Source organism: Sinohyriopsis cumingii, chromosome 7 (assembly GCF_028554795.1).
Source record: "Sinohyriopsis cumingii isolate HCF-2022 chromosome 7, ASM2855479v2, whole genome shotgun sequence".
Taxonomy (NCBI): Eukaryota; Metazoa; Mollusca; class Bivalvia; order Unionida; family Unionidae; genus Sinohyriopsis; species Sinohyriopsis cumingii.
Window position 1 is genome coordinate 54532690 of NC_142967.1, and position 66450 is coordinate 54599139.

A 66450-nucleotide genomic window follows, 5' to 3' on the forward strand; every position below is an offset into this window, starting at 1 on the left:
GGATCTAGAGTCATTTTACTTGGAGGGTTTCTGTATAACATGTGTACTGCTTTTGGTGATGACTTTGGCTCAGAGGATGATAGTGGTTATCTCGTGTTGAGGAACCAAAACTTCGGGACCAACGGGTGTGCAGGGCACAAAGGGTTTCTTGAGATCCTTCGGAAATATTGGGAGAGGCGAAGTGTTCACTCGTTGTTTATTTGTAATTTCTTTGTGTTTAAGTTTTAATGAATGATCTTCCTTGGTTATAGATCCATCAATCATGTTTGTCTGATTTCTACTAGATTATTCTTACTGTTACTCGTGTTAGTTAAACGTAAAGAATCGTCCAAGTTATTGATATCATTTTCCTTTTATAATTTGTTTAACTCGGGACGTATCATTTTGTGAAATCCCTCGTTGGAATCGATGCGCATGAGTTTTTTGTTGTTCAGATTATATATATATATATATATATATATATATATATATATATATATATATATATATATATATATATATATATTAAAATCACAATATAAATAAACATCTTATTCACTGAATCTCTCTTGATGTCTTCGCTATACTCTGACCCCAGCTTTGTTTATCCTGTTACACATGTCCAGACAAAAAACCTGACAATTTCGAAACTGCGCTTGCTTACGGAACGGTATGTTGTTGTTGTGGGGTTTAACGCCATTTTTCAGCATACGATAGGCTATACATGGCAGCCAGTATTAATTGTGGAGGAAGAACCCGGAAAACCCCTGAAAGAACCACCGACACACGAGAAGCTACTGGCAAGCTTTCTCACATGCCCACATTGGCTGAATCTTAGACTCGAACCGCCGCAAACAGAGGTGAGATGGCAGTGATCCGTAACGAAGAGCGCTTTAGACCACTCGGCCACTCCAGCCATACTAAAATAATCGTAATTGAGAACGGTTTCAACTAACGTACGATTACCCATTAGATAATCTGCTGCCTAAGAACTGAACCTTTATTTCTTTCCTAGGGGTAGAAATAACAGTTTACAGAAACTACAAAAATTTAGGACTACGTCGTCGGTGTATAAATACTTCACCGTAGGTCGAAATCATTACAATACGGAAACGTCTTGTCAGTGAGCAGTCTAATCAAGGATTTTAACTCTTCATATACTTTTAAAACATATCCCAAATAAAGGAAAACAATAAATTCATTGTATATGACATGCAAACAGAAACAGACATGATGCGAGGGGGTATCCTAATCGAGCTTCTCTGCATCGTTTTTGTAACTGTAATTATGATATTTTCTATCAACATAAATACTGAATTTAATACTAAAAAAATAACATTCTACTAAAACACTGAATACCTCGTAGAACCTAATACAAGCTTTAACTTCGATAGGTACTAAAAGAACAAAAACAGTGGGACATGGATTGGCCTTACTGATCAAGGAGCATATGATGGTACGATGCCTAAGCTACGTGGCTTACGCGAGGTGGCACGGATCGTATCGGATCTCCCCAAAGGTGTGGTCAAATTATAGAACATTCCGAAAACACAAACATGGGGGTACATATACAATATACTTAAACTTTGAGGTACAAAATCCACAACATACAAGCATTCAGCAATAAAAATAATTTCATTTTCTTTCTCGTCTTGATGCTTTTATTCTAAAATTTATACATTCCTCTTCTATTCTACACACATCACATTCACATTAGATAAGGACTCGAAGCATGGGAATAAAGCTGTTGGCCTCTGTCACAGAAGCGAACGAACAAAAGACTAGGGTCACATGCCACCGCCACATGCTAATACTGGACCTCCCTAGCTGGAATTTGTATTTTTCTTACATAGGAATCCAAATGTGATTATAGAGCCAGTCCGTACAAAAAAGCCAACGGGTAGCATATAGTAAATATAGCATACGCATATAGCATACGCACATAGCATACACTGGACAAAATAGATCCCTGGTAAGGATCACTAAAATAATTATAGCTCCGAAACTAGTCAGGGTTAAAGAGCTAAAAAAAAAAAAAAAAAAACACTAGCGTAGAATGGATTACAAAACCCTAATCAAATGAATACATTTGTCAACATTATATTTGAATTTGCACGCACTACACATATTATGGGGGCAACAAAACAAAATCATTCAAATGCCGGCACTAGGGGTTCTCTCTATGTTGAAGTCTGAGAGGAATCACACGAGATATGTGAGTTATTTATTAATTTCTTATGTAAATTGTAGGTTATACCTATTGTTTTACCACGTTTACTTTTTGTGTATTTTCTATATAACTCCGGCTTGCGTAGTATAATGCAAATATTGTCTATTCGTGTATGTAACTTAAAGTTAGATCTATATTAGCAATACAGTTGTATTTGATTTAAACATGTTTAGAACCATAGGATTCTTATCGGATACCAGTAGGTTCACTTCTGGACCTGTTTATTGCTTGATAAGCTTGTGCCGATAATGAAATTTGTATAACTTACCGTATATAACGTTATTACGTGTTATCGTATATGCCCGTGTCATTCTTAATTCACGGTTTTAGATTTATTTTTAGCTGATCAGAGCTGACCATGGTGATCAGAGCTGCCCGTGGCAGCTGTGGAGCTGATACATGGTAATAAGAGCTGACAGTGACAGCCGTGGAGCAGACCATGGTGTACAGGGTTGACGGGGTGGCGGCTGTAGAGCTAGCTGATCATGGGGTTGACCATGACAGCTGCGGGGTTGTCATGGTGGCCATGGGGCTGATGATAGAGCTGGCTACGGAGATGGCTGAACGGCGGGCGTGCAGCTGATTGAATAGTGTGTTGTTGGTTGAGTAGTAGGTGATCGGATGTTGCTGACTGATATGTGGGCATTGATTGCTTGAATGAACAAGTGATTAAATGGTGGTCGGTTACTACCTGTAATGCTGACTGCTTGATTGACCAGCGTGACTGGTAGGCAAATATTCTAGTCACGGAGTGTTTTATGTAACTCTATAATGTATCCTTTTAGCCGTGGGCCAATTTTGGGGTTTGTAATATCCAGTGTTTTGGGAATGTAATGATATAATTGTATGATATCTGGCCCTTTTATTCATCGTTTTACTATATGAGTAAAGTATATCATTTTTCACTATTTGAGTGAATACTTATTTTTACTACATGAGTAAAGTACATAATTTTTACTATTTGAGTAAAACAATCATTCTTTTCGTCTGGTGAAAGTAATGTGAATCATTAACCTTTGTCATTGTACTATGTTAAGGTCATTTACTTGTATCCACATTTATGTTACATTATTAGGTTCATGCAGATTGTGTTAATTGGTCCATTATTTGGATCTTATGCACGCACGTATTAATCATAATTCTTTTTTCATTTGAGTCATTCATCAATAAACATTGTATTTGTATCACCATCAGAAGTGTTCTATTTTAAATCCGAAATCCAACCCATTTATCTTTTTTATAATCACAATAGTTTAGTTCTATTGAAAAACGATAGACAATACCTGGCGTAAAAAAAGTAGGAATAATGGAATTGCACAGTAGAAAGAAAGGTATTCTACAAACAAAACGACTGAGGACCCGAATAGTCTAGAGGAAGAGAGAGAGAGAGACAAGTACGGCAATTCGATCAGTCACTTAGTTGTACGATTAAATTTGTTTTATCAGTTGTACGGACGGGCTAATTGAATTTCGCACCAATTTCGTAACCATATTCCCAAAAGAAAATAAATAACTCAAATGTGATTTTCAATTTGATTTTGTTCATACTATTGATTAGATCCTTATAGTTTACATACGGTGGCTCGTGATGTTCTTTTCTACATCTCTGCTGAGATCTCTATTATTCCATAAATTGATGTCGTATTTTTTTGGTGCATGATCCGGGCAATAACACTGTGGTCTATCATATCCTAGATAATATTACGACTGTATGGTCTTACAATAGGTACTAACGAAGAGTGAGAACCAACACGTTTTGTAGCATTCAACATATCACTTATTTTCCTCTCATACAAATTGAAAAATGTAGAAAGAACTTATTGTATTACGAAATAAATCCCAAGTATTCATACAATTTCGAACACAAGTAGAAATGATTAAAGCTCACAAACTATAGTGATATTGTAATATAAAAAAACAGAGTTGGCAACGTAGATGTGCATATGGTGGCCAACGTTTCTTTTATGAATCACAATTGTACAATCCAAGAATATATCAGTATTTGATTTTCTCTTTGAATCCATGTCTCTATTTCCAAGAATATAATTTTTTAGCGCTTTGAATTTCCAAAAATAAAATGACTTGAATTACAAAATTTAAATAAATAAATTCCAGCTCAAAAATGAATTACGCAATATTAATACAGCTGATTCTGCTCCGATCTTAAAGTAGTAACAAGATTATATCGTTTTCTATCTGACCTCAAATCAGAATTAGAAGTTTCAAAAAAAACTATTACCTAATGGAAAATTTTATTCTAGAAAGTTTTGAATGTTTAAAAGATAATAAATAATAATTAGAAGATCTACTAGTATAGTTATAATAAAGAACACGGAGAGCACGATGTCCATGACTCAGACCAAGATAAATATGTTTACTTCTATTAATAACAATTATAGTATTAATCCCTTACTCATAGAGAAAATATTAGCTATGTATTTTTTGCTTATGGAATAGACAAAATCAATGATTTGGGTTAGTGTGTGTGATTTGGATCTTTAACGTAGCTTTAACACTTTTTCAGTCATATCGCTACGATGTCTGCAGTGTGGCAGTTTATAGTGATGTCTAGCACTGGGGCGTCATGCCGCAGACATGTAGCATAATGTCCCACCAGGTCACATCATCCTGACACTAAGCGAGGCATCTGTTAGTACCATCTTTGTAAGTCTTCGACTCGGCCGGGGATCGAACCCGCAAACTACCGCATCCGAGGCGGACGCTCTAACCACTAGGCCACCATAGCAGTTATGATGATTGGGATTAGATAGAAAGCGAACATTATTTTGGACTAGATCAAGTCCAAATTACAATTATCCATAGCAAAATCAAAAGCAAAAAGCTAGCCAACAAACAATGCAAAATATAAAAAGCTAGCCAACACTGAAAATTAAGTATATATAACAATAACGATAACCAAAACACCACAAGGAGTTGGAGATCACACATCATTCCACCACCTCTGACAGTCCCGTATTGGGATACAGAAATATTAAAATTCTTGAATGCACAGTACTTGGTAATATTACTTTAAGGTACTGCGATTAAGAAGACAGTTAGAAAGCACTTATTGTAAATAAATGCAAATTATAAATATTGTGTTCAACATATATGAATCGAGAAAATGGCACTTCATTTTGTGGACCATTCAGTTTGCACTACCTTATTTCGGTTTAAATATTACTGAACGTTTGTAATATAAACGCTTAATCGACATTTGTATTAAACAGTTTTCAGCAGGGTGATATAAATATGTTATGATCCTAAAGCAAAAGGTCTGTATTATGTGCATTGTTCTGCTAATTTGGATGGGATAAAAGTTGGATCATAGCCTTTTTGTAATGGAATAACATGCAAGGGAATACAAATGTTAATTTGCTCATTTTAGTCAGCAAGAAATATTTCATGGAAAGATTTATAACAAAATGCTGATTTACATTTTATTTTACTGACATGTGTTTGCGTCTGTGCGTCAGTGCGTGCGCGCGCGCGCGCGCGCGTGTGTGTGTGTGTGTGTGTGTAGTGAAGGTTTCGTAAACTTAACAAGAATAAACTGCAATGTTTGAAAACGAAAACAGAGATTTAACTTCTAGAAGAGAAAATCCGAATGTAAACAACACATGGTGATTTAAAATATCTAACAGCGAATTTATTCGTCTTTTCTATGTTATGTGCCTTTTCCCACATTCCACTATGGCTATAATATTAATTTCCGACCTGGAATACCAGTGCGGGATAGATATGTACTGTTTCACACGTGACTTGTAACTCGACTTATGGACTGTTTTGTGTACACAAGGGAGCACAAGCCTCTCAATCTGACCCATCAGTTGGACGTTCGTTCACAACGATCAAGATAAGCATCAATTGAACATAGAACACAATTAATTTTACTATATGTTCCCTACATTTATTTCCCAATACTGACCTTTCCACTGTATGACAATCAATACAAACCATATGTTAATTTAAAGCGCCTCGTCAATCTTTCCAAACATATGAATACTTTCCGATTCAAGTTATTTTTAAAAAAAATTCTAGCAATCTAATCTGAAATCGGTCTTTGACATACTGAATCACTATGTGCAGATTCAACTCAGACTTTCTACTCTATAAATACTTTCTCTATCTTCCTTTTCGATCACTACATTTTTGTAACGTTTGCCAGACCTTTCCCTTGTAATGAAAAAGTAGCCTAATACAACTTTGCATATTTGCTCTCATCAAATGCAAAAGCAATTCTGGTCTCATACTGCAGGCTGTAATCACCTTGTTATCACAACTAATTATGCTTAATTGCATTATAAAATTTGATATGTAAAGCAATATTTTGTTCTAAATCATTTCATGATATCTTTGTGGCTGCTTGTAAACAAAACAAATCAACATTTTTATTCAAGTGAATGTTATTTTATTAGAAAAATTTTGATCACACACTGATCATATACAAATTTGCAAAACAGTACACATTTTACAAACATTGTTATTTTAGGGTCAAACTCATAAAATATTTATATCACCCTTCTGAAAATCGTTTAATTCAGTTAAAAAATGACTTTATTTTATTAAAGCTCAGTAATTTTTAACCGAAATGAGTTTGGGCAAACTGTATCATCAAAGCAATGAAATGACATTTTTTTTTCTCCGTTCATACATGTCTGAACCAAAGAGATCCAAAGGATAATGAATAATTAGATTGATGGAAATAATAACAAAGATAGAAAAATGAAGTTATTAAAGTGTAGTTTTGTAACATTATTAATAATATGACAAGCATTTACAATTAGTTCTAGAAGAAAACAATGCGTATGGATAATAAACTGGCTAAAAATTTCGGATATAAGATCTCAATAGATAAGTAATAATTTTCATTTTATTCATTAAACATTATCATTTAACATAAGTGTTAATATGTATGTCGTGGGACTGATGCAGTTTTTGTATATAGGCTATGGTATGTCCAGGGTTTGACATAAAGAGAAAAAGAGCGAATATGTAAACGTACCGATAGATGGAATGATGGATACCAACATAAAATAATTAATAATGGATATTGTTTTTTTTTGTAGTGTTTAATAGTGCCATATTATGACTGGCATTAGACATACAGTGCGAATAAGTATACAATATCATACATCAATAACCTTCCCAGCAACAATTTACCTTTAAAAAGGTAAATTATTGTTGTATATTGTTGTTATTTAGTAAGAATAAAAAGTCAAAATGAGAAAAAACATCGTAATATTTTATTTCATTACAATTGTCCTCTGTTGAAATCCAGCATATGCGTTATATTTCTTGACTATATAAATGAGTCTATATACCTTTGCACACTAATTAAACTGATTGATGTAGTGCACATGTTGAGTCTTCCGGTGGGAGTAAACCACACTCATGGCGACACCCCGGTTCATTGTGTAAAAGCTCATCGAGGCATTTGATGTCGTGGAAAACTGACTCATTACTCTGCATTGATTAAAATGCATTTTCTTACTCTCATGATCTGAACTGTGTTCATCTGTTGAACCCTTTTATTCTTACATACAGTTGCGTGCAGTAATCCAAGCTGAAAAATACGGCACTGCATTGGATAAAAGAGGCATGCGCATAGTCGGCTGCATCAGTGAACTACAAAGGCAGGTTAATTAGTTGAAGATATATGAAAAACATTATGAGCGTGATGTACATGTCAACGATGGTGATTCAATTTCCAAGCTTTTTGGAAAACAAGCCATGTTGATAGGATAAACAGTTGTATGCTGTTTAGTAATATTAATAATAGAATAAACATATGATTTAAATCTTGCTTTGGGTTGACATCACAACCAGCAATATCATAGTTGTCTTTAAGAGCTATCAGTTGTGAGAGACACACATATTTACGTTAGATTGCAATGACTAACGAATTACAAGTCAACATGTAGATTGAAACTGAGTTAACAAGAATGTACATGCTACGAATATGAAAACTTAGGTAACCATTTCTCTCAGGGTAAAATGCAGACATTTTGATTTTACATAATTTTTAATGTTGTATTATGTCCTTATATTATTGTTTCGATTGATACATTTGAGAAATAGATAATGAAATAAATCGTGTGCAGGTTTGTATCGAAAATAGTTTCCATCTGCCCCGTTAGTGCAATGTATTTTTTTCCTCTTCCTCCTCCTCATTCCTTCTTTTTGTAATAATAATAACTATGCTAAACCAACAACAATAATAGCAACTACATTATTATTATTATTATTATTATTATTATTATTATTATCATTATTATTATATCTCATCTGATGCATGGTGAAGAGGTATATGATTTCATGCATTTACATGTATATATGTCAAACTATATAATTATAGCCTATCCGTGGGCATAATTCTTCTTCATTTACACTGTTCTTTCTGGCTTCTTCTCATTTTTATCCATTTCTGTATTTATCCATCCATCCATCCATCCATCCATCTAACACAGAAAACATTGGAGAAGATAAATATTAGAAACTACCAGGTAATTTGCAAATATAATGTAGCATGTTTCTACTGTAAATGCTAAGTTACTGTCTGACATTATTGCACTATTGTATGTCATTTTCCTTGTAATACTTTATTAGCATGTTTGAATGATTACAATAGTATGCCTTCATTAATGCCATTCGCCATTGTGACGAAAATAAATATTGTTAATGTAGAAAGAACGCAATGCTTCTTGATCAATTCTCTATATTTCTTGTGTTATTTTGTTTACTTTTCATGATAACTACGGTTCTAACCAAACCATTCGTTAGATACGCATTATGATTATTTTTCTTGAAACGGTGCAAAGGCAGATTACATGTGGACCTTGGTTCCACCAACCATTCAGTAGATAAACAATAAATGACTTCGCCACAGATAAAATCTGCACATATAATTTGCCAGGACCAGCATACAAAATCTTGTATTTCTTCTGGCTAAATCTGTTACCGACTGTAACTACTCAAATTAGATTCAATTCAATTTAATATTTTATTATCATACGAATTTTCAACTGATTGACTACATATTACAAATTGTACAAATATCGCTCGGTTATCAAATGTTATAAAAGCACATCAAAATGATAATCGTCAAGAGCTGAAAAGAGATGATGGACCAATATACTCAATCTTTATAATAAATTACTCTAAAAATGATAATATATATTTTATTTTAAACGCTTCATAAACAAACTTAGCTAGTGAACATATTATTCTCTTAGTGCTAGAAGGCAACAATTCAGTGTACTAGTGCATGGGTTTATTCCAAAATTACCTTTGAAGTAAGGTTTCACGCAAGTTAGTATAAACAAGCATACTATACTAAAAGAAAACGATTTTCAGTTTTAATTCTCAGATAATGGGAAGACACTGGGAGTTTTATCAAAGCTGATCGATGTTTATTTTATAATGAACCAACCATATTATTATTATTATTATTATTATTAGTAGTAGTAGTAGTTGTAGTAGTGGTGGTGGTGGTAATAATAGTAGTCTTAGTAGTATTATTATAAGAAGTATTAGTAGTAGTAGCAGTAGTAGTAGTAGTGGTAGTAATAGTAGTAGCAGTAGTAGTAGTAGGTATAGTATTAGTAAGTGGTAATGGTAGTTGTGGTAGTACCTATAGTAATAGGTATGGTAGTAGTAGTAGTTGTGGTAGCAGTAGTAGTTAATGTAATAGGTATAGTATTAGTGGTAGTGGTAACAGTAGTAATAGTATTAGTAGTGGTAGCAGTTATAGCAATATGTATAGCAGTAGTAGCAGTTGTGGTAGTGGTAGTAGTATTAGCAGTTATAGCAGTATATATGGTATTAGTAGTAGTTGTAGTGGTAGCAATATTAGTAGTAGTAGTTATTGTAGTATGCATATTATTAGTAGCAGTGGTAGTAGTAGTAGTCGAGGTAGTAATATTATTAGTAGTAGTGGTAGTAGTAGTAGTTGTTGTGGTAGTAGTAGTAGTATTAGTAGTTATAACAGTAGGTATGGTATAACTAGTGTTCGTGGTATTAATAGTAGGTATAATAGTAATATTAGTGGTAGTAGTAGTAGGTATAGTAGTAGTAGTAGCAGTAATAGTTGTGGTAGTAGTAGTATTATTAGCAGTTGTAGCAGTAGATATGGTATTAGTAGTAGTTGTAGTGGTAGTAATAGTAGTATTAGTAGTAGTTATTGTAGTATGTATATTATTAGTAGCAGTGGTAGTAGTAATAGTAGTAGTAGCAGTAGTAGTAGTATCAGTAGCAGTAATATTAGAACTAGTAGTTGTAATAGTAGTTGTAGTAGTAATAGGTATAGTATTAGTAGTAGTGGTAGTAGTAGTTTCAGTAGTAGTAGTAATAGTAGTAGTAGTAGCAATAGTAGTGTTATGAGTACTACTACTAGTTGTATATAACAACTTTTATTTCTTCTAATTTAAGCTTTACATTTTCTAAATATACTTTGTCATTTAGCAACGAATTATTCAATTTCCGGAAACCTGGTTAATTGTTAAAGTGTGTGATTTAAAGGTGAATATGTTAGTTTGATAGTTTAGTATTTGCAATATCAATGAAACTTAAATTCTCCTCGTTTATCAAGAAATAGTCTAAGCCATTTTAAACGATATTTTATTAATCCATATATACAGCTTAACATCAGGGTTATAAAGTATACACGATCACAGATATGCCAGGTTTTTTTTCCAGATCCAGTACCATGTCCCTTACTTCCGGATTAATTATTGTTCTGTAAATTTATACATCTATATCAGAATCTTAAACTGCGTTAGAGTCTGCACAGATGACACTGGTGGGATTTCCTGCTCCTTGAGAGCTGACTCAACTACATACAATATATGTTGGAGAGTCTTCGTTTGGGTAATAGTTATTTATAAGTGTTATTTGGTTATTCTGACCTCAATGTGATGAGCAATTATATTTTCTTTTCTTTCCTTGAGGCGTCCTGAAACTTTGATCAGCAAGATAAAGAGCTTAAAATGTGTAAACATAAAAAGCGAGATTAAATTAAAGCAGTAGGCACATCGACTAAAAACAAATTCAAAGTAAAGGTGAAGGTAAAAGTACAATTCATTTTGGAAAGTGAAGCATGGTAAATTTATATATATGCATACGCACATACACATATGCATGCACGTACACATACACGAGTGTGTGTGTGTGTGTGTGTTTGTGCATTTGCGTTGATCCATCTAGGCAATTGCTGCCATCTACAACTAATATTAGTATACTTTCACATATGTTTCCTCTCCACCGGAGAAGCAAAGCACGTTCATCAATCTTTAAATGTACTTAGTCTAGTATACTTCTCTAATTTACGCTCTATTAAGTTTTAATATTAACAACTAATTTAAAATCCTGAAATTTAATTATCACTCTAGTGATAGCGCATAGACCGGAAACAAGTTTATTGTAAGTTACGTTCATTTTTCCAAGGCTTCTTAAAATTCTAACATGCTTCTCAAAATAAGCATTTAAAAAAGATTTGAAATACACTTGAAGTAAGTGTTTTAAAAGAATTTAAATACATGTGAAGTAAGTATTTTAAAAACATTTAAATACACTTGTGTAAGTATCATTTACAGATACGGTGTGTGTATTCTGTACACATATATGAGGAAGTACACGAAGAAACCTTATGCTTCGCAATTTAATTCCTTAATAATAATTCATCTGCTAACAATAAATTTTCCGTTTAGATTAAAAATTATTATCAACGAGATGTATTTGTACAGGTCTGAACTGGGCTCATTTAAAAACAATACTGCGTCCGATATTCCTGTAAAAACTAATTGTCTGCCGAAACAGAATATATTATTATACAATTGTACATTTATGTGCCTTACATGATATGCTTAAGGAAAAAGCAAACAAGTACTGCTGCCGCTTTTATGTTGTTACAAGTTAGAAGAGCAGCGGTGACCAGTCACGCTATCATTTTATGCACTTGCTAGTCTATTTATCATTGGTGCATCCTAGTTAAATTTAATATGCAGTTATCTCCCTTACTCCTTTATGCAGGGCACAAAAAATAATCTGTGAGTAACCGAATTGGCATAGGAGATGAGGTCCAACTAGACGAGTTTTCAGCAAACGATTTTAGAGCAGACAGAAACGGAATATTGTGTCATGCTATGGCATGTTTTATTATGCCATGTTATGCTGTGTTATGATATGATATGCCGTGATTTGCAATGACGTGCCATGCTCCGTCGTTCTGTTGTTTGGTATGGGTAAACTCTGTTTCAAAACACTGGTTCATTGGTTACTCTTGTTTCTGGTCCATAATTGGGATTTCAATATCTTAAAGTAAATCCCTCAATTTTTCTGATTATATTTCTTTTTCACTTAATTCCGAAAGAATTCTCTTAGTGATGTTTTATGTGTAGAGCACGGTCAAGAATATATGTTCTGGTTTTGTAGTGGAATCCAACTTAAAATCGGGTCATGAATACCGGACTCTGTAACTTTACAAGGAAACAATAACATAGTTATATTCAGCATAATCATGATGCACATCTGTAATTATAAAGTGTCTGTCGTAGCAAACGCGACGAACAGATGTATAGTGACAACTGTTGATGGAAACTACGCACCACTTTAAGGGAAAATAAAGGATAAGAAGCTTCTTTAGTCCTAACAACTCTTTTTCAGTGAGGGGCAACTAACTCCAACAAACTACAATATGTATGCAAATTTTCTGGCTGTCATAATTTTTATTCGTTACTAGTCTGCTATAATCTGGTAAGTATTCTCTACTGAAGTGAATGATAGTTACTCCTCGCGCACTATAAAACCAAAGTGAGATGAAAATGGTTATCGACGGTTTAGATAGAGAGGAATGTTCGTCCCATGCTTTTTCGAAAAACGATCGTCTCATTCAGTTCAAGTTTAAATGATATCGTGCTCTTCATTATACATTCCTTCAATCCATTTAACATATGCATGGCATGGGGAATGTTTAAGAAATCTGGCTATCAAGATGTCACATTAAGGTGATCACTTTAACCTTCAAGCTGTGTCCAGTCCATCCAGTCCATACATACATTTTTAGCCAGACAGTTAAAACGTTATGCCTACTATTCCATGTTCCCGCTATTGCTGACCAACAAGGGGTTGCTTTTTTCCCCGAAATAACTTCTGATAGGTCTCCAACATGCCAAGAGTATCCTCTATCCAAACAGCAGAAAACCATAACAAAACTCAGTAAATCTGGGCTGGATTATCCATACTACAGGGTATAATTGAGCAATTGTGAGAATATTAGAATCAGTTTTACGCGGATTCAATGTTCTATGTGCAGCTGGTTCATTGTATAACTAGTAATTTCTGACTGGTTCAGTATTTGATAATTTGAAAAGATACTTTCATCTGTTGAAAAATGTACAATGACCATATCTTCAACACGGGTCGACATTCAATATTAAACCGTCTCCAAAATCACATGATCGTAAAAGTTCACAATTAAATAACACTTAAAAGGTTAGGAAAGCATTTTAAGGTGAAATATCGATAATAAATTTATGAGCATGAGGCAGAGGAGGCAGAAATACAAATTTGCTATGTCTTATTTCTCTCTCTTCGTTAGTCATTATTATTATTATCATTATTATTATTATTATTATTATTATTATTATTATTATTGTTGTTGTTGTTGTTGATCCGTGCATAAATTAATATGGGACAAGTGACATTCGATCAAGTATATGATTATTGTTTTTTCATTAAAGTGAGTTCTAAAGAATGACTTCACTTTGAATTTAATGAATATTATTAAATACCAGGCACGGTTTGCATCAAATGATAAACAGTATAACTGTAAGAAATCAATTATGTTCATATAAATGGCATTTGTACTTTATTATCCAAATACTTTAATGGACAAAAATGATTATATCTATATTTTATATGGATAAATAACATAAATGACAGGACACATACATACATAAGTTTCCCATATCAGTCCCATGGACAAGAGACATACCTACACGAGTTTCCCATAACAGTCATATGGACGGGACACACACCTACATGGATTTAACATAATAGTTCTCTATATGTACAATATCAACATGAGTTCCCCATACCAATCCTATTGACGTACCACATAAATATGATGGTCCCATATCAGTCCCATAGATCACGTCAACGTAGGTATATGAAAAAGCTTGCTAGTAGCTTCCAATACGTCGAATTAGCTTTTCGGGGATTTGCCTGGTTCTTCATCGTTTTTACAAGTTTGTAGTATTCTTAAAGTGCACGCGACAGATTAGTTAGAGAATCCGCAACCATTTATCTGACTTGGTCTTCATAAATCATAAGATTAATTTTGATAAATGGTTGATCGTTAGAGGTATATGTACTTTACTCTATATCTGTCCACAGATATGTACTATTAGGACAGAACTTTTAAGTTAAAGTATTAAGATTAAAATTTATTCTAAATCGTATTAAAAGTAATTTTTCATTAATTTATATTGACATAAATTTTCCACTAAAATATAATGAGATAAAATTTATATATTTGTGTAACATAACTATGCTATTTTATAAAGATCGCTCTTTACAAGCAGGTTCAGAAACCCATACAATATATTTTGATCGTAAGTATCAACAATTGTCAGCACAAAATACATTTCGCTCGTATCTAAATGTCAGCAATTTAGATTTGGGGGGAAGCTGCTGAACAGACAAATTATTATATCAATAATGGATGCGTTACGCAGATGGTTCACACGATCGTCATGGAAAAGTTCAAGGGGCATGTTCTCACTAAGACTGAGCGAACGAAAAAACTGTACAAATAGAGAAGCAGGCTTACGAAGAATTAGTTCGTTGCTCGAGTCAGAACAGCTCTGTCTTTTCCTTACAGGTAAGAATCGTGTGCGTTCGCAAACTTCTTAAAGAATTTGTACTTTTTAATATTTGAGACTTTAACGGTAAAGTTCATATTTTCCAACATTTTTGTGAGTTCTTTATGATTTATATAATAATATAATGGAATGCTTAATTTTATTTGTGGTATGTATTATTGGAAAAGATGAATTCGCTACGAACTGCACGTTTAGATTTGATTTGGAAATAAAAGATTCTTTAAGTAATATTGAGTAATGTTTATTAACCTATTCCAAATTAGTATCCTATTTTAAATTTAGCACGATACATTTCTTCAAAATGATTGTTGCATTATTCGCAACTATTGAATTTTATACTCGTTGGATATCATGAAGTTAATCGAGATCTATCTATACTACATTCTAAAAGGCAGATATTTTACAACGAAGTTGGTAAGCACGATGGGAAAGTGTACTTTTATAGGTATTTCTTGTATTTTAAATATAAATGCTTTATAAATGTATCTTTAGAATTTAGCATTATATATATATATATATATATATATATATATATATATATATATATATATATATATATATATATATATATATATATATATATATGTGTGTATATATATATATATATATATATATATATATATATATATATATATATATATATATATATATATATATATATATATATATATATATATATATATATATAGTTCGTTCATCGAGTCAGAACAGCTCTATGTTTTCCCTACAGCGATTCCGTACCTCATCCCACAAGATGTAGTCGTATCTCCACGGTTATTGGTGACACCCTTGTTAGCCTGAATTCTCTCTCTCTGTCTCTCTCTCTCTCTCTCTCCATGGGCAAAGACATTTCTTAACTTATGAGTAATCCCTTCTCATAGATGGAGATGAGAAGAAGGTTATGATACAAGCTGATCATAACAGTACTGTTAAAGCGAGTGAGTTTTCCCTCAAAGTACCCAGTAAATGTTGCATGTTACGTCCGTTCCAAGGTCACTTAAGAAAAGTGTCTATTACACAGTATAATCATCAACTGATTGAAAAATGTATCTAAGAATAATGAAGATACATATATGGTTATCATAAACTAAGAAGTCATTCTCACGTCACTTCACACAATAGTACACTGCATGAAACACATTGTTCTGTATTAATTTCTTAACAACTGCCCGCAATGGCATTTTCTCCATTTTAAGCATTTGGTCTTAAAGAAACTAAGACATCAAAATCGAGATTTTTCAAGAAGGTGTGTTCAGATAGAAACAAAGTATTTTCATGGTCGTTTTATATGAATCAGCGCACGAAAAAATATTAATTTTAGTCAGGGCTTGTATTGTGTTTCTCTTTTTTTTGTTTTTAAAAAAAAGACATTCTTTGATTTCCAAGAGCAGTTTAGCCGATGGTTTGTTGTACTATAATGTTAACTTTGCTACCAATAGCAGCTTAAGAGAGAGAGAGAGAGAGAGAGAGAGAGAGAGAGAGAGTACTCTAACATTGTCAGTTAACTTGTTTCCAATATTCTTCTCGGGGATTTGCCTGGTTCTTCATCCACCAACTATACTGTCCGCCACGTATAGCCTATCATGTACTGAAATATTGCGTTAAACCCATTAAATCAAAGCCAAATAAACAAATATGACTTCTGTTTGTCATGTTTCTTAAATAATTTCTATATTTAGTATGCAGTAATGTTTTCTTTGTCAATTATAATAAGTCCAACAGTCAAATTTCTCAGGCATCAATTAAATTGGACGTCCCCGGTACATGCATTATCCCAGTACTGTCTTGTACAACAATAACTTTTGTCTTTACATCGGAGTGCAGCAACATATGTGAAAACGTATTATTGCTTACCTTTTGCGTCTTTTATCTATGCGAAAAAAACCTATTTGTTTGCTTAATTCCAAACATATGTATCCTTAATGTTTCGGTCCCAGTCATTTTTGTTTTCGTCTTCACTTCTGAACGTTTGTTTGCTTCTTCATCCTTAATACTTAGACCTTTCACTTTTTAACATATGGAGCAGGTTTGCAAACAATTTCATAAAATGCTAAATTTTCACAGATGATCTTTATATCAGACGTTCGGCTTTTCCATTTCGGTTCATGGTGTGGTGGTCCACACAACATATTCCTCAATATGTGCAAAGCGGCTTGACGGAACCAACAATATGGATACAGTATAAAAAACGTTGCTCATTTTGTACACACAAATGTAAAAGCACAAAAATAAATAAATTGCTTGTCATATCATATTGGACAGACAATTCCATTCATAGCATAATAAATATAAATAGTTTCGTCAACTTGTTATTGATCTTTGCCATTACTGACATCATTATATTCGAAATTGTCATTCTTGCAACAATTTCATAATAAATCAAGCACGATAATTTCACCCCTTATCGGCAGGCACTTTTACAAAGCTATTTTAAATTATTCGTCATCACTAAGTTTAATATATCGATGCCTCTAAATAAGTTGTTTTATTTACATTATGCTCAAGTCCTTCTTCGTTTGCAAAAATAAGTTCAACAATCGTTTAAGTGATGTTAATGAATAAAAAAAATACCACGAACCATATCTATTGTAGCCATCTATTAATATATAGATAGCTAGATAGAAAGACAGACAGATAAACAGGCAGACAGATAGACCGATATATGGCATTGATATTGGTTATATTTTACTTCTTATTATTGCGATTCAAGGCATGTTCAGTAAATATATTCATTTGAAATATTTCCTGCCTTTTTGGGGATGAATAAATTTTGAAGTCTTAAATCACAGGGAATTAGGATTCAAAGTACTTTGGAGTGGGACTACAAAGATGTTTTAGTGCCACGTGATATACGCGATGATGACTCCCTTAAGCCGTCCAAATAATATAATAAAGGTTTTCCCAGTAATCCATTCGTTAACTTAAATTCACCGGTTTACTGTAGAACACCATATCATTAAAAATTGACAAGCTGGAGAGATCATAAGGTGCGCTGAGGAAGGCAGGATGGATAGATTGAGGTGGATGTGAGCTGGATCGACATGTATGCTGGAGAGATCGTAGGGTAAGGGGAAAAGGCCGATATGGCGAGATCGTAGGGTGAGCAAGAGAGATCGTTGAGTAAGTTGGAGAGAACGACCTCGAGCAATCGATAATTAGTTGCATAATTGTGTATCTTATGGCGTAGTGTAACTTGATAATACACATCTAACTATTATGACTTTAATGTAACGAATCCTTCAATGCTAAGTTACGTAACATTTCCTATATATGCAAAGGTAAGAGTTAGGGTTCATTTAACATTTTTCTACATATATTTTATTCAGATGTTACCTTTATCCATGCATCATCCACCTTTGATCAAATTATGAAATTAGCAGCTATACCGAAATAATGGACTTATGAAAATGATAATGACGAAAGGTTATTGGTAATGTAGGCTATCAGCCCAGACAACAGTAATACAACAACGTTGCAATGATGTAGACCACCCAGTTAAAATATATTTAATACAGTGAGTTAAAAAGGAAAGACAAAATATTGAAATATGTGTAGAAATTGAAACAGAAACTGAACTAGCATTATATAACTATACAGTTGTGATATTCGATATAAACAGTGGAAAAATAATATGTTTATTGCGTGTACATTGATATCTTCTGTGAAATGCTGAAAAGACGTATTGTGCCAGTTGAGATATTATGAAATGACTTTTTGACTTCATCTGCGAACAGATTTCTTCACAATGATGTTTTTTTTTTGTTAAACATTTCCAGCATGAATCTTTTTTTAAGATCTACGTAAGAATTCTTCACCTGAATTATTGGCATCGGACAACGCTGAGTATTAAGCCCTGTTCTGTTTAATCTGTGCGTGAGTAATAATACAAAGGCAACGTCAGTGGCTATACTTCTTACGTGCAATGATTTTCTACACATAATATTCCATAAACATTGCATTTACACTGTCATATTATCGGTACAGGTCTGATTATATAACAAGCAATTAAATGATCAATAATGACTGAAAGATAATTACTTGATGAAGTATGCCTAGCATAACGAGTTTTGAAATATTTGTCTATTAATGGGTAATATTTTCCCAAATAAATAAAATATACATACTTCGATTATTCATCCTCAAGTGTGTCTCATCGAATGGCCGTTTCAGCGCATCAAAGGACGTTTACTAATAATGCTAGCATAGTGCATCTTCTCCAGCCAAGGCTGCGACATGTTGAACCTCTCTGAACCGTGCCAAATCGACCAGATCTTTCTGTGCTTCGGGACTGTGAACTTCATTGGATGTTGTGCAAGCTACCACATCCAATACAGATCAAGTTGTTCAACTTTGAACATTGTTCTGGAATGGACTCGTAAAATAAGCAATTTTCCATTACCGCTCCCTTTTTGTACAAATACATACTTTAACTCAAATATAACTGTAATGGCTTCTCTTTGGTAAGTAGTCATAGAAATCCAATATATTTTGCTAGGACAGAGCACTGAAATACTTGATTGACGCGCCAAGGTGTAGATAGGGTAAACATATCCGGACCTTGGCTAGCAAAGATGAGCAGAATGAGGGTTGGAATGTCATCGTTGTGCAGGTTTGTAACTTTGTAACTGAATATGATGCAATGTATTATGTTGTCTCCATTTTTGGAATTTTCCTTCAGTATATGTATCAAGTTGGTACGAATCGCAAGTTTAATTAATTCTGACAATCTCGTGTTGACTCTTTGCCATTTTTTAATGACCTTTCATAGGCCTTCAAATTGCATCATTAGCTACATTCAGGTTGTCTTCATCATTCAGCTTTAAACTGTATTTAATAGTGAATCTTAGTATAATGTAAGATGGGTCTTTAGGTAAGACATCTTTATTTTTCCATCTCCTCCAACGTCTACGTGGGACAGTCTGTTGTTGAATTTCATCGGCAGGTACAATATAATATTTGTACTATTAACTCCTTCTGGAACCGTGTTTATAACTTTGCATGTAATGGCAATTATTAGTTTTGATTTTGATGCTATTGCATAATATATGGTGTACGATAAGGGGCGTAGCTACCTCCACCGATGATCCCTGCCAAATCATAGGTTTATTATATAGGGGTTGCGATTATTTATGAATTTTGTAAGTCCAAGGTTGGTGGTGGTTGTGGCGGCCAAACTTTGAAGTAGAGGATGTATTTTTCGTCGATCCCTTTGTAAATCTATCTTACAGAAGAGGCAGTTGAAGCCAGTGAATGTGATATTGTCAACAAGTGAAGTGCCATCCACGAGAGATTCACCTTAGCCATTACGCCTCTGTGGATTTCAATTGGCGTTACGCGAAACAGTGTTTGGTGCTGTTACGCGCTTGCGCACTTCTCGCTAGTTCCACCACGTTCGTGATCTTCAGGCTGTTTTCGTCATTTTAGCTGAGATGATGAACTGTTGCCAGTTTTTAGCTGGGCGGAGGTTTTGAGGAGACCTGCATAATATGGAACTACAAAGCTCAAAGAACATTAGACTGTAACTTTTGATATTTTTTTCAGTCTTCAGAGTCCGATCGGGAACCGCCAGAACGCCTTTATGCGTGTAGGTAGTCTCTCTTTTGCTGTTCAAATCGTGGCCGTTGGTCTTAGTAACTAGAGTCACTTTCTGTCTTTATGCTTGCTCGCTTGCGTGCTAGTCGGTCAATTCTCGCGATGCCGCTCTTACAGCTGCGCTAAATCCATCGTCGATTCTACACGGTGTTCTTTCGTTATGACGGTCAGTTTGTTATCAGATGCCACCCGAATAAGATACTGTACTTGTGTCGAGTTCTGCGGCGTTTGAAAATTTGTCAACTGTGAGATTATAGGCGAATCAATCGACGATATCGATCGGCACAGAGCGGCTGTCTGTCAGCGTATATAGCCTAAACAGAAACGTTTCCAGCAACTTTGTCATACTAGCTCCTAGTTCAGCTTCGTATAAAACTTGTATCTTGGCGACCTCCTCATCACTTATATTCACGAGGGAGTTATAAGTGAGATGGCGATCGATGTATTGTTCTGCTGCGCCGGAAGCAACCACTTCCGGTAGGTGCAGAAGTGATATGCTTTATTTTTCTTCTTCAGCAGCCCCTTTATTTTGATGGGCGCTCGCCCTGTACCTGTGCATGCACCTACACCTGAGCAAAAATTTTCCGACTGCAATTAGTTTGCAACATTTACTCAACAGCGCTTCACATTTATTTATGACCTATCGCCTAACACTTATACAAAAGCCTGTGTTGATTTGGCAGGAGCAGCTGCCAGAAATATTGTTAGTTTTTTTATATAATGTAGTTGGATGCCCGCTTAGTTCTATGTACTACGGACAAGTAGATGGTTGAGACAAACTGACCATTTTGGATATTCAACGGCATGTCAATAGCGATGAACGCATACATGGATAGTTTTTCAACTTGCATCATAACTTCCTCAATTGCATTTTGTCTGCGTGGTCCCCAAGCGTGAACCTTGTATTCTTCTGATGTAATCATACAAAGAGTCAGAAAAATGTTTTGATAAAATTCACCAACATCTAACTCTAGAGTTCAAGCATCTAAGATAACTTATCAGGGTTCTTTAGGTCAACCCAAGAGAAAGTGACCTTCACGATCTAAAACTTCAAAACCTTCTATCACTATACTTAAGACAGCTGATGATGAGAAAATCAGATCCAGCTACATCTCTTAGAAATGAAATAATATTCAGTGATAAACAAATCAAATAAAACTTAGATTCCTCCGTAATTAGATATGTGAGCGTGAATTTCTTATCCATGATAAGGGAAAAGTAATCAAAACAAAGATATACGTTTATCTTCTTGGTATATTTTCTTGAAATCAGAATCACAAAGAAATTTCTTTACACAACGTCGATATTGTCCCTGTCTCTTGCTTTGAATTTCCAGAATGGCATGGGTTCTTCCTCTTTTGTTTCTTTTACCTACCATGCCTTCTTTAATTTCTTGCATGGAATAGGTTCTTCTCTTTCTGTTTCTGTTTCCAAGGAAACCTCATCCTCATTCTTCTTGTTCTCTGTTTACACGAGACACTCTGAAGATCAATGTCCTTGTTCTCTACATTGATAGCATCAATTTTTATGGTATCTCCTTTCCTCTGTATAAAAGGTTCCTTTCCTTTCTGGCTTTATCTCTAATAGATTTATCCGTAGTCTTATTGAAAGTGCAATTTCGGATGGCTCTCTGTATATGTCTGACGTGAAATGTGATTTGTTGTGAATATTCCATCTTCATCGACTGAAAGCTGAATGAATATATTCTCTTAGGGTGGGACGCTCTGTGTATCTGAAAAGAGTCAACACTAGTTGAATAAAAGTTTGAATCATGATGAATAATCCAGCGAAGAACCAGAAGAAACAAGAGATGACGACGAGGATTTATACACTAAGTAAAGTGTTATTACGAGTGCATACCAGTAATTTTGAAGACAACACGAGTGAGCCTGAACCAAATTAATCTACCTCCACTAAAAAGCAACTTTCACATGATACGCGTTTCACCTCCCAGAGGTAGCGGCGGATACAAACTTATATCGTTGGATGATCCTTGCATAGTTCATTCAGACTGACAGCCATCAAGATAAAGTGTGTTAATCCTATGACATTGTAGTGACTCCAACTTATGACGATAATACCGACACAGAGGGGTGAAATAAATTAAAACGTGAACAGTTCCCAACAACAAAAAGAAGCAGAAACTTTGTATATCGACAACAGCCATTTCCTAACTCAGCAGAAGAAACCAAAGTAGCAGGAATCGGACACCAATGATGGCATTCAAACCAAATCACTTATTAATGATGACATTTTCCCACTTGACGTCAGATCAAAGAAATAGGCATCGGTCATTAATGGCAAATATATTTAGCAGATGCCTCTCATTGGGCAACGTACAATCATGACTACAAATATATGTTTTTACTTGCTTGACTTAAATAAATGTCCAAGAAAGAAGAAAACTTATACGATCTGGATAATATTGATCGAGAAACATGCAAAACTTGGTGGACTTCAATAAGAGAAAGTTTGTTAGGATAATCACCAAATATGTGTTCATGGATTGAAACTTCACACATTTGACCATAGAAAGAGGTAGAAGTTATTTATATGCCGCTAAACACATCAGCTAACTCTCCTCAGCGCTTCTCTCATCAAGAAACAACGGCATTGGGTGGTGTGTAGAGAACGTGTCCCTAAATATCAAATCGTCTTTTTTGGACAAATCTTTGCGGTGTATTTGGTATTAGACACATTATTTGGAACTCTGACTTTTGAAACAATTTTAACAGTTGTACTGGTTACCATCCTAGCCCGAACAACAACACGGATAACCTTGCCGCCAGCGCCAGTCACCGTAGCAGCCGCCTTTGGAAACATTTGGAAAATCATTCTCCTTTGTTAGCAAGTTACTCGCCGGAACCATGTAACTATGAATAACCAATTTTATTTAACAATATCTAGTGACAGTTACATGGATGTGATTCCTGACATCACCTTATGGTTTTTCATGACCACATTATCCCAATCTTTACAATTGCATCAGGTTGCTCATTGGAGTTAAGTTATGTTATAAATCATTCATTCCACTTGTTTCGAGTCTATGCTCCTAACATAGAGTAACAGAAAAGAGTGAAGACAACAAGACTTGTAAAATTTAACAAATAATTTATTTCTCAAGAATACAAAGTGAAAAATGAGAAAAAAAAACTTTTGGTATTGCGAATTAAATCCAAAAATAATCAAAGAAATATAAACAAACGTCCTATCAATCAAAAGTTCTAAGTGAATCTCAGTTCGAATCCCGATGAAATTCAAGATGGAAGGCGAAGATGTCTGTAATAACCAACAAAATGCAGATGTGTCAACAGTCTCTCTTTGAATATCAGAAAATATTATTCCAGTTTTGAATTCAGTATAAATTCCAGTTAATGTCTTTGCCCAAGAATTGTATCAGAGCACTTTTGTATTTTCAGGGAAAATAATCACATGAATTCAATAATTTGAAGAAAATAAAATTCATCGCAGACAGGACACACCATAATACAACTTAACGTGTCGAGTGTTTTAAGCCCAACTGACAAACCTTTATCAAAACATTAATTATACAACTCATTCCTGGATAAGGGTTGAAAGTTCATCCTTCTGGAAAAAATGGAAGTTTGTTACAAATTGGCACATGATAAATATCACGTAGTCGATGTATGACCTTGACTAAACTTAATGATTCTTACTCTCAGACAGATAAAAAATAATAAAACAAAGTTGTTTACTAAAACTGTCACTGATTTTGGAATAAGGTCATCAGTTAGATACAGTGTCTAATTATGCAGCATAGCATATACCGAAAACAGAAATATGTAAACAAATAAATATTCAAAACTAAAAACCAGCTTCAATGGAACGCACAAAGAAGCGTGATTCTGTCGTTATTACTAAGCTTAAAGAAGTACAAAGCTGATAGCCCGCGGAAAAGCAGAAACCCGTGGAGACTTAAAAAATGTCTCGCGGGAAATTCAGAATAAGCTACGTGGTGGCCGAAGAAAGAACAGAAATAGCAAATGTTACTGAATGTCTGCACAGAGAATTTTCTTGCTATATTGGCATTAATGTGACGAGCAACGGCTTAAGGTAGATCCAAAGATTGCCCAACCAAAATGATGCATTAGCCCACTCTTAACTAGTCATTTCGCGAAGCAGGAAAGGTTCAATTTTATATTAGGTAGAAACCACTGCTTCACTAGATTGTCTTGGGTACACATGCACGCTGTAAATGCGGCTGCACTGAAAGTACCCAGTCTTTATGGTATCGAAGACATTGCCAATCGGTTACTAAAAAACTGGTCCAAACCTCACAATTGAACGGAGCCGATTATCTTGTTTGCTGAAAACACCGAGGCCCCAATACTCTTGGAAAGAACTATGGCAGTGTTAGTAGCAGTATCTGCTTTTATTTACTGACATATATCCAAATCCAGTATTGACATTGTAACTTTTAATACAGTTAGCGGAACGTACGCGCTAAAAACAAATTAGCACGTACACATTTCGCGTTGATGGTATTAAATATAGAATAATTATATGTCATAACTAGTGGCATTGTCTTGTAACACCTAGAGTTAAACCTAAGCCTAAAATTAGCTTGACTCCACCACCTAGGATACAATACGTTAAGTAAACTTCTGGATTCTAGCACGCACGTATAAACCACATGTGGTTTTAATCTCACAGTCTTGAACATGATCTCATTCATATTTTCATAATGCATGAAACTAACGTGGCGTCGGCCGCTACAATGAACATTCTGTCTTTTCCGTCTTGTCCTTTAGTTTTATTTTCTTTCTATTTCAAAATCACAGATAAAAATCTTCATTATAAATATGGTACACTCTCAAAAACCCATACCAAAAAAGCCTAAACCCCAGTCATATGAACCCTCAAATTCATCCACATTTGGTAGTTTCTCTTTACTAATAGTGTAATTGTTTCAAAGCATTAGATATAAGAGTTTATTTTTAGCTTTTATTTGTGCATCCGATGCAAAATACATATACATTTTGTGTGCATTGTCGCCTTATTTTAAGTTTAACAGAACTATTTGCTGAACGTTAAATATGTACGACCTGTTGCGTGAAATCTATTATCATGTGTACTTTATTAAGTACAGTCATACCTATATCATTATTTTGAATCTTCTGTTCATTGTTGATTAATTATATATCTCTGCTGTAATCATTCCACTCTAATTATTTTATTTCTATTTCTAAACTGAAATACTTTTAGGATCAGATGCTCTGTCGTGTTTACACAGTATCACGGCTCCTTTAAAACTAATACTTGGGGAATCAAGTATGACAATTGTTAGTGTTGTATTAGTAGCCTCATTAATAATTCTCTGTCTCGTTACATAGACATGAAAGAAAGCGATTTAATTTCTGCATTTTTCATTCACAGAATTAACCACTTTGTACGAGGAAATTGTATAGAAACGTGGAAAAAATATTCTCCATTTCATAACCTTGTTAGCTACTTATATCACTTCAGATTCCTTTTATGGTGTAATTGAAAACATAAACTCTTGAGGAAGGAAAAGGGATGCAAGATACAGTAATCTGTTAGTATCAACAAATCATGCGGTAGTATAAATATAATTATATGCCATACCAGGTTCAAACCTTTTACTTTCTCATACTGTTATCGGTTGTATTTGTTCTCTGATAACTACAATCTATAAACGCCATGAAAATGTTGTAATCATCTGACTTTAAAATATAATAACTACCGAAAACAATGTGGTGAGTTAAATAAGCATTCTTCCTAGATGTGTACAACTGCATTAGGAGAATCTCCGTTAACCTTTATACCAAAAGAAGGAAAAAAAATCCAGTCCGATAAATACATTGGATCCAATTGAATATTTGTTCTGGTTTAAAACTATATTAATGCCTTGGATTCAGATGCTTAATATCGTTTGGTGTTGTTTTTTTTATTCGAGTGAATTATGTACATTTGAGTAACACCTATAAGCTACGTAATACAGTTGTTTGCTCAGTTTCCGTTCGAATCGTTAGTGTTATTTTGCAAACTTTCTATTAATTCTCGTGTCTTTCTCTTGAATCAATTGCATCTTTTAGATAAAATGATTGAAATATACGATTACGTCATAAAAATGTTAAAGCAGTAATACTCCCCGCTAATCCTATTTTATTTGCTGCTCTGGTCATGTTCGGTCTTTAAGTTATTTCAGTTTATCCAATTCTTTATTCAGATGTATAGGATAAAACACAAGTTTATTGTTTTCGTTAATCCAACTTAAAATTCGACAACATTACAAACATAAAAAATTTCATTAATGATATATATATATATATATATATATATATATATATATATATATATATATATATATATATATATATTTATATATAAACTTAATGTAATTTTTAATGTTTGCATATATATATATATATATATATATATATATATATATATATATATATATATATATATATATATATATATATGTATGTTTAAAGATGTCATTCCTGTAGAAACAGCTACGTAAATTTTCGCAAACACAACGGTTTATTTTGTTTTATTTGTTTGTCTATGTGTTGTATTTGCCTTTGAAAAAGACTTATTAAGAGTCGAAAGCACTCATGCTAATTAGATACAAATTTTGCACTGTTCGTTGCCAGTTTATTGCATATATATATATATATATATATATATATATATATATATATAACCTGACTTTTTTATTTGATTGACATATTCCCATACGTAACATACAATATACAACTTTGTAGCAGTTTAAATTTTGCAGATGTCTGATTGTGCAGGTGTCAATGTCATATATAGCGATGTTCAATTAATATATGTGATTTGGCACGGAATTAAATGCAAGGCATGTATATGGATATGGTACACTACTGTGTCATTTGGGGACAAGAATGATTTTTTAAAGAGATTCCGTTGTATGCTGTGTCAGATGAGCTGGTAAAGAAGAGAATTCGGTTGATATATCCGAATGCACAAGAGTTGAAAGATTGTAGAAACGTACGGAAATGTTTGTCAAAAGTTTAACCTTTTCAGAGACTGGTATATTAATGGAAGCGGGAAAAAACCTTTTCAGAGACTGGTATATTAATGAAAGCGGGGCGTGTATTAATAATAGCGGTTAGATAAAACTAATTTCCGATTGGTTAATTTACGGTTTTGGATGTCTTTCCAGACGAAGTTTCGTTTCTTATAAACGTCTTTTCCCTCAAAATTGGCCAGTCCAAGTTATACAATAGGCGAAGCCTTAGATCTCAGAAGAGTAAGAAGTATTTTCACGTAAAAACTGTACATGGGACTTGTACTTGAAAGTCTTTGAGAGACACGGAACAGAAAGTGAAAGAGGACGGCACTGCAAAGGTGTAAAGATACGACTATGTAAAAGGAGAAAACGAGCAAGGTACAGTGTTTTAATTTCACGCTTTATTTTCTTTTATACCAATTTTAAGATAATTGTTTCAATTCATTTGTTTCTATGTCATATGAATCATTTATGCTACGTGTTACGACTCTATGAGTATAGTCTAAGCAACAGAAAGAAGCAAACCAAACAAATTTTGTAAAACTTAACTAATCATTTTGTTATAAAAGTTATAACGACAATTTGAGTGGAACTTACACTATTATGAAGTGAATGCAAAATAATCCTGATAAAGTTCTATCTAAGTCCTGAAGAATGAAAAGTTCTAAACTGGAAATATAATGGCCTGCGAAGGAATCGTGACTTCGTCATAATGGCGTTGTCTAAAACACCTTGAAAAATTCACAATAGTTCTAGAATAAAATTATAGTCTAAATCATGTGCACTTTCTATTTCTACTGAACAGTCCAAATAAATTTTTGTCTCAACGAATAATATCTAAGTACAGATAAAATTCGTCTGCTGAATCACAATATGAACACAAGAAATGAGAATGCCTCCAAACGAAGAATGACTTTCACTGATCAGTTCTTTCCTTATATACACATTGAATTTTGACTATATTTCGCAAACTACCCCACCTGATGGATCTTAATACTAAATTTGATATCGAACTTACCTATTCATGTGACCTAGGCCAACCAATGGGAATTTACTAAATGTATCTAGAACCGTCCAAAGCCTATCAGTCAATGAGAAGTAAACACAGTCGTCATTAAATCTTATTATTAAGATTATTCTTAGCAACTGTCAACACATACATAAGAATCTTTATATAGAACTTATGCAGTTATAAGCTCTTAACAGATCCTCTCAAGAGGGCAAAATCTAACTAAAGATAATCTGTACAATTTACAGCCATTAATAAAGTTGCACAAATTAGATCAAATTAATTTTCAAGGAATTACATAAAATGTAGCTATACATAACATAGGATTCTTTATATAGATTTGTAGAATATTCATGTCAATGAATTAAGACAAGAGATGTATAATAAAGATGTCACTTTTCTCAACATCTGAATCGTTCGTATTAGCCCTGGAATAACCACGAGGACTTTACGGACTTTTAGTGTTTGCTATGGAATCCTGTTAGGACCTTTTCTCTCCATCGCTTCAGGTTTAAAACTTCTCAAGAAGTCCTTGATATCGATTATAATACCACTATGACCATGCTTTTACATGTTAACTAGAGACGGTAATTTATTATAATTTTCCAGACAGTTGCTTATTTCCTTTGCGTCACTCTTTACGGCTGATTTTAGCGATTTCTGTTTTCCTCTGATCCGCAATTGTTAATTTATTACTAACGTTTTCTCTCCATTTTATTAGATCTTTCAAATTATTATCTTAAAAAAAATCTTACGTATTTGATCTTCAACACGTGTTATACAAAAGATGTTTCAGCAGCATCACATGATTATAACGGATGTGCTGAGTTTATAAAACTGTAGGTTTTCAGTTAGGTTAATGTTTTGTTAGAGACTTACTTTGTCATCTTTTTTCTTTGTCTATGATATTTGAAACCTAAATCACATAGGACCTCTTAAAAATATTCTACCATATATTTCACCCAAATATCAAATCAATTTGCTTTATATATTCTAAATATATGTGTAATTGTTTATCACTCATAACATCTCTTTTTAATGGTCGTGTAGTTCTTTATCATTTTTAACACCTCTCTGTAATCGTTTATTGGGGCTATTAAGATCATGGCATAAAATCACAACGAAAACTATTTTAATATGTAAGAACTCAAATAGCGAAATAATTTGTAATAGAAAGTTAGTCCGCTTCAAAAATCCAAAACCTGTGTCTGATTCTGTGTTTATGGATCTTATACTATTATTATTTACAGTTTCAGTTTGATATATGCATATTATTACTCTCAGTTATTAACACAATTGTATTATATTATGACATTTGTTATCTATCACCTTACAGTGAGGTTGTGTTTGAAAGTTGTATTGTATACTGTATTGCCTCATAATGCTTAAACAAGAAACCAGTTTCACCAACCTTGCAAAAGCTGAAGGAATACTCAGCATTACGTCACAGACCCCGAAATATCTATACTAGCAATTGCAGCACCCATTCCTATTACAACTTCTGCAGTGTTTCTTTCTCAAAAGAACATGGTGATTTATATTTTGTCCTTACACATCTATAATGTTTTTATTTCTTTAATTTGTATGAGCCTAAATTTAATTCCATTGTCGATAGGTAATTTAAACACTGTTTCATTATTTTTCAATTATCTTGTCCGGTAGCATTCCTTGTGTTATTTGTGTTGTTGATAGTCAATCATAAATCAATAGTCCAAGAAATTTAAATGACGGATTTGTACACCTTTTCCATACCCATGTTAGTTTATGAATATATTTTAAAATTATTTAACCTCTTCGATAGCATACTGAAGCTTACTGAAAGAGTTAAGTTTAATGCTGGATGGTAAATGGTTATTTTTATTTTGTTTACCTTCCGTGATGAAAATAATTATTATAAATTGCGTTAAATATACTGATGACCACGCTATTGACCGTAGCGTTAATCAACCATTTCTGGAATTGGGTTTGCATAATTTGACTCCTTTCTGGAGGATATGATAGTGGTCTTCACCGTAACTTGTTCTTTTTAAGTGCTTCATTTTGACAATATAGCACATACTTAAATATGAGTTCGAGTCCAGCCTCGGCTAACGTTGGTACGTGAGAAAGCCGGCCAGTAGCTTCTCGTGGGTCGGTGGTTCTTCCCTGGGTTTTCCAGGGTTCTTCCTCCACCAATTATACTGGCCGCCATGTATAGCCTATCTTGTGCTGAAAATGGCGTTAAACCCTAGAACAACAACAACAACATACTTAAATAGCTGTCACTACGGCAACTCTCAAATAATATTTTTAGTACAACACAATGTCCTTCAGTCATCTCAGTAACAATGCTATTTCGTTTTCAACATTGTCTGTTTTGGCCTTTTAAATTCTAGAGAACGTTTTTCCTGAAGTTCAGCTTTACTTGAATCCATTATATCTTGTGAAGTTACGTTCTCTAATGTTTGACGAAAACTTTAAAAACAAATTCCGATTTTTGTCTCCACCTTATATGTATAATTGCAACGGAATTATATAATTCCGAAAGAGTTATTTAAGTTACTTTCAAGCAACCTGTAACTTATTTTGAAACTATCTTAAAGTTATTTGCAAGCTGCCTTTAAGTTCTTTTCAATGTACTTTTAAGTTATTTACAATTTACACGCTACCTTTAAGCTATTTCCAAGCTACCTTTAAATTATTTGCAAGGTATCTTTAAGTTATTCTCAAGCCACCTTTAAGTTATTGAAAAGGTACTTTTAAGTTTTTTTCTTTTTTATAACGATAGCTATCTTAAATAGTGTTTTTAACATTTAATGTTTTAATGGTGCTTTCCTTTTCAAAAATAATGTGCTTAAACGTTATCAAGCTAGTCCTTATTGCTGAAATAGGCAACACAAGCATGCATGACAAAACCCCACTAAAGTATCTAATCCAATTTGTTGTTTATTCGCCTTCTTTTAGCTATTTATATAATTCACTTAAGGAATCCATATAAATATCAATGTTTATTTCAAGTTTCTGACCTAAATGTTTGTCTTTAAGAACAACGTGTTACCCTTGGTTAGTAATTTTATTTAAGCTTACGTACATCTCGGTTTTGCGGTTGTGGATGAAACATTGAAAGAGACCAAAAAAAAATCGTACACTTTAGCGGTTTATTTGAAATATGAAGTACCAGAAAAATTAATGCCATAATAAAATAACGTTTTCCTTGAATTACAAGCAAGTAATAATTTAAAACGTTATATGCCCTATTTCATGTAATAGTCTTTGAATGCGAAGTAATGTTTAACCGTAGTTGGACCGACGAACAACAGAACTACTTCTCCGTTTTGAGACTTTGTAGAACACACCTCAGACTCTGTAAAATATGGAAGTGGAAATACTTTATATTTATTTTGTAGGTAATGCGAGAGGAATATTAATTTTAAACTTTATGGTTATGACCACTCTCCATCTAATATAATTCCTTCGATATCTGGGTAACATGTTGTGGTGTTGTTCAGAGAGGCACAAAAAACTAATCATTGCTTTATTAAACTTGTATTAATATTCAGTTGATGATAAAATGAATAGTCTTGGTTAGATTCATATTACTATGCAAACTTCACAAATCTCTACATGCGTTTCTTCCCAATTAGCCTGCGATATCGACTGGCGTCGATTTTCGGAATGTGCAACGGGAACATACATGTTTTAACGACTGTCAGGTGGTTGGCTTAGATATACATTGGAGGCATTACGAATATCTGAAACAAAATTATTTTCTTGAAATATGCAGACAACTAAACAACCACCTTCCTGAAACACGTTACAAAATGAGAATAAGACTAAAAGAGCGGCCCAGTAAACAAGGAGAAAAGGAGAAAAAAAAAAACTAGAAATAATTACCGCCTAAATTTTCGATGTGTCGCATCCAGGTTGTGTAGTTATATAATTATGTTGAAAATATATGTTTGCCTGGCATTGCCGAGGTAGACAGAGAAGGATGAACCGTGTCCGGTAGTAGTAGTAAAGTGCACCTTCATTTCCCCCTTAAGGGTACCCCCAGTAAATGCTCCCATTCTGACAAGAGGGATACACGCACACGCGCACTCAACCGGTGTACTTGATTTTCTATAGTACAAACTTTAGTCAGTCGATGGTCATTATGACTGAAAGGCGCAATAGATCGATATTGAAAGTGGGGATTGCATACAGTAGTACACGTTAATCTGAAATTCATGTATAGCAAGCAAACAATTAGTATTCTCTTAATCATCAAATAGATGAATCGGATGGAATGTTTGTAGTCTTAGCTGCTATATGATGCAAGGAATACGACTAAGGAAAACATGCATTTTCTAACTGCATCGACTAGACGCAAAAATCTTGGTCATTATATGAAGTCTAAAAGAAAAAAATGTCCACTTGTTTCTGGAAAACATGAATTGTCTTTACATGTCCTGTAATTAGACATCACAAATACGTTTTAAATGGAAATCAGTGTCCGGTGGCCTGGGATTTGTATATACAATAAAACAAAAACAGAACTAACGCAGAATATATGCACAGAAATAAAAACAAACACTGAACACCGATTCTTCTTAATAACAAAAGTGTATGAATTACCTGATTAGATAAAATACAATTCAAGGTATGTTTCTTTATCAAGCTGCAAGTAAGGTTATTGTGCTAAAGGAAAATGCCTTTTACTCTAATTTCTAAAACAATGAATTTGAAAGTCGATAATACACATTTTAAATGGTGCAAGTAGCAGATATACATAATCGGTACCAGTGACTAAGTTGTGAAAAATGACATTTTTTCAAGGCTGTCAAAGTAAACGCTTGTGAACAATTGTCTAAATGATATGTTCAAAATATATCCATGTAAGCCAGCGTAAACAATCCTCGCTAAGTATGTAAGTATCGGGTTCAACTAAATATTGCTGATCCTTTCTACGAAAGACTTAAACGTGACAGAAGTGTCCCCGAGTGGCCGAGTGGTCTAAAGCGCTCTCCGTTACGGATCACTGCCATCTCACCTCTGTCTGTGTAGGTTCGAGTCTCGGATTCAGCCAATATGGGTATGTGAGAAAGCTTGCCAGTAGCTTCTCGAGGGTCGGTGGTTCTTTCCGGGGATTTCCCGGGTTCTTCCTCCACCATTAATACTGGCCGCCATGTATAGCCTATCTTGTGCTGAAAAATGGCGTTAAACCCTACAACAACAACAACAACAAAACGTGACAGAAAGTGTAAGTTATGCAGTGGTGATGAATCTTTGCATTATTTACCCCCAAACAATAAGGTGACAATGATATGGGTCAGGGCTCGAAGCCTTTCTTATTACAGAACCGCACTGTACCACAACGAGGACAACATTCAACAGGAATACTAGCAGCGTAGCCATCTTGTTATGGAATAGAAGTCCTTGATAGAGAGAGTACATTAGTTATGGTAAGGAACCCTGGCTGACACTATACATGTCAAGATAAGCTGTAAAAGCAAAAGCAAAAGTTACGCCAAACCTTTCATTATAACACCAATTTTGTAACACGACCGTTTTTAAATATAAAGGATGATATTATTTCGCTGCAAGGAAAGCTGTTACATGACACTAAAATCTACGCCACCTACCAACACGCGGTGTAGCAATCGTGCGTGCAGTATATGTAAATGGTACATGAATAATCATTTCAAATTAAATGATGTAATGCAAAATCAAATATCACTATCAAATCGTCAAATACATTTCAAATTATCACACAATTTATAGAATTGACTGTCGCAATAAAATAAGAAGATCAAGCTGTAACATGGAACCATTCTAGTGTCTCGATACATGTACACAGTGCATATTCAACGCAATCTTTGATATACATACATGATGGGAAACTTTTTATATTACATCCTGATTGTGAGTTCCGTCTGGCCAATATTAAACGCATTGCTTTTCGATGATCCATGCGAGATTTCGCAAATCGGGTACGTAGAAAACTTAGCTAGTTAATGTTTTACTCAGACAACAGATGTTATACTAAAAAAGTGGCTGAATCAAAGATGACAAAATTAAAAATCCCTCTGAATTTTTCTGTTTTTTAAAAACAATTTGTCATCAGACATAACTGTCCCTTGTACAAATTAGGCAAAGTTATGTCTGATGTCATATCAGATTGAACTGACGTACCTAAATATCAGATTTTGAAGTAATGCGGTTTATTCTGTTGAAATATTTCTACTTTCAGGGAGTTACAGTAATTCTTTTTAAATGTTCACTTTTGTAAGATACATCAAAAAGGGAGCTATTTTGCAGAGCAAACTAAATATGTAACGAGCAGACGGTCCGTATAACCTGCAGCATGTAAACGAAAATGACGTGTGTGTGTATGTGTGTGTGTGTGTGTGTGTGTGATTAGGATTTTATCGTAGCTTTAACAATGTTTCAGTCATTTCGCTACGATGTCTGCAGTGTGGCAGTTTATAGAGATGTCCAGCACTGGGGCATCATGCCGCAGACATGTAATATGATGTCCCACCCAGTCACATTATCCTGACACCAGGCCGACCACTCCTAACACTAACCTCTTAATGCTGAGCGCCAGGCGAGGCAGCTGTTAGTACCATTTTGTAAGTCTTTGGTATGACTCGGCCGGGGATCGAACCCACAACATCCCGCTTCCGAGACGGACGCTCTAACCATTAGGCCACCGGAGCGGTTAAAAATAACGTGAAGACGTTAATTCGGAACAGAATGGGCGGAAAGTGGCTGACTAATTTAAATCTCAAATATTTCCATTTTACGCTAGTATATTAGTACAATCTCATAACGAAACTGGATGAAATTCGTCAATGGATTAGCGTGAACCCGGATTAGCTTCACAGTTGCAAGTATCCAAGTATAGTATGAAATATAGTATGCCTCGTAAATTCACTCTAGATTACAGGAATCATGCAAAAGCATATGATTTACTCTTGTCCTATTTATTCCAAGTTTCTTCATCTCAAGATGTAGCTATAAAATATACATCTTATCATCCTTGTAATTACGTTGTTACCAGTAGTGTATCATGTACCAGTTAAAAATAATGTATCACTTATGACGTATGTGTGCTGAAACAAGCAATTTAAGCCAAGCTTTTCGACATGCCTTGACAGGAACGTATGCTATTATATAATTGTTTCTTGCTTTCGAATGTAGATATCATTTGTTACATCTTTTTGGCAAATTCCTACCTATAGAACAATACCAACAGGACTACGACATGAATGAAGGCATTTGTTTCAGGTTACATCTGCGAATTTCTCAAACTGAAACAGAAGAGAGCAGATACCCGTCATGGTGTCCCACTCCCCCAGTAATGATCAAAACGTCACACACATCCACACAAACAATTCTAACAAGGCATCGATTGGGAAACACTTCGAACAGAACGAAGGAAAAATCATATTCAGTTATTTGTGGAGAGACCTCGCTATATTAGGGATCCAGCCAGATATCTTTAGCTCATTGACGATAAAGGAAAACTCATCAAAGACGTCGATGTCATACGTGAAGATTTAGTGAATTACAAAGAAACCATATACTTTTTTCCGCCTGACGAGTTTGGCAATGTCATCTTGGCTGCTTAATTGACACAAAATGGCAGCCTGAAATTGTTTTCCGTCTTGGAACCTTTAGGAGAAGGTGTCCTTAACTTTGACAGCAATAGTTGTGTGTAAATAGTTTGACGTGATGTTATCATTCTCACATCGGAGAGGAATAGATGGCAAATGGGACCGATGTACATTTGAAAGAGACTGTTCTGAGTTTTGCCAGTGGCTATCAGCACGAAAAGAAGAAATGGCAACAAACCAAATGCACGGTAAAAAGCGGATGACGTTCGGCTATCGTTCGAATCAATTTGAAATAAGCCATACTATTAGATCCAGATCAAGGCTTCTTCGTCAAAGTATGTGTCCCATCTGCCGCTCACACATGACTGTACATTTATATGATCACTAACTCGTCAATTCGTCAGCCAACCGAAGGACAAATTGTATCAGATCTCTGAGAATTACAGTTGTTCAGAAGAGACAAGGAACTAGCTCTAACGAAAAAATATCGTTTTGAACAGATACGATCAATTAGAAAAAGGAATTCGGCATAGAAACATGGTAACGGACCCACGTACCCAGGGGCGAATGAAGACGAATGTAACGCTGTATGCTGCGACACGAATGACGTTGTAACCAACAGCAATATCGACTCAGCAGGTTGTTAATTACCTTTAGAAAGGGAAAACTGTAAATGTAATGAAACATTTGTTTGCCATCTACACACTCACACGTCATTATTGACACCAATAAAAGAGCAATATTTGTTTCCAGTGGATTTGCCTGGCTATTGTGCTTTTGACAGTGGATTCTACATGTTCAAAACTGAAATGATCCAAATATCTGGAATGACCCACTTATACAATTTTTTGCTTAAATCAATTTTTTGCTTAAATCAAGGATTCCAAGTACAGTGTTTTAGTTTTGGTATGAAATCAAGGAATGTAAGTAAAAGATAAAGATTGCCATGAACACTTTAGATGGTGTCCGGGCTATCGTTACATTCCCTTGGTGGGTCTATTCTACCTTTGAAGCTGCGTAAAGTTAGTCATGATGAAGACGACATAGGCTGAAAGAAAGTTTTAGCCAACACGTAATGAAATTCATGTGCGAATACATACAACTCGTGATGTTAGCATTTCTGCTGCGTGTAGTGTTACACTGAATACGATTGGAGGAAGTCGCCAAAAGGAGACAAAGACGATTGCCAAATATTTTTTAAATAATCGATTCCACAAGGCGACACTGTTCCTTTGAATTGAGGACGATATCTCCTCTCTGTTTTGTATCTGTGTGTGATTGATTTTCATGGATTTTCATAATCGCGATTGCAAAGTTTCCGTTAATTTGCAACGGAGATGAACAATCGTGTTAGTTCGAATTGCGAGCAGCATAGTCTTTGACAGTTGCTCTATTCCACCCAATATATTGCACACTTGTAAATTAGAATGGATGAAGACAACAGTCCAACGCGACGACGAAAATAAGATAATATAGAGTAATGATCTTTCATACTGGAAACAACATTTGACGATCTTAAGAAGCATGCTGAAAACTTGAAAATATATGTTGACCCGCACAGCCACTGGTATTTTGTCATGTTTCTCTGAAAGGCTGATATAACATATTTGTTAAAACATTACAACAATTCCATTCTTTTTGATAAATCAGTCTATATGTACGTTTTATATGTGGGTTTTTATGGACATACACTGTTTATATGGATCCCTGACTCGCAGGTCTTGAATCATATGATTTGATGAATATAGTTCGATGAAATACAATTGTAGACAAGATTTAATTTTACATATTACAGGGAATTTGATAAGGAAACAACCGATATTGTTGCCAATCAAAGCTGTACAAATGGTGTTGTTAGGTGGGGCTACCCAAGAGGATCTATTCATATCCGTTTTGTATCTGCTAATTCTGCTATGATTTCTGTCTGCTTCTCCGATTAGTTGACGATGAGTTTCTTACGTTTATTTGATGAGTCAACCGGGGTTGAACAAAACATGACGCATGCAGGAGGTAAGTACATTTAAATTATCACATATGCTGTCCAGCTGAAAATAAAAAATATCTATCATTAATTAGTTTTGCTAATGGACATCTCATTTGCTGAATACATGCAAAGAAATGACAACTATGGAAATGGCAACTATGAAAGTTAGCAGCATTGTTTTACTATTTTATTTTAACTGGATTTTTTGCATATAACAACAATTTATATATGATTTACCCCACTCAGACTTTTGTTTCTGCTCAGAATGTCAATCATGTGACAGTACAAAATAAAATACAAACATACATAATTGAAATCGTGTAAGAAGTGTAACTTCAGTAAGAAACGTTGGAGACGAACCCACACATTCATCGGCGCTAAAATATTTTCTATCAAAATAAAGCATATACCACCAAGTTAGTCTCCCGCCATAATATATGTAAACATAATTGCATTTGAACTTATTGTCCTATCATAATGTGCAGCAAAACCTTAAGACGAAGAAAACAAAACTAGGACTAAAAATGCAAGAAGATCTCAATGTGTAACGTCTGCCAAATAGCGTTGCATTTTATGTATATTTTATCCCGATTCTAGACGAATTGGAAATACTTCGACTTTGCATGGGAATAATAAGTGTTAAAGGAATCTACAAGACGGAGTTTATCAGTTCCTATGAATGTGCTAATGATTCTGATATATATATATATATATATATATATATATATATATATATATATATATATATATATATATATATATATATATATATATATATATATATTTCTGGTATTTCTTTGGAGAAGCGAAGATAATGTAATGCGTTTTCCTGTTTTGAGACATATTATAAATACTTTCAGATCCTCCACAGCTGTTTAATCTTTTGCAGAAAATGGCAATTCCGACATCTGTACTAAACCACACGATGGGCAAGTAATGGTCCGTATCCAAGCTCCAGAACTTCTCGTCTATGTGGCCGGTGCTCGCTATCAAATAAAGCTGGTATGATCTTAAATGAACTTTATATTCCGTGTTTGATTTATCCTACTAAATGCGTGAAATAAAATAAAATGAAGATATTTTATTTTTATTTATCTAATCAACACGCTGAAATTCTTCTGTGCAACTAGTCGTGATTGAAGCTTTGCAAGTTTCAAACATTCAAAAAATAACATCACCTTGGATACGCAGACATTAAGAGGTATTTGGAGATTGTATTTCGGATAAATAGTTGTTCTGATAACTGTCACGTTTTAAATAGTTTCTTTGCTTTTCCTTGACCGGCAATGCAATTATAATAGCATGAAATTCGCAGAATAATCTTTCCACATTCAAGAGCTGAAGTACAAGTACGCACTCGGATAAATTTATTTGTGCATTTTCCATTAACAAGTTAAAGCGCTTTGTTATTAATTGTTGTAACGGGGTTTCAAAGGAAACAGGAACACATATTATAATTATATGATTCTAATGACCTGTAGATAAACGGAAATAATCATTGTCATGGCACATTCGGAAAGAACGAACATCCCCTATTTCTTGACAGCAAACGGCAAACTGCCTTAAAAAAAAAAAAAAAAAAAAACCAGTTTCAATTAAATTGAATTTTGCATGAAATATTAAAGGTGGAAGTGATTGAAGCCACGTAAATTTCACCGTCCTTAAAATCTAACTAAAGTTTGAAAGGAAGGAAAAGACTTACTATAAAAAGCTATCTGACGTAACCCGTTTTAAAAAAAATTAAACTGTTATGTTTAAACGTCGTTAAAACATTCATTTTAGAATTAAAAGGTGCCACTTTTGATTTAGTCTACGTAGTCGCTCGTAATTCTAATATATTTCTGGAGAACACCAAAAGTAGTGATGTGGTACATTGGACAAATTCCGTTAGTGACTAATCTGATGACAGCAACATTCGCACGTGGCGCACAAATTGATTCGAGGGGGGAATGAAGACATGCAGGCCAATTTTTTAAAGTCGGTCTGAATTAAAAAAGCGTTCGTGAGATATACATAGAAATCCGGGTGAATATTGATGATCAACTGGGTCGCTAGAATATACACAATGAAGGGCGAAATAGGCCTGAAGTCAATCCGACATAGCGTGGTGTTAGCTATTCGTGTTTCCAAATGTGACGTCATTAAATCATGTGTGCCAGCTTTCGACTGAAATCGATTAACTCACGGACGTCGCCCATCAAGATCGAATTAATTCGTACACATGTAAAAAATGTCAGGTTTCTTAGTTCGAGGGAGAATTTACATAGTTCGTGATGTCATGAAACGTCGATATCATCTGGTTGTTATGGAACCCAACGATGTTTGGATCAATATCTTTCAATATTCAGTACTATTCAGATGATTTGGCATGTACAACTTTTTGCACGTAACGGCTGCATTAGGACTTGAAGTGAATTTATCTATTAATTGGAATCTGTAACATAAAGGCTCTACTTTAATTATACAGAATATTATTCGAAATCGTACAAAGTTTAACAAAATACGATATTGCACAAGAATAGGAATTATGAAAATGTTTTTGTCCATTTAAGAGTTATAATTAGCAAAACTTAAACAAGGCGGCATACCTGCAGAAATACGATTTTTTTTTGTTTTTTCATTTTCATGGCATAACGAGGGAGTAAGGGCGAGCAGCCCCTTCTTATTGACGGCAAACGGCTAACTGCGGTCCAGGCAAAGCTTTGCGCATGCGCTTGGAAGCACGATAATACCTGTTTGGCAATTTTTTAATTGCTAGAACTAAACAGATTTGTACAGGCACACGCTCCAAATGAATGAATGAATGTAGACGAAGACAACACAGAGTAAAATAGCTTTAAGACTGTTTTGTTATGATTCCAAAACAGAACACAAGTGCAATCATTGTCTGCAAAAGAACATTATTAAAGAAATTAAATTCCTGTCTCTGAAATTAAGAAAATGATTGGTTATGATATACTTTATCTGCTACTTGTTTTCACATAAAATAAATAGCTAACAACATAGCTAACCCGTCCCCAATAGCAACCATTGCTAAGTGAATAAGTACAGTGGTTAGAGTAAACACAATTATTAAATGCACGTCATTACAGGTTATGTATGGGTCGCAGCAAATCTCATCATGTCACTATGATGTTCAGTGTACTGACATATGTATCGATTCATCAAAATGCATATATTTAGTGCATTCATCGAATAACATACGTGTAGCGATTCATCAAAAGCGTGTTTCTGTAATTCAAATTTGGAAGAAGCATGAATATTGTTATCAATGAAATAATAATAAACAGACTATATAGAATCGCATATGTGTGGCACACCCCATTTGTCCGTTTTATCTAATCATCTGGAGAAGTGACGTTCGTATACTCGGCCCTTTAACACTTTAATGTAGTCTTGATAAGTGTGTAAAATTGTGTGACTACATATGATACTGAGAGAACTATTCGAGCAATATTAGACGTGACATTGATATGTTGGATTCACCATTAAAACAAGATAAGACTATCAGTATATGTGCTATATAATGGAACATGGCTGTTGCTCTGATCCGGTAGAAGGGAATCCGGATGTGCAAATAAAATGAAGAGTCAGCTGTACTGGGTGATAATTTTCAGAACACTGTGCCCAATATTGACTGCCTTCCTTTTCGACGATCCTTGTGAGATTGTGCCAGTGGGGTATGTAATAGCCTAATTGATTTTTCTCCTGTGTAGACTTAAAACATGGTACATAATGTAGTAGCATCTAACAAATCCTATAGTGGCTCCAAAAGACAAACGCAAAATGAAAAGTACAACAAAATAAAAACTAAAAAATATAGCTAAACAAAAACAGTCACAGAAATGATTTAATTCCTGGAGGGTTACTTATTTATCTCTAAACTAATGCTAGTGAGTTTTTGTGTATTTCCGACATTGTTCAACAGCTATGATGCAATCCAGCACATTAGTATAAGTTCAGGTGCACCGATACAATCCTGCATATGCTAGGCACTAAAGTGGACACACACACACACACACACACACACACACCTACCTATCCTAGATTCACCATAAAGTATGTTGCATTTTATGGAAGCAATTGCATTTGAATGAAATCACTGGGATTTTGTTTACAAGTGACATTTTTTGAACTGGGCAAACCACATCTGCTGACTTTGTTTCCGTCCCTAAACACCAAAAGCTTAATTCAATAAATATTCAGTGTTCTGTTTAGGTTTTAATGGTGCTTCTTTATTGAATGTAAGTATTGATTTTCAATGATTATAACATCGTCAGGAAAAATCAGAGACAAATGTTTTCAAAATGATTTTCTTAAGTCAATCCCTTTTCTGTTCTTTCACCTTGTGTATTTGCCCTAATTATAAATATTTGTGTGTTTTAATATCCATATATAGAGATAGAAAGATATTGCCTAATATAGTCGACGAGAACTGGAAACGCTTAAACACAAGATCACTGCAGCACTTATTGCAAGACTCAAGGTGCCATACATAGATAAGGAAAATAAATCAATATCTACCTCCAATTTTGCAGGAATTATGTGTCATCACTTATTTTTATAACTATTGACAATTGGTACAATTGTACTGGTCTATACATTTTCGATATCTTTCATCAGGTATAATGAGAACAAAACAATTGATGTCTTTCCCAACTACAGCTGTATAACCGGTTCTGTCTGCTGGGATTTCCCGATTGGAAATCTTCGGATCCATTTCTTATCCAATAGTTCGAAACCGTTCTATGTATGTTTCTCCAACTCGCTGATAGGGAGTATCTTAACGTTATTTGATGCATCCAACGGTATTGAATACAGGATGGAGCCTTTGGGACGTAAGTATATGAAACACCACTCAGTAGTCTTCGTGTAATCTATCATTCAGTTTAAAAACAATAACGCAAGGCTTTCGTAATTAAACTGTAACATTTTGTTTATGTTTATATGTTTATGTTCTATTCCATATACATAGAAACAAATAGAAAAATGTATACAAACTAAACAATACGGTAAATTGACTTACCGGGAATCATAGCCCTTAATTATGAAAGCAGGGTCGAACATTTTCGATGGTTTAGTACCCAAAACAGGTCCTGTAGCTTATATTTCCACGCTGAAAATGTCATTTTTGTATTTACGAAGCTGTCGACTGAACACGCGAGACGCTGTAGTTTTTATAAATAAAACGAATACTCATATCCTGAGTCATTTGGGGATTTGAGGGAAGAAACCAGATATATCTGTAAAAGGAGGTAGGCTGGGGTGGATATTGCATCATGAGGAGAGCTTACGTTACATGTCTATCCAAATTTTAAAAAAAATAACTATATGTGTGAAATAGCCTGAAATAAATGTGGGTTTCTCCTTTGCTACTTACTTTTCTGATATAAAATGAAAACCATAACCACGAAGAAGTCAGCAGCACGCTGTGTGACAATGAAAACCATAACCACAAAAAAGTCAGCAGCACACTGTGTGACAATGAAAACCATAACCACTAAGAAGTCAGCAGCACGCTGTGTGACAATGAAAACCATAACCACAAAGAAGTCAGCAGCACGCTGTGTGACAATGAAAACCATAACCACGAAGAAGTCAGCAGCACACTGTGTGACAATGAAAACCATAACCACGAAGTCAGCAGCACACTGTGTGACAATGAAAACCATAACCACGAAGTCAGCAGCACACTGTGTGACAATGAAAACCATAACCACGAAGAAGTCAGCAGCACACGGTGTGACAATGAAAACCATAACCACGAAGAAGTCAGCAGCACACTGTGTGACATTGAAAACCATAACCACAAAGAAGTCAGCAGCACGCTGTGTGACAAATGAAAACCATAACCACGAAGCAGTCAGCAGCACGCTGTGTGACAAATGAAAACCATAACCACGAAGAAGTCAGCAGCACGCTGTGTGACAAATGAAAACCATAACCACGAAGAAGTCAGCAGCACGCTGTGTGACAAATGAAAACCATAACCACGAAGAAGTCAGCAGCACGCTGTGTGACAATGAAAACCATAACCACGAAGAAGTCAGCAGCCGGTGGTATGACCCTTCTTATCATTGCGCTAGCTAGAATACAGTTTAGACGATAGATTTATCGGCTTAAACTTTGTGTCGTTAAATATTAACAAAACCAAGCCTTTTCGATGAGAGAGTAAATAGTACAAATTATTCAGTGTAGGTGGGTCAGTGCAACAGAAGTGAGACTTAATTGCACATCGTCATATGAAATCATAAAATCACGTGGAATATTTAATGCGAATAGGATGAATCATGCTAGCTGGAATTATGTCCAGACGGTTTTAAAACAGTTTAAGCAGATCACTTACATTATATCTTAAGGAACATACATACTAATAAAAGGAATTAAACTAATTTAGCCTCAAAATACTACAGCCTATTCAAGACTAATTATAATTTTAATTTTGTGTTGTTACTGTTCGAAATTTGTGTCAACCATTGGAAAGCTTATTAAAGTAGGTGAATTTATATAACTGTGACGTATTGAGGGATTATTTATTTTGTTATACTTAACGTATTACATTCTACCAAGAAACTGTTTCTGCTGTTGAAGCAAAACATGGCATGCCATGAAATAGATGGTACCTACAAAGCAGTTGGAACTTTTTGCATTAAGAGCTGATGATTGGTTTGTAGCGTCGGGAATGTAGCGATTGACCATTTCGTGTAAAGTTAGATAGAAATGCTACGCGTTGGTAATCATCCTCTTATCCGTGTAGTTAGAACCAATAATGCTGAACAAATTTACGTAATAAATATATTATATTTTCTTTTGTAAATAAGTTGCATGAAACAAACCTAACCTTCAGTTCAGTCATCCCAATAGACCTGCTGTAAATTTCCAAGGTGATATGAGCAAGTCATTTAAAGCATTGATGGCATTATCTGACTTGACCACTTACGCCTGCCTCTGACGCAAAAACATGCATGGAATACCGGATTGTTTCACGTATTCAAATCTGTTGCAGAGCAAGATCATTCGGAGACCTGTACTCTGCCTCATGAGGAGGAGGTTATTGTACGTGCATCTCCAAAACACCTCGTCTACGTGACTCGTGTTTACTACCGGATGAAGTGGGTATAAGCGTAATTGTGCCTAATAACCTGGCTTTGATGTCATATTCCCCGGACGTTTAATAAAATAATACATTGGTCTTTTTACTTTTATACAACTGATACCCTGTAAAAATAACAGTGGAAAAGAAAGTTTATATTTTCTTCTCATTTAAAGATCTAACTTCAGAAATATCACCAGTCAACACCTACAGTTGTGACATACGACTGTTGCGAATAATACAGCACACATTCAACAACTGATGGAAGTAGTGAAGGGGGTGCCCCCCTTCACTACTGATGGAAAATGCCGATTACTCTTAGCATTTTAAAGAGCGTAATGCAATTAGATTTTCCTAAATACAGTTTAAATTTGAAAGCATTACACAGGAGTGCACTCTCTTAATAAGACACATTTATGTATTGATCGACGCTGTTTCTCAATGGTGTGATATAAGATGCAGACCCTTCACTTTTTGCTGAGTTTTATAGCGTTCACTATGTCTGAAGACAACGGTAATTTAAGAGTTACAACTGTTACAATATCACAGGACGAGACGTTGTAACATTATACGGAAAGTGTTACAACTACTGCAATATTATACGGGGATTGTGAATTGTGCATAATGTCAACTCAGTAATTATTGGTTACAGCATTTGTGTGGGAAAATAAGAACAAAATTTTTGGATGATATGCTGTGCGACCATGGGATTGCAGTATATTCATCCGACAAAACGAGTTCATCTTTTCCCATACAAATGCAGTAACCTTTTCATTATATGCTCATTTTCTTATTCTACCTAGGGCTTAATTATATCAACAAAAATACACTACAAGAAACAAAGTAACTGAATGTATGCCGTATTGCAAATTAAAGTCACAAGCGCAGAGTTGTCATTACACAACAACAACATTATTAATGCGCACATAACTCCGCCCAGATAAATTTGAACTTAGCCGTGCGCTAAACATAACTTTCGAAAGAAAATGGCGTTTTGATCTACTTAGAATTGAAATTTGGAGTTATAATGTGAATACATGCGCACAGCAACAACTTTTCCATTTCATCTGGAATTAATAGATTTTGGTATTTTTGTCGATTCTACGAAATTTTGTGTTTATGGACTGGATTTATCTGTGCCAATTCTACATGAAGTACATCGGATTTCAACAGTGTGTTGACATCTGCAAGTATGTTTCTGTTCTGTCACTGAATGTTTGAAATCATAATGTGGGGAAAATATGAAGTATTTCAATTGCATTTATCAAAAAGATGCTATGGAATATAATTTTTATTTCATTTTGAGTGCAGTAAAGAGGATGTAATTGAACTTGGAATATAGTCGAAATTACAGTACAATTTCGAAATGTGTAATCAAGCTTGATTTGGACTTGCAGAACTAAGAAAGCACATTTTGAGGAAATTCAGGATGTAAAACTGCAAGTATGTTTTTTGCCATTCTTATTACCAGATAAAGAATACGGTTTATGCCTTGTCACTTGCATTTAATTTGTAAGGACCCTGTCTGGCGTCTACAGCTAGCCTAAATACGAAACACTGAATCAAAAAAGATAACACTGAATGTGGCAAAGCAGCTTGTTTGTGGCAGTCCACAAAACTTCTTCATTCAGTGGTTTACTTTATCCAGAAACAAATAAAATAAATCAAACCTGCTGGCGTCTGCGTCCATTGTTTGTTTGCAATTGAAAGTAGTTCATTTATTCAGTGAGTTCAATGTGAAGTGCACGCATGTTCAATATCGCAAAATACTGCACAATTCCGACAATGTAAAATTAACGGAGAAAAATATCAGCATATAATAAGTTTGCTAACTATCTCAGTCCTCCCAAATATTGTATTGCTTATTCATTCATCTAAAACAAGGAAATAAGATATTCACAGGTCTGTGAAACAAAAACAAAAGGACAAAAGAGAAAAACTGACAATATTAAATACAAGACGTAATACAAATGCGGACCTAAAATTCAAATATAACTAAAACACAAAACTTAGATTAGGTAATTTTCATAAAAAAAGTAATCTTGCTTTCTATTATATATATATATATATATATATATATATATATATATATATATATATATATATATATATATATATATATATAGTGTATCAATGGCTCACCTAACAGTTTCTGTGATATTAAGATAGCAGATGTGTTTTAGAATACCATTCACTCTATTGGATATGACACAATGTCGCACAAGGGAGAATTATGCTAACAAAGATAGAAATTAATTTTTTATTTAGCTGGACGAGTAGGACACTTCGTTAATGCATTCAAGAATTGCGTTACAGTTGCTTCTCTCTGTCTCTGTCTGTCTGTTTGTCTCACTGTCTCTCTCTCTCTGTCTTCCTCACTCTCTCTCACTGACCCTTAATGACCTCAGTGTGGTTCGTATTTACTGTGTGCACCGGATATGGCAAATGTCTAGTGCTTCTGTAGACAAAGTTTGTGGACGGGTTTAGGAATCTTTGCTTCTTGTATTGACATGTGTGTTCGACACAACTTTCAGTTTGGATGTCACAGATCTTTATTTTTCAGCAAGACAGTTTTCAGTCTATGTTGAAGCATTAGCATAACGATACAGAATATGCATGTAAGATCTGTAGACTACAAAATTACGGAGTCTATAAGTCTGACAATTACTGGATGTTGTTGGTATCATAATCTATATTCTATGAAAACCATTATTCATTATCCAGTACCCCGTATGTAACAGCAAATCTCTGTGATCCTTATTAATATGCTGTTTCCTTAACCGGTGATATAACATTGTAAACTAATTTAGGTAAATCAGTTTCAAAAACAAATTTCAAGTCAGGATTTCATAAAATAACACATTTAGTTTCAGTCTAAAGAAAATGTAAAGTAAATTTGGGAAAGGAAGAGGAACAAGTTGATGAATTCTTTCAGATACCGTACTATTGACATTTATCGCATAAGTATTGATTTGGAAAATCTGCGGAATCTCATCTAATTTTCGTCATGTGTAGCAAAGTTTCCAAAAACCATTAATAGCAAATATGATGAATCATAATTTAACAGTTGGAGTCGCTTTTGGACAGCGGGACCAGAAACATATTTTAAATTAGGAGTCCGCATTTTATCCATAGCGAGATTGACATGATGGAAATTATATATTCGGTTTGATTGGAAGTGGATGAGATTTTGTCCAATTTGCATCAAACTGAATTCAATATTTATAATTCATTTGTGTAACTCCAAACACAAATGTCATACATTTTGAATTTTGTATTTAACGTTACGGGTTGTAATTATCGACCTCTAAATTCCATGCATACGGACCACATCGTTTTTGACAGTTAAAATTGACCTTAACACATGCAAAGGCATTAAACAACTCGGGACAATTGTCTCTGACTATAAGTCACTGATGACCTTTGACATAATGTAGCATTAGCCACCTGTTGAGACGTCTTTCTGTAAATCGAGGTAAAATAAATAAGCATTCAGCAAGACATTCTATATTGTTAAAGTTTTATATCTAGTAGCCCAAGTGTTAGTGATGTATTCTGGCATTCATCCTTCTGCTAGTACTGGACATAAAAAAAATTACGATTGGAAGCTAAACAGTAATATACTACAGTCAACGATTTTGGCTGCTAAATATATCATGGCAAAAGAATTAAGTTGATGAATACAATAAATTTCGATCTGGAATATAATAGATCACAAGCGATCAGTTATGTAGAAATCTATATTAATGCCTAAACTATTTTCTGATAAATGGTGAGAAAATAACCCAATTTAAGTTCAGTTTTGTATACCAGAAATAGATAGTATGTTAAAAAATTTATTCGAAACATCAGTTTTCGAAAACGAATAAATTAAATTCCACTTTGAATTAAACAGATTTTAAAAAATTTATAAAAATATGAAGAAACAAAAATTAGTCTCAGACCTCGATTATTTATAATTGTGATAGATTACATTCAATTTTGAAAATGTAGGTTTTGCAGGTTACAAAAGAAAATGTTCAAGATCGCGAAATACTAGTGTTGGTCCAAAAAGACTTGTTTAGTCAGACTGCCAAATATTATCAATGACATTACCCCAGTTTCAATAAATATCTCGAATTGTAAATTTCAAATTTCAAGTCTGAATATCTTTCATATTGCTTGGTTGACAAAAAATGGATTTTTCACAGAGCATTCAGCCTGTATCGGGTGTCCAATGTTTTAACAATATCTTTAATTTACATATAAATAGTCTCATTTGATCTCTTAGATCTTTGAGAAATTCATCAGTTTGAACTATAAAGCCCATACAAGATAACATTCTCAACATTTGTCCTCAAAAACAGCTTTTTTCATTGACCTTGTTTATAACACTTCTGATAATATTTGGAACAAAAGATAGTGTAAAGGGTACAGGAAGAAGAGCTTTAATTTAAACCAAAACCAGAGAGACTTGTTTGTGTATAAATAATTACAGATAATCTTATATTTGAGGAAATTATGAATAGTTCATCAATAATAAGAAGACGGTATTGGAAAATTAAAACTAGTATTAGTGTATTTTAGTCTAATAATTGCCTGCTGAATATTCAGTAAAGTAGCATTTAAACAAACAATGTCTCGATCTTAGGAAGTGATTCGAGAATATAATTGAAACCGGAGCCCCGTCTTTTAGTCCTGCTGGGATATAAACTGTGCTAAATAGTTCGCGACACATCAGTAGGCAGGTTTGCATGGGAAAATGTTTTAGACCTATTCAGTCTGTAGTGAAATTGATTAGACTGGTTTCTCATCATCTGTAACATATCAAGTTCAAGTTCCCTATGTCGTAAGTGTATGCTCATAAAAAATAAATTTGACTACTTTTCTAACTGGTGTTTCTGCAGTGAGGGTGGTCCTCCCCCCCCCCACCTTCTCATAATAATCAATCATTACTATGACTTCATAGACAAATTACATATTAAATGTACAATACAAAATGCATGTTGTCCACATGAACTTGTATCCCTAAAAAAGATAATGGAATCATCTGCTACGAATAAAATTTACGCCGTCGACATAGCATGTTTGTATAGTTAAATAGCTCCATAAAATTTAGCCGTCTATTGGAATTTTCCTCGGAATATATATTAGTGCTCAGTCCACAAGAGTAAATAGCACAGTGGTATTCATCCATTATGAAAAGAGCACGTGGTATGATTCGTCCTAGAATTGAAGCAAAACACGCTATCTATTTTACGATTCGAGTTTGGGATTATTGAGAACTTATTCAAAGACATTCTAAAAAATATGATTGTGGTGCATCAAGGCATTAAAGACTAATCAGTCCTTATAATATATACTTAACATGGAGACACACAATCAATCCACACAATTAGATTTTAATAGAGACTACTTGGCTACATTCCCACTTATTCGGCTCTGGCCTGAACTCACTAGGAAATTAAACCATGTCATCATGACATCTCATCAACACTGCACTCTATGACGTTTGCTCCTAGCACTTGGCTAACGACTATTTCCGAAACACCGAAAACATTCTGTTAATATTATTCAATTCGTAACAAGATTCTTGGGGAATTTCTTTACATTCCGAACAACTGAAGTAACCGTATAGTGAAAAAGTACCTTAAAGATACCACTGAAAAAATACCGAGGTAAAACCAGTACACTGGTAATACCGAAGAACTCTATTATTTACGGTTACAATGCCACTGACTAATCATATAATGATAACTTATCGTCCAAAGTAAATACTATTAAGCCAAATTATACCATGATACGTGTACTTTTTCATAAACTTTGCAGCACTGACACAGCTAAAACTGCTCGCTCAGACAATATCCTTATCATGACAAATGGCACACATCGCATTTGCAAGTCATAAAATTCAGAGTGACATCGTTACGCAACGATGCAAGCGTGAACGCAATGGACAAATAATGCATGAACAAAATATAGTTCTGTGGTATTACTGCAGTAAAAACGTTCAGTGCCATGTAGAAATCTTTCAGTTCTGTATGTGTTGTCGCTTTGAAGGATTCCACGGCTCTATGAAAATAATGTACTTATGTCACACTTAATATCAATTTAACATGTGCTGAGAATGTTAGAGTTGAACGAAATAAACCCATTCTTAATATTGCTTGATTTACCTGATCTTGCATTTGAATAATTTAATCCTACGATATCATCTCTCCCCCCCCCCTTTCTCCATCTATCTATCCACACACACACACACACACACACACACACACACACACAATTTTGGTTTAATTTACTCCTAATTGTAGTTTTCAGAGATAATTACAACAAAAAAGAACGACCAGGATAGCAACGATTTTCTAGGTTGTAACATACGTGTGAGAAAATAATTTTGTGAAATAAAATGGTTTTGCTTTCCGTGTAGAACTAATAGCGTGCCGCAGTGTTTTAAAATGTAATCCGTACAAACAGTTCACTATTGGAAGTGTGGAAGCTGTTATACGGTCCTAAATGTAAGTATAATCAGGTATCATAAAAATAATCATATACAATATTGGATGTTATACACTTAGTTAATCAGAATTTAAACATTTCCGCCTTTATACAATTGGTTGGACCAAAAGGATAGCACATGATTACATCGTTATATATAACACATGCATTTGTCTTTCGTTCTTTCTGTGTGTCCCGGCTGCCAAACAAGAGGTCACGAGTTCGAAATCCGCGGTGGCATTTCAAATTATTTTAATACCATTTTGTGAGTTTATGTTCAAGCTTTCTTTTAAACTCGCTCATCGCAATTATTATTATTATTATTATTATTATTATTATTATTATTATTATTATTATTATTATTATTATTATTATTATTCCTGAGTAGTTATATGGGGCACCCTAGCGTCAATGAGAATTATCATTACAGAATCTCCTGGGCAACTCTAGCGTCAAGGGAAATTTAACATGGAGAAAAATCGTGGGCAACTCTAGCGTCAAGGGGAATTGAACATGGGGGAATAAAGTGTGGGTCTATCTAGGGACAAGGGTGAATTGAACATGGGATTTTTTTAAAAAAAATAAAAAATAAAAATAAAAATAAAAATAAAAATAAAAAAGGGGTAGGCAATTGAAAGTCATTCTCATTTCGAGAAATGTGGGTGGCCCTGAAAAGGGCCTTTGGGTTTATGTTAATATGCCCTTAACATAAAGGGCATTTGCGGCATCTTCTTGTCCTCAAGCTGCGTCTTACTCGAGGGCCATAAATCAGTGTCCTCTTGAGGCAACCTTGTCTTTCTACGTACACTCTTCGTATCCACAGACTGGTGTCTGACTTGTCGACAACGGTCCACTTGGACCGGACATACATGAGCATGTCCGTCCTAAACATCATTGAAGACACTAGGGTGGATGATTCGACTGTGGTCAACATCTTGAAGCGACGAGAACAGGTGAATCAATGCAGTGAACTGCGCTTATTTATAGGTAGAGGAAGGATTGAAACGGATTGAGTTCATTCACCAATCCGAACACGCGTTACAAACTTCAGTCAGCCCGCATCCAATCCGAAGAGAGCAGTTTGTGACGTCACGTGGTCTATATAGATTCGCTAGCGCCTGTGTGCAGTCAATCTATGCGACAGTGATTCAACATGACGGAAACTCAGAAAACGATTCATTGGGGTGCACCAGCAGTGGAGACCACCCAAGGGAACCCGGACTTACTTTCAGACGAGGTAAATTGGGATTTTGTGGATTTTCTTACCTCGCAAGAATTTGTTCCGGAACCTTCGTTACCTTCTTCATTACCGCAAGTGGAGAATTTTAGACAGAGACAGAAAGAAGAATTGGAGAAATTTATACAACGACAAAAGGAAGCGGAACAAGCTTTTCTCCTACAGCAACAGCAGCAAGAAGAAGAGGTAAGAAAAAAAACAACAAGAAGAAGAAGTAGCAGCAAAGAAACAAGAGGGTGAAAATCAAACGGTCACGGTACTGTTGGACATTTTAGCGGAGTTAAGAAGTCTGAAACAAATGTATCAGACTTCTTTATTACGACCGAAGAGAATACGACCTTCCCGAGCTAAACACGTCAACCCTGTGACTAAGCCTGTCGTACCACCCTTAGTGATTTCAACCAAATCATCATCATCAACAGTACGCAGTCCAGAAGTAGGCCTTGGCCGTGGCAAAGGCTTAAGGCAGTTAAAGTTGATTGCTTAAACTCACCCCTACACCAAAAAAAGGCCCTTTTCAGGGCCACCCACGTCTCTCGAAAAGAAATACAATTTCAGTTACCAATAACTCAAAAAAAAACATTTTACCCCTATAGTACGTGTCTGTGTATGAGTGCGTGAGTGTACGTTCTTATTTTAAAATCAAAACTCAAAGACACTTGCCTTATATAATTAATTTATTCTTTTATCCATTGTTACAATCCAATTCACAATTCACAACATAACACTTTAAAAAGTTCATTAACTTCTTCTGTCTCCTTGTTTACTCTCTCTGTCTTTTAAATTTCTTCACCTTCTTTTCCTCTTCTTCCTTCTCACTTTCTTCCCTTCTTCTTTTCTTCTCCTGTTTCTTTGCCTCTTGTAAATAGAATTCTCTTCTTTCTTCCTCTTCTTCCTCTGAAGAATCCCTCTCTTCCTCTGAAGAATCCCTCTCTTCTTCTGAAGAATCCCTCTTTTCTTCTGACTCCTCTTGTTTCTTTTATGGGCAATCTGGAGACCAATGTCCTTTTTCTTTACAATAATAACAGGTATCTTTACTTTTGTCTTTTCTAGCCCCTTTTTTTCTTTTTTGACGGTATGGACACTCTGAAGACCAATGCCCTTTCTTCTGACAGATATAGCAAGTATCTTGACTTTTATCTCGAAAGGAAGGAGAATAGTCCGTGGGCTGGTCTGAAGAGAATTTTCTAATGACCCCTCGCAAAGCTCTGATGAAACGTTCGATTTGGCTAGTCTCTTCCATCGTTGTGCTCGGTTAGAGAGTGAAATGAATAGTGAAAGGACAAGACACACACCCTTTTATATACGCTGGTCTGCCATGACTATAAATTAGTCCATGGTGTTTAAACTTGAGTCATTTGACGTTTTTCACTCAAGATGAAACGATCCTATTCATTCGAGAAGAAAGAAGAAGAAAGTAAGAGGCAGAAACGTGATCTATCGCCTCGTACCAGAGCTGAAGTCTTGGCACAAATTCATGTCAGTGATTTTGAAGAGGACATGAGTGAACCAGAATTCGAACCCTCAAAACCAAGTTTGCCACCCTTAGTCAACCCTGAAAAATACTATTCCCATTTGAGAGACCGAAAAGCGCTCCTCTAGAAAATTTAGAACCACGGCTTACAAATACACGGTGAAGTTTAAAGATTTCAAGGCTGAAGTACCGTTAGAGAAAGCAGAAGGGTTCATCACTGGAGTGTGGGATTCTTTGCTCACCGCACTCAAGAGACAATGTCAACCCAAAGAAGACGATCGCTTGAGACTTTCCATACAACACGACAGCTTGAAATCCCCTGTTTGGATCGAGTTTAGCACCCCTGCAGAATTGACTGCTTCCAAAGTCATGGACAAGATTCAACACGTGCAACAATCTAATGAACAGTTTGACATCACCGATGGAAAAGCCACACTGGACATGACCCACGTCTCTCCTCCTCAAGGGACTGGACGCAAAAAGGTCTTATTGGTGGACGACCCTCGCAACACCAAAACAAGTCTCGTCCGAATTAACAACCCTCAAGACCAGATGTGTTTAACCCGAGCCATCGTGGTGGGACGAACCTATGCCAACAAGAACGACACGGCAGAATGGAAAAGAGCCTGGAAAACTATTCAACAATCGGACCGAGCCAAACAACGAAACGAAGCAGAACTCCTGTTACAACAAGCTGGCCTCTCCAAAGACACACCCTGTGGCATTCCTGAAATGCAAAAATTGCAAGATGTCCTAGCTCCACGCTACACCTTGAAAGTGCACCCTCAAGAAGTGCGTGGGTCTCTGTTGTTTCGAGGCCAAGACTTTAAGGACGGAAAATACATTCATGTCTATTATCACGATGACCATTTCGATACCATTACCAGTATCACTGGATTCCTGGGATACAGTTATTACTGTGAGAAATGTGACTATGGCCATAATAATCGAGAGCAACACAAGCATTGTGGATCGAAATGCTCAGGATGTTTGGCCTCTTCACCCTGTCTGAGCGAAGGACCAGTGCCTTGTTCAACTTGTCTGCGTACGTTTGTCAGCCCTACCTGTTACCAACAACATTTGAAAACACAAGGTTCACAGCAGAAATGCGCTTGTCAACTGCTGAGATTGTGCCCTACGTGTGGACAAGGCCTACGTACCAATACTGTCAAGGCAGACGTATGTCGAGGAAAGAAAAAATGTCACATTTGTCACCACATCGTGGACTTGGAACACCAATGCTACGTGCAAAAATACCAACCCCCACCAGAGAAAGAGGATGGTCATAAGAGGAAAGGCAATTTCATCTTTTTCGATTTCGAATGCATGCAAGAGACTGGCATTCACATTCCTAATTTCTGCGTGGCTCATCGAGCGTGCGAGAAGTGCATTCAAGAACCTATTTTCAGTCATTGCCCTCACTGCAGCAAGATTCCCGGAGGGCGTGAAAAAATCTTTCGGGGACCGAACACGTTAGTCGATTTTGCCCAATGGGTCTTAGACCCCATCGACAAGACGTGGAGCCAAGAGGACATCGAACGTTACGGAGATTGTCATCGTCATGCCACGGTGATGGCTCACAATTTTTCCGGATACGATGGACAGTTTCTTTTGAGATACTATACGGAACATGGCACCGAGCGTCCTAAAGTGACTTTGAACGGAGCCAAAATCATTTTCATGCAAGTGGGACAAGTACAGTTTAAAGACTCGATGAGTTACTTGACCATGCCTTTGAGTCGAATGCCTAAAACGTTTGGAATGACAGAAATGGCTAAAGGGTACTTTCCACACTTTTTCAATACGGAAGCCAATCAACACGCCGTTCTACCCCATTTACCTGAGGCTCACTATTACGACCCCAACAACATGCGTACCGAACAACGAGAAGATTTCTACGCTTGGTACCAGGCTCATGCCTCGGACCCTTTCGACTTTCAGGAAGAAATGCTAAAGTATTGTCGTTCTGACGTAATCATTTTACGGCGTTGCTGTGGAAAATTTCGAGAACTGTTCATGGAACACGGAGGGGTCGATCCTTTGAAAGAAGCTAGCACCATTGCCAAAGCGTGTTCCTTAGTGTATCGACAACGATTCATGCCTGAAAACACCGTAGCTGTCATCAGCCCTCAAACGACCCACTATGTCAAACGTTAATACTCGGTCAAAGCCCTACGTTGGTTACATTATTTGTGCGACAAGGAAGACAAGTGGATTCAACATGCTCGCAACGGAGGGGGTGAAAAGACCATCGGAACGTATTCGGTAGATGGCTGGGACTTAGAAAACCCCAAGATCGTGTACGAGTTTAACGGTTGCTTATATCACGGATGTCCCGTCTGTTACCCTGACCGTGGCACTAAAAATCAGTTTTTGCAACGAACCATGGAAGACTTGTACCAGGACACTTGTCAGCGACGCCTAAAATTAGAACATCAAGGATACCAAGTGGTGGAAATGTGGGAACACGAGTACGATCACCGTATGAAAATCGATCCCGAGTTTAAACGCCTCGTGGAAAGTTACCAGTTCATGGACCCCCTGAACCCGAGGGATAGTTTGTACGGAGGAAGGACCAATGCCACCTGTTTGCTGTACCAAGCCGACGAAGAGAAAGGAGAAGAAATCAAATACTTGGAAGTGTGTTCGCTGTATCCCTACGTGTGCAAATATTGTCGCTTTCCTGTAGGGCACCCGCAATTGTTAACGGAACACATCGACCTGAAAAACATTCGACAATACGAAGGCTTGATCAAGTGTAAAGTTTTGCCTCCCACGAACCTATACCATCCCTTCTTATCTCACCATTGTCAAGGCAAACTGATGTTTCCCTTGTGCCGTACTTGTGCCGAAACGTGCAACCAAGATCAGCCTTGTCAGCACACCCAGGAAGAACGTGCCTTGACGGGAACCTGGGTCAGCGTAGAATTGTTCAAAGCTATGGACATGGGATACCAACTGTTAGAAGTGTACGAAATTTGCCACTTTACCAAGACACAACAATACCACAAGGGTGATCCCAGTCAGAAAGGCATTTTCGCTGACTACGTGGATGCCTTTTTGAAACTGAAACAAGAAGCCAGCGGCTATCCTTCCTGGTGTCACACTCCCGAAGACCAAATACAATTCAAAGAGAAACACTATGAACAAGAAGGCATCTCTTTAGATCACATCGAGAAAAACGAAGGCAGGCGATTGTTTGCCAAAGTGATGTTAAATTGCTTGTGGGGTAAAATGGCACAACGACCGTGTTTACCCAAGACGGAGTATTTGATAGAACCTTCCCGCTACTTCCAGATGATTCACGACAAAACCAAATACATGAAACACGTGGACGTCGTTCGCGAGGATTTGATCTTGGTCAATTACGAAGAAGATCTGGACTTTGTACAAGACGACCCTTTTGGAAATGTCATCATTGCGGCTTACGTGACAGCCCATGCTCGCTTAAAATTGTACGAAGCTTTAGAACTGTTAGGGGAACGCGTCCTGTACTTTGACACGGACAGTTGCATTTACATCCATCACCCGAGTCAACAGCACCCTGACATCGAAGGAGACCGTTTAGGAGCCTGGACAGACGAGCATCTCGACGACAAGATTCTAAGTTTCGTCAGTGGCGGTCCCAAAAATTACGGCTACGAATACCGGGACAAACAAGGAGAAGTGCACACGACGTGCAAAGTGAAAGGACTGACTCTGAATTATCGTACCAGTCGAGTGGTCAACTTTGGGGTATTGAAAGCAGCCTTGCAATCGGGAGAGGATGGAAACTTTAAAGTGACCACCTATCAACCGAACAAGATTGTACGTTTACCCACTCACCACATCGTCAGTCGGCCCTTGGAAAAAGTCTATCAAATCGTGTACCAGAAGCGAGTTCGACTTCCCAATCATTTCACCTTACCGTATGGACACGTCGGTATTGGTCTGTATATAAAAAGGAACCCTAGGCAAGATCGATAGTTCATTGTGACTACCAAGACCGAGCGAACAAGATGAATACTTTCAGAGAAACACAAAACAAGTTGTTTAGACAGGCACAATTCAAGTGTGGGGCTTCGGAAGTGGAATGCGATTGTGAGCCTTGCGATGGGTACGATGCTGTACGTTGTGACCTTAGCGATGCCGTAAAGCATCATGGGAACTTTGTTCTCACTACCCCTATCATGGAAAGTGATGCTGTGCGTGTCAAACCTGAGGGATGCGAAAGTGATGCCGCTCGTCCTCTTGGACATTTTACTGAGTTTCGTTTTAAAGGGGAATGTTCACCTTCACGTCCACCCCCCTACGGATGTCATCCAGCCCTGAGCAATCTCCTGCCCATGTCACTCAACCCTCATCGAAACGAACCTGTGAAAGACGAATATTCGTTTCCTGTGCGTTTGTCGGAATACTGCGACTTTGAAAATCGTCTTCAATCGTTCAAAGGAAAATGGCCTAAGTATCTGGGAGGACCGACCCCCGAAGAATTAGCCAGAGCCGGATTTTTCTACTTGGGCGAAGGAGATAAAGTCAAGTGCTTCAGTTGCGGTGTGTCACTTCACCACTGGGAACCGCAAGATTCGGCCTACGTAGAACATGCTCGATGGTCACCGAATTGTCATTACTTACCCTTAATGGGACCGAGACATTGAAGTAACTTACCATAATCTGTTCATGAATACTTTACACGAGAACATTCGTGCTTTGCCTGTGGAGTTGAGAGAACGCATTTACCGAGAGCTGGTCAAAATACAAATGAAACGTAAAGAACAATTGCATCCGTTACGTCACCGGTGTTTGAACCACTGGTACTTGAATGCTATAAAAGGACTGATTCAGTTGAAAGTGTTCCATTAGACAGACATTGATCAGCGATCCCCTAGTTTTAAAAAGGATTGGTTTGCTCTGGATGATTCTATCTACTACAATGTAAACGTACTGCATCGAATTCCAGAGGAAGAGTTAACGAATTACCGACATCTTGTTCACAATGTCAACTTAGTGAAAGAGGAAACTTCTGAACGAATTGTAATGTGTAAATTAGAAACTAAACGATTTAAATTCGACACTGAAGTAAAACCATGTCTGTGCAAACGATACATTTCTTGTGTCAGACAAAAGAGGATTTAGTATGACCTATTCATGCATACTTTGCTAGAGAACATTCGTGCCTTGCCTGTGGAGTTGAGAGAACGCATTTACCGAGAACTGATCAAAATACAAGTGAAACTCAAACGCAAAGTTATTGAACCGTTTTTAAATTATGCTCTGTTCCAAAGTATAAGAAGACTTATTATGAGTGGATATTACATCAGGCACAAAGGTAAACGAGGCTATTGGCCACCACCCAAGGATTCCAAAAACAGTGTATATACTTATGGATACTTTACAAGAGAACATTTTGGGCTTGCCTGAGGAGTTGAGAGAAAGGATTTACCATGAGCTGGTGAAAATACAAGTCAAACGTAAAGAACAATTGCATCCGGTACGTCACCAGATCTTTAACCACTGGTACCTGAATGGTATAAGAGAACTGATTCGTCAGAAATTGTTTCAATGGTCAGACATTGTTCAAAACTTTGAGGTCGCTAATGATCGACATGTTCATAATTATGGTTACTTCGAGATTCACCTAGTGCAACGCATTGAGGAAGACAAGTTAAAGGATTACCAACATTTGTTACGTGGAATCTACTTAGCGGAAGAGGAAACTTCTAAACGAACTCTGACGTTTCGGTTACAGTATGCAAGATTCAGATTCCCTACTAGAGAACGAAGATCTCTGGCTAGAAAGTACGTGTATTGCATCCGAAAAAAAGAGAATATAAAAACAGGCTGCCATGCCACGGCTTATGTCACATGTCATTGAACAGATTCCGTGGAAGGAACTCAATGACCTTATTCAAACCGTTGATCATTACCATCGATTATTACAAGAACTGTATCCATTCAATTTGGGTCGACAAGTGGTGTGTGTCTTAGTGACTTGTTTTCTGGGATTTCGTTTACCAGCCGATTCTTTGTGGACTCTTTACGATCAGTACTTACCACATCCCCCATGGCCTTAAATGGTCACGAAAAACTCCTTTTGCTCAAAGCCTTGCGTTTTCATCTGGATACTTCTCGACCTCAACAGGAAAAAAAGATTCGTCAACTTTTAGCTACACAAGATGTGTATGACGATGTGTGTGTAGCTTGTGACTTACATCCCCATTGGACAGATGTCCGTACCTGGAAAGAATGGGATTTTGAGGCTTGGACCCAAGAAGTGGCCCAGTATGCACGAGAGTTGTTCAAGGAAAAAAGTTACTTTTCAACCTGTGTTAGTGACGGTGCCAGAAGAACCCGTCACCCAGGACAGGATTGTCGTGGACAGACCTGAAAGACCCTTTCGGGAGGACACTTGTGTGACCTTACCCCCTACTATAGAACATGTTGTACAGACACTTGTGTTTATTCCACGTTAATGGTTATCATGTGCCTTTTATCCTTATACTTAAGCCTTTGGCTTTTATGTATTTTTTGTCTTTCGTATTCATGTTTGAAACATTCAATAAACGTGTTCTGAAAAAAGTATATAAACTCTCGTCTTGTTTGTTTTCGTGTCACAAGTGACATTTCTGACACTATGGCTACCTCTGCTGTCTCTGCTCCCTCTTCCTCTACTGTCAAAGTCATCGACGAACACTTAGATCGTGCCAGTTGGGAGGCTTTGTATCTTCGCCATCCTTTTAACATGCTCATTGCTGGACCTAGCGGTTCAGGCAAAACCGAATTCGTCAAACGTTTGATCGAACATAAACATCATTTGATCGATCGGCCACCTCAACGGATCGTGTGGTGTTACAAAGAGTGGCAATCGGCGTACAGCCTCTTGCGAGAAAGTCAAGGCGATTCCATCGTGTTTGTGGAAGGCATTCCTAAAGAAGACGACGGCATCGTCTCTGACTCCCGTCAAACCCATTTGGTCATTTTCGACGACATGTTAGGAGAAGACGAAGAAGAAATTAAACTGTGGTTCACGCCCCAAGGGCATCACCGTAATGCCAGTGTCGTTTACATCACTCAAAATTTGTTTCAACAAAGTAAAGCCCATCGCACCATCAGTCTCAATGCGCATTACGTGGTCTTGTTTAAAAGCCCTCGAGATAAATCGCAAGTGCAAGTCTTAGCCAAACAGTTAGGAACGCCTTGGCTGACTCAGGCGTACGACGATGCCACTCAAACTCCACACGCCTATTTACTCGTCGATTTGAAACCTACGACCCCCGAAGATTTGCGATTTCGTACCCACTTGTTTCACCACTGGTGCCAAGACGGAGGGCCTGTCCTGTACACGTCTCCGTCCTCGACTTAATTTCACTCCACATAAAAAAATCCATAAAAACCTCAGACCCTTTTCGTCTGTCTCACACAGTATGAACATGACGTCCCTTCAGTCGCATCTTCCCGTCAAATTGATTCGTGCCTTGTATGGCATCAGTCGAGAAAAAAATCCACAAATACGAGCTCCTGTCTTAGAAGCTAGTCTCAAAGAAGTCTTACGATGGCTCACGGTGACGGCACGTCAATTACTCCAAGGAATCATTCTGATTCCTCATCAAACCAAACGCTTTTTCGATCGAAACAAAGTCGCTTTGACCCAACTGGCCGATCCCTGCATCGACACTCAAACCAAAAAACAAATCATTTTGAAACCTGGAGGGAGCGGTACTCTAGGAGGGTCATCATTCGTTCTCTCTTAAGATGGGATCCTAATGCCCCCAAACTTCTCCCCAAGAAAAAAGTCCAACAAAGCCCCAAGAAGAAGAAAAAGATCAGGTCCCCAAGAAGAAGAACTTCTCCAGTGGCGGGACCCTCCTCTTACCAGACACCACCCCGGAAAAAGAAAAGAAGCCCCCAGAAAAAGAAACAGAGAAAAAGTCCCCAGAAAAAGAAAAGTCCACAGAAGAAAACTAGTCGCAAGAGAGGCACTTCGGCCAGGACACAACTTTACACTCGCAAACCACGACCTGCCACGGCGGTGACCGCGTCTCCGGCAGCCTCAAGTTCATCCACTTCTCCGTTGATGACACCAAGAACTGAAGAGTACTTGGAGACGTTGATCACACCAAGAACTTCTCCGTTGATGACCCCAAAAAGAACTTCCCCAGTGGCAGGACCCTCCAATTTAGTGGCAGTGGCTGCTGCTCACAAAGTACCTTCTCCCAAAATCAAAGTTCAAGAAAGATCGGGCATGTTACAAAGTTTACTGGATTTGTCCAAGCAAGAACTGGCTCGATTTAGTCCGTTACGTACCCCTGCACGACGTGTCATGCCTGTCCTCAAACTGATACGACGTAAAGACAATCAGTGGCGACGCGTTCTAGTATGAAAAAGGTGTGTGACCAAGTAGGGTATCAGTGTTTTTTTGGTGCTCCTGAAGACTCAAAGATGTCACCCTCCAGAAAACCCCAAGGAAAGAAAAGGAAAGGACTACCACCACGTTTAGTCAAACATGGGGACATGTTATCTGTCCTGTCCAAAGCTTCTCCACCTCTACGAAAAAACTCATTCAATCGGCCTCCAAAGAGGTCATCGATACCGTGTGCGAATGCTGTTTGAACGTCTTGAAAGGCACGGTCCCTTTGTCCAAATACCAGAAACAATGCTTAAGCAAACATCGTCACGTTCTTCGCCAAATGGTTCAAAAGAAAATTCCGATTCGTCAAAAAAAGAAGATGTTGGTCCAACGTGGAGGCATTTTACCCCTCTTGTTAGGTCCCTTGCTGAAAGGAGTCTTGGGAACCATGTTGGGAGGACTGGTGGGAGCAAGATAAAAAGGCCCTCGGAAGTCCCAAGATCTCAGAATCGACTGCTGACAACCCCATGGAAGGACGAAAACTAGCTTTAGTGCCTTACAAACGATGGATGGAATACCATCGTTGGCAAGAACAACGCACCCCGCATTTACCTCCCAATCCCAATTTGAGCGAGATGTCCCAGTTACAACACGAATTGCAGTCCTTGATGGATCGCCAAGATTTGTCCGAAACAGAAAAATCGCAAAAGTACGGTCAACTCTTGCAACGACTGCAACTCTTTCACCAGAAAGCTTTAGACGAAACAGCTCTACCCACTTTGAAAGATTTTAAGACCTTGATGAAAAGTCCAGCACCATCATCACTACCACCACCACCACTACCACCACCACCACTACTACCATCCCCAGGGGTCACCAGAGATGCTACCCCACGAAGACCTGAGGAAGAAGAGATGCGAGAAGTGTTTCAAACACCGTCAGCAGCTCCCATTTCGAGTAAGATTGCAGCATCCTTGTTGACCCCGTCCCCCACATCCCAACGAGAAGAAATGAAAGCTTGGGTTAAAAAGATGATGTCCACTCCTCCTTCGACAGAAGTGAAAAAGAAAGAAGGGAAACCAGAAGTGAAAAAAGAAAAGAAGACCAAAGCCATTCCATTGCCACCTCCACCACTACCTTCGACTTCTACTCCGGTAGCCCATCGGACACGTAAATCCGTTTCCAAACCACCCTTTCGTCCCACCCAAAGTAACATCACCGAAGAGTGGGTGACTTATTAACACACAAACAAACACAAAAAATGGAAAAAGTCTTAGCCAGCATTTACTACGATCCCTCCCATCCTGCAGGTTACGCAGGAGTTCAAAAATTGTATCGTGCTGCCAAAACGCAACTGAAAAGTCTCCGTTTACCTCAAGTGCAACAATGGTTACAAGAACAAGCTACCTACACTTTACACAAACCCATTCGACGCAAGTGTGCCAGAAGTCGCACCCGAGTGGAAGGCATCGATCATCAATGGCAAGCCGATTTAGCCGATGTCTCTCATTTGGCCAGCTACAATCGTGGCTACAAATATTTGTTTTGTGTCATCGACGTCTTTTCCAAATTTGCCTGGGTCGTGCCCTTGACTTCCAAATCGAGTAGCGAGTTAGTGCGAGCCCTGCAACGGGTGTTGAAACAAAGCGGTCGTCACCCTCTTCGATGGCAAACGGACAAAGGCACCGAATTTCTGAACCAAGCTTTCCAAAAAGAATTAAAGAAACGTGACATTCATTTTTTTACCACCGAGAATCCCGAAACCAAAGCCAGCATCGTGGAACGTTTTCAACGCACTTTGAAAGAACGCATGTGGAAATATTTTACGCATCACCACACTCTGAAGTACATCGACATCTTACCGCACCTGGTGCAAGCGTACAACCAATCTTACCATCGAAGCATCGGACGTGCCCCGCAAGAAGTGACTCCCGAGAACGAAGTGTTGGTGTTTGAGCGCCTGTTTGGTACGTCCCCGACGAGGGCTGTCCCCAAGAAAAGTGGAATGTTGGCCGTAGGAGATTGGGTGCGCATTGGCAAAACCAAACGCACTTTCGACAAAGGTTACTTACCTAACTGGACGACCGAATTGTTTCGCGTCACTGGACGAGTGCATGGTCGTCATCCTGCCGTCTATAAATTGGAAGACATGAACGGAGAAGTGCTCAAAGGAACGTTTTATTTGCCCGAGTTACAACGTGTCACCAAAAAAGAAGACGACGTGTACGACATCGAAAGCATTCTCGAATGTAGAACCCGTAAAGTGGGCAAACGACGTGTCAAAGAAGTCAAAGTACGTTGGAAAGGATATCCACCCAGTTTTGATTCTTGGATCGACGCTTCGCAAGTCATCGACTATAAAAAGAAGTGACCATCATGCCATTTCACACAGACGGAGCTACGTCGACCACTCCTTCACCTAGTTCTTCTGTGCAAGATTTACAAAAACAACCCTTGTGGGTGTGGTGCGGAGAACGTGTGCCTAAAACGCAAATCGTCTTTTTCTGCCAAATCTTCGTGGTGTATTGTGTCATCGGAGCAGCCATTGCCAATTTGAGTTTGCAACAAGGAGACAAACAATTGTGGACCATTTTATTGAGCAGTTGCATCGGTTACCTGCTTCCCAATCCCTCCCTGAAATTCACCTCGAACGGGAACCACGGGAACCTTGTGTCCAGTGCCAGTGCCAGTCACCACTCCAGCAACAACCACAACGACCCTATTTTGGGCGGAGACACGCCTCTGACGTCTAGTAACCCCTCGGACAGCCACAGAACTCTGGAATTATGAGTCACCAAAACGAATTTTACTTAACCTTACCCAGCGACAGTTCCATGGAGGTGTTTCCCCACAACACGTTGTGCTGTTACACGGCCAAATTACCTCAGGCCATCCCCTTAGATCACGAAGCCCATTGGGAAGTGGCTTTAATGGAAATCATTCACTCGACCCAAGTCCTCAATATCCTTCCCAATCAAAATAAATATGATGTGGAAGTTCATGACGAGCAAATGCAACAGCAGTTGGATGCCCATGTCAAATATGACAAGGAAACCCCTGGCACAAAAAATCAAAAGTCGACTATCTATCACTTGTTCATTCCCCCAGGCTATTATTTTAGTGGTCAACATTTGGTCAACACCATAGCCACCAGGTTTAATGGCGTGTTTCTGAAAGCTTTGGAGTATGTCAAAAAAAGTGTCACCCTGGAATACCACAAAACAGCTCGTCGCTTCCTGATGAAATTTCCTGAGGGGGGTAAATTCATGTCTTTCTTATTTTGTCCTGAATTGTTTGACATGTTGGGGGGAGACATGAACATGAGAATGACCATGATGAAGAAAAACGAATTACCAATCGTTCACGACAACGAGTCTTTTACCAAGTTATTTCGTACCCCAGAAGAACTGAATCAAGGACTGAATTTGATGTTCGTGTATTCCGATGTGGTGGAGTATAACGTGGTGGGACACACCTCCGTACCATTACTGCGTGTCATTCCTTTCAAAGTGGATTCTGCCACGAACGCTGACGAGGAAGCTGGAAACACTTACCACGTCCACCGCG

The 66450-nt window shown here is 36.5% G+C and overlaps 1 protein-coding gene and 1 long non-coding RNA gene across 2 annotated transcripts; both read left to right on the plus strand.

Annotated features, from left to right (window-relative positions):
• The first annotated feature begins 34530 nt into the window (after positions 1-34530).
• Positions 34531-39313, plus strand: LOC149795284 (uncharacterized). The gene is made up of 3 exons (XR_016422101.1): positions 34531-34663; positions 38088-38302; positions 39166-39313. It is a non-coding gene; the product is annotated as an uncharacterized LOC149795284 (long non-coding RNA).
• Positions 39314-41285: 1972 nt separating this feature from the next.
• LOC149795285 (uncharacterized) lies at positions 41286-45433 on the plus strand. The gene is made up of 3 exons (XM_089964076.1): positions 41286-41956; positions 42900-43114; positions 45283-45433. Exons 1-3 carry the CDS (start codon positions 41859-41861, stop codon positions 45396-45398), a joined length of 429 nt encoding a protein of 142 aa, XP_089820202.1. The 5' UTR covers positions 41286-41858; the 3' UTR covers positions 45399-45433.
• Positions 45434-66450: the final 21017 nt, after the last annotated feature.

What these genes read in the sequence shown, in the direction of transcription:
- LOC149795285 (XM_089964076.1), top strand. Translation starts at nt 41,859, where the DNA reads ATGAAGAGTCAGCTGTACTGGGTGATAATTTTCAGAACACTGTGCCCA. An exon ending in TGTGAGATTGTGCCAGTGGG is followed by an intron (nt 41,957 to 42,899) that starts GTATGTAATAGC and finishes ATCTTTCATCAG; the next exon opens with GTATAATGAGAACAAAACAA. An exon ending in CAGGATGGAGCCTTTGGGAC is followed by an intron (nt 43,115 to 45,282) that starts GTAAGTATATGA and finishes AATCTGTTGCAG; the next exon opens with AGCAAGATCATTCGGAGACC.